Source organism: Thermobia domestica, chromosome 11 (genome assembly GCF_964235325.1).
Source record: "Thermobia domestica chromosome 11, izTheDome1.hap1.1, whole genome shotgun sequence".
NCBI lineage: Eukaryota > Metazoa > Arthropoda > Insecta > Zygentoma > Lepismatidae > Thermobia > Thermobia domestica.
Window position 1 is genome coordinate 206,118,737 of NC_137464.1, and position 60,948 is coordinate 206,179,684.

At 34.1% G+C, this 60,948-nt stretch overlaps 1 protein-coding gene across 5 annotated transcripts; it reads left to right on the plus strand.

Moving 5' to 3' along the window:
- The first annotated feature begins 14,641 nt into the window (after positions 1-14,641).
- LOC145664675 (uncharacterized) lies at positions 14,642-58,610 on the plus strand. 5 transcript variants are annotated; one of them, XM_081731525.1, is made up of 4 exons: positions 14,642-14,880; positions 30,107-30,354; positions 36,490-36,975; positions 41,491-58,610. In XM_081731525.1, the coding sequence occupies exons 3-4, from the start codon at positions 36,749-36,751 to the stop codon at positions 42,068-42,070; spliced, it is 807 nt and encodes a 268-aa protein (XP_081587651.1). In that variant the 5' UTR covers positions 14,642-14,880; positions 30,107-30,354; positions 36,490-36,748; the 3' UTR covers positions 42,071-58,610. The 5 variants fall into 5 exon arrangements, with proteins under 5 accessions (XP_081587651.1, XP_081587655.1, XP_081587652.1 ...); XM_081731529.1 differs by having other exon boundaries at positions 30,107-30,223; XM_081731526.1 differs by having other exon boundaries at positions 14,642-14,874.
- Positions 58,611-60,948: the final 2,338 nt, after the last annotated feature.

A 60,948-nucleotide genomic window follows, 5' to 3' on the forward strand; every position in this document is an offset into this window, starting at 1 on the left:
TAATTTATTTACAGACATTTCACAAGGTCAAACTTTAGATAAAACTGACCATCAATATACTACCAAACTAAAGATTTTTCGTGTAAGACGCACTGTAAAATATATTCTAAGGAACATCAAATGTCTGACGTCACAAAGTTGTACGTCACACTGCATCTTGCATGATCAAAATTCAATTTGATAAAAATACTCCTTAGCTCGGTCTAAAATTTATCATGTCAAGCAGTGGCAGATCTAGTCCGGGGATGGGGAGCCTAGCCCCCTAATTTTCGAACGTCAAAAATAATTGAAGCTATTATTTATATATACTTTTCAAATGAAAATGGTTTGCGAAAACTCATTATATACCTAGCATAGTTTGGTATCTAGCTGCCCCCTAAAATTTTACCTTGTAGATCAGCCACTGGTGTCTAGGGCCCGTTATCTTAATTTTAGATGTAAATCATATACTTTATTTTCTAAATACATGTTTTATAGTGAAATTATGCAAACCTCTTTATCCAAATGTGTAAACATTCATTAAAATGATTAAAAAAGGAACTAATTCCAATTATCGAAAGAAAAGTATAACCGATTTCCTCCTCCTGCCATAAAATTAGTAAGCAAAAAAAAAAAAAAAAAACTTTTTCACAGGCCATTAGTTCCGGTGTACTTTCGTTCGCCGTGTTGGTCCGACAGCACGAATAAGTAGCATTAGTTGTGAGCCAACGGCTGGGAATAGAGTTCTAAATTCAATGTTACAATGTTGGTCCCATCGGACCAAAGCGGCGCAGTAGGAAAGTTCACTGTTGGGCATTCGGCCCAACGCGGCACTCAACGTGTTAAACTGGATCTAGAACATGCATATGATTCCATCATTCTTGATCGACTGATCATTCACACACATGGCATACCGCCTATTTTCTACATCTTTTCTCCGCTGTACTCATAATTGGATGGTACAGCGTCGCATTTGTATCCAATATAGCAATAGTTGTCCTTCTTGCCGTTCAAGATCTGAGGGAATTCCTCAAGGTTCAAGTCTCTTTACAACAAATTTTTAATATATACACTGTCTCCATCAATGTCTCTATTTCAGGGAATGGTTTAGATTCAACAATACTGAGATAACATCTTACGTAAAAATTAATAACCTAGTAGTAGGGCAACGCATCCTCCATAACACTCTTCTAACTTCATGCTTGAACCTTTGATAAAGGCATGTCAGTTAACTAGGCTAAATCTTATTGTACACCTTACACATGAAAACATATTCATTCTCCTCTCCATCTCCACCCAGTTACATGCTACATCTACCATGCAAAATCTTGAATTTCGTCTCGACTCCAAGCTTAATTCGAAAGATCATCTCAAAACAACAGCACTAAAAGTGCAAACGGACTTCAATTGATGTCCTGGATTAGCCATAAGGATTGGGGAACGGTCGAACATAAACCTCTCCAACAAGGTAGTATCCAATCTATAGACCCAAAACTCCACAATGGGGAATTTTGCTCTCTCCGCTACTTAAACGAAGCAGCGAACTTCATATTCGTCTTCAATCCACAACACAACAAATAGTATTTCGACTACCAAAAACTGAACCTTCTTCCGCACTCAGAAAATAATAGAATCATTCCTTTATCTGTTAAAACATTTTATAGGGAAAAAGTCCCTGCTTCAATACATGTGTTGCAGCTTTTCACACACTTTATTACCGAAACTACAAATCCCATACAATAGTAATCTCCACACCAGACGCCCTTATCATAAATAATCACCTTTAATTTATTGAACATATATTAGTATTCATACTTGGCTAAACAAGCTACAGTGGGTCAAAAAAGTTTCCGTACAGATATTTTCCGGTTATGTATTGTAATATATCTTACAAAGTACAGAAAGAAAATGACAATTTCTATGAGTTTTCTATAAGAAACTCCATAATAAGCATATACATAAGAAAATAAAATATTTGGAACCTTTCATTCAGAAGAAAATCAAATACAGATGACATACTGACCATATTACAAATCAAACAAGTTTCCGTGCACATAAAGAAATAAACATAAATAAGGGCACCACTTTGTGTTTTGACCGCAGTTAGTGATCAATTTGTCCTCAAGTACTTCTCGCATTCGTTTTTGCATTGCAGTGACCAACTTTGATGTAGTTGCAGGGGAGATGTTACTCCATTCTTCACGTAATGCATTTTTCAACTAATCCTTGTTTCTAATATTGTGTTCCCTAATGCACATCCCTAATTCATCCCTCAGATGCTCAATAGAATTACAGTCAGGGTATTATAGATGAGTACGAAGTTGTTTCGGCACATTATACAACAACCACTCTTCACTTATCACGCAGTATGTTTAGGGTCGCTATCTTGCTGGAATATAAAAGAGGCTCCCGTGTTCAGTTTCTTTGCACTGTTGTGGAGATTCTGTTTCAGAATGTTTAGGTAAAGATGTTGGTCCATTGTACCTCAGATAAAATCCAAATTTCCTACTCCAACTGCACTCATACACTCCCAGAAGAGCACACCACCACCTCCATTCTTCATAGTAGGAGACAAATACTTCGGTTCCATGTGCGTATTTGGTTTCCTCCGCACAATAACTCATACGTCGGATCCATCAATATTGAATTTGCTCTCCTCACTAAATTAGGTTCTTAGAAACTAATTGGCTTGTCCACATGAGGTTTTGGGAACTCTACACATTTCTTGGCGTTTGCTTTACTAAAATATGTTTTTTTTTCTGCCTATGCGACAGTTGTAGCCAGCTTTTCTGATGACAATGCGAACTGTTTTAGGAACCATTTGTACACCATGGTCAGTTTCAAGCATACTAGCTAGTTTTGGAGAACTTGTTTTGGGTTCATTTCGGATAGTTCTTAAAATAACACGTTCATGATTATACAGCTACTGCGCGGTCGATCCTTGCAACTATTTGTTGCAATATATCTATTTAGAATGAATTGTACTGTAGAATGTGATTTCTTTACTCTCTCTGCTATGTTTCTAAGAAATTTACCTTCTTGTTTTAATTTTGCTATTAGTTCACGTATTGGAATTAGCACTTCCATTTTGACAAGTTTCACTGCCTCTATAGGTCTTCCTTGCCCAAAATTAACTGCAGTAGTACCTTATCACTAGTAGAATACGCTACTGTCATCTGTAACTACTGCAGATGCTGTTTGGTTTGCGTTTTGCTCCCTTCTTTTGTATATTTGTGCCATTTACGGAAACTTTTTTGACCTTAATTTTCAGCAATTTAACTTAAATGGTCAGTTATATAATCAGTATATTCAATACCATCACTATAATGTGTACACATTATAAGTAAACACGAACAAATTCAGCTAATGTAATTGCGATTTATTATTTATTTATTTTAAGATATCATAACATTTTGAAATCACTAATCCCTGGTGTACGGAAAATTATTTGACCCACTGTTTACCGAGGACTGATATCGCGTAGTATGACACCCTCATAGACACCCGAAACTAGAGCAACTGGTAGTCTCCTTCAAACTTTTGCTTTTAGTCATTTATAGCTATTTTCTGAGTTTAGTCTCTTTTTTATATTGTCTGTGCGTCTTTTTCTATTTTCTGAAGTTTGATTCGTTCTCTAAGTGGTAGCGTTCTACGCAAAAGCAAAATGTATATTCCATAAAAGGAAATAAAAAACATAGACAATCAATTACAAAAATGGAATTACTTTACACGGTTTAAAAGTGAATGCAGAAACATCGGTAGCTTTGAACTTTCACCATTTACGAAACAAATATATTCACGACATAAATGTATCAATCATGAATTCTGACTTAAAGTATGCAACTTCAACAAATTTCTTATGTCTTCATATGAGGAATACTCTTACTTGGGATACCCGTATAGTGTCGTTTGCACAAAAATTTAATAATGTTCTCTATGCCTTGAAAGTTATTGAAAATAGTTTGTTGAAAAAAAATAGTTCCAACCCCTATTTTAACATAGCATAGAATACATGGAGACTATGAACATACAGCAGAGCAGATAACAAACACAACCACCTCCATTTTAGGGGTGTATTCATTCCCTTTTATGAGCATATTTTCCAACCCCTATTTTAACATAGCAGAAATTACACTGAGAGTACGTAACACACAAGGGTGTATTCATTCTCTTTTATGAGCATATTTTCCAACCCCTATTTCAACATGACAGAGACTACGAAACATGGCGGACATAGCACAGGGGGTGTATTCATTTTCTCCACCCCTAATTGAACATAGCAGAAATTACACTGAGAGTACGTAACACACAAAAGCTCCATTTTAGGGGTGGACTCGTTCTCTTTTATAATTACTTTTCCAACCCCTATTTTACCATAGCAGAAATTACATAATTTTTTTTTTTCAACCCCTATTTTAAGACAATGAATACCTATGTAACATAGCGATTCGATACGCTCTTTGAACCGATTTGGATGAAACTCGGCATATGGGGGTTTTCGACCATGCTGAGTACGAATATCATACTTATTTTTACCTGGGTCCTATAGTTTATGTGGCATACGCCCTTTCTATGACAATTTTAACCAATTTGGGTGAAACTCGGTATGTGGGGGTTTTCGAACATGCTGATTACAAATATCATACTTATTTTTACCTGGGTCCTATAGTTTATGTGGCATACGCCCTTTCTATGACAATTTTAACCGATTTGGATGAAACTCGGTATATGGGGGTTTTCGGACATGCTGATTACAAATATCATACTTATTTTTATCTGGGTCTGATAGTTTATGTGGGATACGCCCTTTCTATGACACTTAAAACCTAATAACTCGAAAACGGAGCCAAATATCGAAGTGGTGTTTCCACATTTAGCAATAGGTCATCAGGTACTACATGTCCCAAAATTAGTGGTCATCGAGGTCAAAGATCAAAATATTTAAAACCCAATCACTCGTAAACTGCGCCAAATATTGAGATGGTGTTTCCACATTTAGCAATAGGTCATCAGGTACTACATGTCCCAAAATTAGTGGTCATCGAGGTCAAAGGTCAAAATACTTAAAACCCAATAACTCGAAAACGAAGCAACGTATTGAGGTGCTGTTTCCAAATCTAGTAATTGGTCATCAGGTACTACAAGTTCCAAAATAATGACCATCGAGGTCAAAGGTCAAAATACTTAAAACCTAATATCTCGAAAACGAAGCAACGTATTGAGGTGCTGTTTCCAAATCTAGTAATAGGTCATCAACTAGTACATGTTAAAAAGTACTGATCATCGAGGTCAAAGGTCAACATACTTAAAACCTAATAACTCGAAAACTGAGCCACATAATGAGGTGCTGTTTCCACATTTAGTAATCGGCCACCAACTACTACAAGTTCCAAAATACTGATCATCGAGGTCAAAGGTCAACATATTTAAAACCTAATAACTCGACAACTGAGACACATATTGAAGTACTGTTTTCAAATCTAGTAACTGGTCATCAACTACTACAAGTTCCAAAATAATGATCATCGAGGTCAAAGGTCAACATACTTAAAACCTAATAACTCGAAAATGGATCCACGTATTGAGGTGGTGTTTCCAAATCTAGTAACTGGTCATCAACTACTACAAGTTCCAAAATAATGACCATCGAGGTCAAAGGTCAAAATACTTAAAACCCAATCACTCGTAAACGAAGCAACATATTGAGATGGTATTACCACATCTAGTAACTGGTCATCAACTACTACAAGTTCCAAAATAATGATCATCGAGGTCAAAGGTTAACATACTTAAAACCTAATAACACGAAAACTGAGCCACATATTGAGGTGCTGTTTCCAAATCTAGTAATTGGTCATCAACTACTACAAGTTCCAAAATACTAATCATCGAGGTCAAAGGTCAAAGTACTTAAAACCTAATAACTCGACAACTGAGCCATATATTGAGGTGCTGTTTCCAAATCTAGTAATTGGTCATCAACTACTACAAGTTCCAAAAATAGTGGTCATCAAGGTCAAAGGTCAAAATACTTAAAACCAAATAATTCGAAAATGGAGCCAAATATTGAGGTGCTGTTTCCAAATCGAGTAATAGGTCATCAACTAGTACAGTTAAAAAATCATGACCATCGAGGTCAAAGGTCAAAATACTTAAAACCTAATAACTCAAAAACTGAGCAAAATATCGAAGTGGTGTTTCCAAATATAGTAATTGGTCATCAACTACTACAAGTTTCAAAAATAGTGGCCATCAAGGTCAAAGGTCAAAATACGTAAAACCAAATAACTTTTAAATGGATCGACATACTGAAATGCTGTTTCCAAATCTAGTAATAGATCAGCAACTAGTACATGTTTAAAAAAGTACTGACTATCGAGGTCAAAGGTAAAATATTTAAGCCTTAATAACATGTAAACAGCGTGTCGGATAAAAAACTTGTGTGACCTATTCAGTTTTGTGTCAAGCAGAAAAAGTGAAGAATGAATCAATTTGAGTGGTTTATTTGCTATTTTACTAACGAGGAATGCCATTTTGTACTACTCAAACAAACGAAGGAATAAATTTGTATTAACCTAAGAAAAGCGAAAAATGCTCATTTTAATTAAACGAATTAATAAATTTATACTAACTAGAAAAAAAGCGAAGAAGGACTATTTTGTACTACTCCAATAAACGAAGAAGTATTCAGTTTTGTACCAACTAGAAAAAACAGACCGAAGGAGGACCATGTTAACTATTTAAATAAACATAGGAATAAATTTGTACACCGAGGAAAAGAAAGAACCAACCAACTAACTGGAAAAGTGAAGAAGAGCCACTTCAACAATCTTAGAATTTTATATCATTAGGTACTGTTTAAACAAACGAGAAATGACAATTTTAACTAGCTCAGAATTTATGTAACAAAAGAACAAATTAGAATGTTCTGTTTTTGTATCAAACCAGAAAAAACCTAAGAAGGATCATTTTAACAAGTTCATAATTTCTGTACTTTTTCGTGCTATTCAAGTGAAAGAAAGAAATAATTTGTGTCCTCAAAAATGAAAGTTCAATTTAACTAGCTGAGTATTTTATATCATCTTGTGGTATTTAAATATACGAAGAAATAAATTTGAGTGATCTATTCAATTTTGTACCAACAAGAAGTGCCATATTTAACTGGTTCAGAAAAAGGCGAAGAAGGGCTATTTTAACTAGCTGAGTTTTTTATGTCATTTTGTACTACTGAAATAAACGGTGGAGTATTTAGTTTTGTACCACCGAGAAAAAAGAAAGAAATCGTACCATTTTGGAGTATTCAAATAAACAAAGGACTTATAATTTGTATCAACTCTAAAAAGAACCATTTTTAACTAGCTGAGTATTTTATGCAACTGTGCATTATTTCAACAAACAAAGGAATAAATTTGTATGAGTCGGAAAAAGCAAAATGTACCATTTTATATCATTTTGAACTAGTCAAATAAACAAAGGAATAGAGAAAAACCGAAGATGGATCATTTTAACTAGCTGAGTATTTTATACCATTTTGTACTACTCAGATCTTTGTACCATTTTGTGCCATTTAAAGAAATGAATATATACATACGGATGTTCTATTTCCTTTTGTACCAACGAGAACCATTTTTAACAGGCTTAGATTTTTATGCCTTTTTGTAATATTTGTACTAAACAAAGGAATAAATTTGTAATAACCACAAAAAGCGAAATCTCATTTCCAGGCCATGTTTTACTATTTAAACAAACGAAGAAAGCGAACATGAACTCAGAATTTTATATCATTTTGTAATACTCAAATTTGGATGGATTATTTAGTTTTGTACCATGCAGAAAAAAGGAAACAAAGGTATAAATTTACACTGATCAGAAAAGCGAAGACATTTATTGAGGTGTCCTATTTCCTTTTGTACCAACGAGAACCATTTTAACTGGCTTAGAATTTTATGCCTTTTTGTAAAATTTGTATCAAATCGAAAAAAGCAAGGAAATACCATTTTTAAATAGCTCAGCATGTTATAACTTTTTGTGTTTTTGGTCTACCCAATTTCTTGACCATATTGTACTATTTAAACAAACAAAGGAATAAATTGGTGTGACCTATTCACTTTTGTTACAAGCAGAAAAAGGAAAGAATAAATTTCGGTGACCTAATCAGTTTTGTACTAAGCAGAAAAAAGCGAAGAAGGTAAAATTTAAATAGCTCAGTATTTATAACGAAGGAATAAATTTGGGTGTTCTACAGAAGAAAACGGGGAAGGGCCATTTTATTTAATTTTGTAGTACTCAAAATATACAAAGATATAAATTTGTGTGACCCATTCAGTTTTGTACTAAGCAGAAAATTTGTTGGTTTTTGTGCTCTACAAATAAACAGAGGAAAAGCAAAGAGAGACCATTTTATGTGCCTTTTGTAACGAAGAAACAAATTTGAAGGAGGTTCATTTTAACTAATCCTGCTGCGAGTAGATCAATTGGTACATAGTGAAAAAAAAACAATATGGCATTATTGCGACTTTCATTTCCGAATACATACGGATTAAGCCACTATGGCAAAAAATACTACTCTCTCCTTATGCTTATTTGGAGCAGACTTAAGAGGACCAAGCATTAGAAACCCGCTAGTAGGGCGTCGATTCAGTAATCCATATTGGAGTATACCTTTTATACAACAAAACAAGCTTCTTAGCCCCACTCCAGAAATTAGAAAACAAATTCTTTCTTCTACGGTCTTCGGCATGCATTTTAGACCAAGGGCAGCAAGATTCGGTTCTCTCGATTTTCTGCTTTATCCTGCAACTCCAATAAGCATCTGTAAATATTCTTTGATGTGTAAAATTGGATCCACTCATCAGTATAGTGGTTAATGATAATTGCTTCCCATCTCGTAATACCCTGTAAACGCTTGTCTGAACAATGAAGAAAATCAATTATATAGTTGTAAATTTTAATGGAAGAATTACCTGTATTCTATCTAAGACAATCTACACCCACGGAATCATCGTTATTACAAATAGTGTTAATAGGCATGTTTTTCCACCCCAAAATTAAAATAGAAGTTCTGAAATTTTTCTATTGGCACATCCTAGTACTTCTTAATTATATCTTCCAAATACTGTACACCTCTTGCCCATTTAATTTAACCTTAAATCTGAGAAATTGGATCGTATAAATGTGTTCGCAGAATGGCGGTATAATTGGTTCGCCACTAACAAATTGTTATCTTTACTTAATAACTTTCTTAGAGATCATTATTGCTGGTAGACTACAATGCACCTTTAAAACCTACTCTCATTCGAAAAATAAACTGCACTATTACAGACTATTATAAGTACAGTACAATACAGCTATTAATTGGAAATTCTTACACAATGTATCGAAGTCTACTCCAACTAAGCATAAGGAGAAAGTAGTATTTTTTTTGTCATAATGGATTATTCTGTATGTATAGCTTTATTGTGAGAAAAACCATTTGTTATTCTTTTTCACCAAGTTTCCAAATACCGCGAGGTCCAACAAATAGATATCAGGAGATACCGCAAAAAGGCCAGTTTTACCACATCGTGTAAAGCAACCAAGTAAATCTGCAATCTGGATACTTGGCCTGAACTCGCACACATGATTCCAAAACTTTAATAACTCATCCAAAGTGTCCTGCGTTTCCCCATAGCGAAAGAAAGCTGTCACAGTATAACTATTACCCTTAGTTTTCATGGCAAGAAAGGTAGCTGATTGGAAAAGAGAACTGTGTGCAGTTAAACGAGTAACCAACGACAAAAAGTCTATCTTAATATCTACCTGTGATAAATGCTTAACAAATTCTATCATATACCATTTGTTATAGCGACTATTAAACAAATATCTATCCATCAAATAATTGTCTACCACATCGTTATAGTGAGCATTGTGCTCAACAAAACATGGCTGTATACCATTATTCAACCGAAAATATCTAACTGTAGACCTAGAATAAGCGGGGCGACCACTACGTTGTACCACAGGGAAATGAAAAACTTCGGCCATTGTAATGCACACAACCAAGTATGTGTTAAAGGTTTTAGTCGTTAATACAAAATAAAGAAGCCAACAAAACTAAATATTCTACACCTTCTCGGTGGTACTAACTAGTACAAAATACTTAAATTCCCAGCTGGTACAAAATAAAATATTCCATTCAAATTTATTCCTCCTTCACTTTTTCTGCTTTGTACAAAATTTATCCGTTGCTCCGTTTACAAGCTCTCGATGGTCATTATTTTGGAACTTGCAGTGATTGATGAACTATTACTAAATGTGGAAACACCACCTCAATATTTGGCTCCGTTTTCGAGTTTGACCTCGATGGTTGACACTTTTGAGACATGTGGTCTTTGGTGACCGATTACTAAATGTGGAAACAGCACCTCAATATTTTGCTCAGTTTTCGTGTTATTAGGTTTTAAGTATGTTGACCTTTGACCTCGATGATCATTATTTTGAAACTTGTAGTAGTTGATGACCAGTTACTAGATTTGGAAACAACATCTCAATATGTGGTTTCGTTTTCGAGTTATTAGGCTTTAAGTATGTTGACCTTTGACCTCGATGATCATTATTTTGAAACTTGTAGTACCTGATGACCAATTACCAGATTTGGAAACAGCACCTCAATTCTTGGCTCCGTTTTCGAGTTATTGGGTTTTAAGTACTTTGACCTTTGACCTCGATGGTCATTATTTTGGAACTTGTAGTAGTTGGTGGTCGATTACTAAATGTGGAAACAGCATCTCAATATGTGGCTCAGTTTTCGTGTTATTAGGTTTTAAGTATGTTGACCTTTGACCTCGATGATCATTATTTTGAAACTTGTAGTACCTGATAACCAATTACCAGATTTGGAAACAGCACCTCAATACTTGGCTCCGTTTTCGAGTTATTGGGTTTTAAGTACTTTGACCTTTGACCTCGATGGTCATTATTTTTGGAACTTGTAGTAGATGATGACCAGTTACTAGATTTGAAAACAGCATCTCAATATGTGGCTCAGTTTTCATGTTATTAGGTTTTAAGTATGTTGACCTTTGACCTCGATGATCATTACTTTGGAACTTGTAGTAGTTGGTGGCCGATTACTAAATGTGGAAATAGCACCTCAATATGTGGATCCATTTAAGAGTTATTTGGTTTTAAGTATGTTGACCTTTGACCTCGATGGTCATTATTTTGGAACTTGTAGTAGTTGATGACCAGTTACTAGATTTGGAAACAGCACTTCAATATGTGGCTCCGTTTCTGAGTTATTAGGTTTTAAGTATTTTGACCTTTGACCTCGATGGTCACTATTTTGGAACTTGCACTAGTTGATGACCTATTACTAGATTTGGAAACAGCACCTCAATACGTTGCTTCGTTTTGGAGTTATTCGGTTTTAAGTATTTTGACCTTTGACCTCGATGACCACTATTTTGGAAACTTGTGGTACCTGATGACCTATTACTCAATGTGGAAACACCACCTCAATATGTGGATCCATTTTCGAGTAATTAGGTTTTAAGTATGTTGACCTTTGACCTCGATGGCCACTATTTTGGAACTTGTGGTACCTGATGACCTATTACTCAATGTGGAAACAGCACCTGAGTATGTGGCTCCGTTTTCGAGTTTTGACCTTTGACCTCGATGGCCACTAATTTTGGGACATGTAGTACCTGATAACCAATTACTAAATGTGGCTCTGTTTTCGAGTTTTAATTTTTGACCTTGATGGTCAGTACTTTTTTGATGACCAATTGCTAAATGTGGAAACAGCACCTCGATATGTTGTTTCGTTTTCGAGTTTGACCTTTGTTCACGATGGTCAGTAGTTTGGGGACATGCTTATGTCACTTCTGCTATGTTAAAATGTTCAAATAGGGGTTGAAAAAGTAATCATAAAAGGGAACGAGTTCACCCTCTAAAATGGAGGTCGTAAAAGAGAACGAATCTTATGTATTATCTGCTCTCCTATGTAATTTCATTAGGGGTGAAAAAAATGGTCATCAAAGAGAATGAATGAATACACCCTCTATAATGATTATCTGTAGACCGTGGGTGTTCGATTGTAATCTTTGCTCGTTATGTTAAGTATTCTTATGTCATTTCTGTTATGTTAAAATAGGGGTTGAAAAATATGCTCATAAAAGAGAACGAGTTCACCCCTAAAATGGAGGCCTGCTATGTTATGTAGTCTTCTGCTCTTATATGTGTTCGTAATCTTATGTTACCTACTATGTTAAAATAGTGCTATGTGTTATCTGCTCTTCTATGTGTTATCTGCTATGTTCAGAATAGGGGTTGGAAAATATGCTCATAAAAGGGAACGAGTACACCCTTGCTATGTTATGTGTTCGTAATCTTATATGTTATCTGCTATGTTAAAATAGTGTTATGTGTTATCTTCTCTTCTATGTGTTCGTAATCTTATGTGTTATCTCCTATGTTAAAATAGGGGTTGAAAAATATGCTCATAAAAGGGAATGAATACACCCTTGTTATGTTACGTACTCTTATGTGTTATCTCCTCTGCTGTATGTTACGTAGTGTTATGTGTTATCTTCTCTTCTCTGTGTTCGTAGGGGTTGAAAAATATGCTCATAAAAGGGAACGAGTTCACCCTTAAAATGGAGATCATAAAAGGGAACGAGTTCACCCCCTTAAAAGTGCTCATAAAAGGGAACGAGTTCAATCTGCTCTGCTGTATGTTCGTTATGTTACGTAGTCCGATGTTCTGCTATGTGTTCGTAGGGGTTGGAAAATATGCTCATAAAAGGGAATGAGTTCACCCCTTAAAAGTGGTCATAAAAGAGAACGAATACACCCCCTTAAAAGTGGTCATAAAAGGGAATAAATTCACCCCTAAAATGGAGGTCGTAAAAGACCGTGGGCTCACGGTGCACGGTGGTCATTTTCCCAGGGGCTCCTAAGTTGTTCTAGTATGGCTAATGTTGAGCCAGATCGATCACTTTTTTCCTACTTACATCTATGAGTTTATTGTACCTTGTATTGTACGAATGCAAGTTGTATCTGCACTGTATTTCAGGTAGTCTGTTTTTCACAAACAAAATAGCTGTATATATGCACAAATTTATCACAGTTAATATTCTCAAATTTCTAAATAAAGGTTTACAATGCGCTGTTTGATGTGAATTTGTCATAATTCTAATTACTTTTTTCTGTATTAATAGGATATCATTGATACGTGAAGCATTTCCCCAAAAGAGTATACCGTATGAGACAATACTTTGAAAGAATGCAAAATATGCAGTTCTTACGTAACCATCCGACACATAATGTTTCAGTCTTTTCAGAAGGTAGACAACTCTGGATAATTTACTAGCTATATACTGAATATGTGGTTCCCATGATAACCTACTATCGACATAAATACCGAGAAATTTTACACTATTTGTGATGTCAATATTTGGAACTTCTCTCAAGCCGAATAACATGTGTTGTGTTTTACTTCTATTGAGATGAAAACAATTAGCTTCAAACCACTTACTTGCTTCAGTTAAAACGCTATTTGCCAAATGTACAAAGGTTATCTACATCGTGGTTTATGTTCACAAAAGTGGAGTCATCATCATACAGTATTGATTGAGCTTGTACACAACTTGGTAGATCATTGATCATTATGGTAAATAACAGTGGACCAAGCACCGACCCTTGAGGAACGCCACACTTTAGACTTTTCATTTGAGACTGTATACCGTTTGTAAAGACAACTTGCTTTCGGTCTTCCAAATATGTTTGAATTAAGGTCAGTCCAGTGCCATTTATACCGTAACTAGTTAATTTATTCAAGAGTAGACTGTGGTCTACGCAGTCAAAAGCTTTGCTCAGGTCACAAAATGTAGCATGAGCAAAGAACCTATTTTCAAAAGCTTGTGTAACCTCTCTCACCAGCACGTCAATGGCGTTAACTGTTGATAGGCCTGCCCTAAAACCAAATTGAGATTCACTTATTAAGTTATACTCATTAAAAAACTCACTCAGCTGAGAATTTCTCGGGACACTCATTTTTACGCTCCTGTATATTTTAGTTCCACTACGAAGCAAAGTAAAATTTACGTCTCAGTCAATGACGATAAAGATTTACTATTCGTCTCATCTATATCACAGTTTCCCGACGATTCGGCACCATTTAATATAACAAATACAAATCACTATATAACTGAAACAACAAACTCACTGGTTCGTAAATAGTAAAATTGACCGACTTGAATTTACTTTGTTAAACCTTTTATTATCTTTTGAAGCTACGTAAAACGGTAACTTACATTCAACATAACAGCGAGTCCATTACATTATATTACATTATAACTTGTTTGTTGTTTCTATGACAACCTTCAGTTCGTCGTTCTTAGTTACCTGTAAACATTCAATTATATATATTAAAAATATATATAATAATCTTATATTATTTTTCTTTTTCTTCTTCTATAAAATAAACTGGCTTATACATATTTATAAACCAAATATTACTCGAATATAAAAGAGAATACAAATATACAATAAAAAATACAAGTATACAACATACTGTTGTATGGTAGCACAACTGTTTTCTATACGAAATTTCAGCAACAGTTTTAGAACTAGTTGAAACAAAAGCAGTCCGGGACAAGCAAACGAAACAAACACAGCCTCGACTTCAAGAAGATAACGATGACATTCATTATTTCTGTTGGCGGAGATTTGCTATGTCATTATAGGAATCGAATATATTTGACTTTGTCTTAACGCGAAAGCTTGCTCTTCTTCTAGCCATTTCTGGCAACTTTTAGCTATTGATTTTAGCCACTTTACTCCTTGAGTGTTTGCAACACTGAGCATGTTTTATATGTTTACAAGTGCAGATACTCTCGCGTTTTTCGCATGGTACGGGTAAGATCCTCATATATTTTTGAAATTCTTATTTGTTGTTTTTTGTAAATAATAATTGTTGTTTCTTCCGCAAATTTTTTTTTAAAAAAAATGTGCTTCCATAAACTGTATTAACCCCTAAGTCTGTTCAAATATTGGCAACCGGATTCTAATTTTGCTCTTTAGTTACTTTTCTGTAATTATTTGTTTTTGGTTATATTTTTTAATTTTCGTTCTGAAATATAATTAACGGTGTAGTTCTACTATACGGATCCACAGATTGTAAAATGATGCAAAAATTTAGGGAGGTATTTAATTTACCCATTTTATGTCGAGAACGGAACCCAACGAACCCTTACGAAGCTTCTAACCCGTTCCTACTACTGCTACCCCTACTCCTACTTAGTGATGGGCACTGGAAATATTCCCGGTGGGAAGGAATTTAAAAAATTGGAATATTCCCGGATTTTTCCCTGGCCTATAAATTCCCGGGAAGGAATTTATTTCCATTTCCCTATCTTCCAAATTGTAAGAACACATGACTACTTTATTTTAATATATTATGATTTACTTCTAGGTTTTAAAGAATTTGAAGGTTAAAAAAAAATTAAATTCTTTAAATGTACTTTATATAACTAATGATATGATTTTTAAAGTTGCATTTCCACTTGCACTAAAAAGTAGGGTAATTGCTTAGTATTGGGGTCGGGGGGGTCAAAGCTAGCAAAAATAGGATGATTTACGGAAGAAATGAGTTTATAGTGGTGTTCAAGTAGTCAAGAAAGTATCGAAAACAATTTTTGTAGGGCAGTAGGGAATTTGTACAAACCGTAAAAGTAAGTGGAAGTGATTTATGTGAGAAAAGAAAGTGAATTGTTGGTAACGAAGATGGAAAACAACGTGCCCTGCAGGGCTCTAACCCGCCTTCACTCGCTTACGCTCGCTCGACAATGCTGTCTGAATTTAATGTTGGTAAAGTAATTTAACGTATGAAACCATAAAACAACCGCATCGGAATAGAATATCGCATAGGTGCAAAAACTGGCCCCCCAAAGCTAAAGAATAGCCAAAAGTAGCAAAGTACTAATTTGCATATGATGAAAAGAATTCATTTTGTAAAGAAATGTAGAATTATGTAGAAATAGAGATGAACTACTGTTAATAAACCCTGAACCACCGTTAGTAATAGACGTAGGTCTGTCTCCTCTCTCTCACTCGGATTTCTGAAGAAGTACTCGGACTTCTTTTACATCTGAATTAACGCGTGAAATTTCGAGAAATGGGCAAGAAGAAAGGTCGTGTGTGGCAATGTTACATGCAAAATTATAAAGATAGCAAAGTATCTTGCAAATAATGTGAACATGCATGTTTATGCGCAAATGTTGACAAAATAGTGGGACATGTGTCTTCTGGCAGTTACCCAACCTAATTTGTTTAAAACATTTAAAAATTTAATATGTTTATAATAGAGATCTTATTAAACGCTTGCAGGGACATGGGTTTAGAAGTAAATGCAGAGAAAACTAAGTACATGGAAGTGCGTCGGGACCGTAATACGGCAAATTGTGGAGGCGTTAAAATATTAAATAATACTTTTGATAAAGTGGATACTTTCAAATATTTAGGATCAATATTAACAGACGAAAATCATATTGACGAAAAAATTGAATGTCGACTAAAAGCAGGGAATTCGTGTTACTATTCGGTTCAAAATCTCTTGTCGTCGCGAATTCTGTCGAGGAATTTGAAGCTTAAAATATATAAAACGATAATCTTGCCTGTTGTTCTGTATGGTTGCGAAACATGGTCGCTTATTCTGAGGGAAGAACATAGGCTGAAAGTATTTGAGAACAGGATCCTGAGAAGAATATTTGGATCCAAGAGGAACGAGAATGGGGAATGGCGGAAGCTTCATAACGAGGAACTACATAGTTTATACGGTTTACCCAACATTGTTAGGGTCGTCAAGTCTAGGAGGCTTAGGTGGGCAGGTCATGTAGCTAGAATGGAAGAAAGTAGAAACGCTTTCAAAGGCTTGACTGGTAGACCCATAGGAAAACGACCGTTAGGAAGACCTAGGCGCAGATGGGAGGATAATATTACGATGGATCTCGCAGAGATAGGAATACAAAGTAAAATCTGGATGCAATTAGCTAAGCATAGAAGTCAGTGGAGAGCTTTTGGGGCACTGAATCTCCGGGTTCCATAGGCCATAGAGTTAGATTTAGTTAGTTAGTTAATATTTTTGTAATATCAGTAATAGAGTCAAATTTAGAAAATCCAATTAAATGTAAATTTAAACTAGCGGTTTAAAAGTATGTGGACTTAATATATCATTTTTGAAACATATTTACTTTCATAGAACAGATTGTAAATAAATATCCATTTATGCGTACTATCTAAATATAATAAAATAACATAATATCGTTCAGAATATACTTTTTTAAGACTCCTCTGGGGACAACAGTAATAATATACTGTGATATAAAAACGAATTTAACTTTGAAATTATAATATAATAATACAATGCAATTTTCTTTGTGATTGTACATAAATTCCCGGAAAATTCTCATTTTTGGGAATATTCCCGAAAAAATCTTCCCGGGAATTTACCCATCACTACTCTACTTAGCGATGGAGAGTGGGATTATTCCCGGGTTTTTTCCCTGGCATATAAATTCTCGGGAAGGAATTTATTTCCATTTCTTTACTTTATTTTCCAAATTATTAAAAAAACAATGAGTATTTTCATTTATTATTATTTACTTTTAGAGTTTTAATATTTTGGAGGTTAAAAAAAATGAAATTCGTTGGTTGTACTTTGATTAACTAATTAATATAATTTTTTAAAGTCTGTTTTAATTTGCACTCAAAAGTAGCAAAATATCAATTCATAAATAATAACAAGGAACCATTTTTAAAATTATCTAGAAATTCTATAGAGATAGAGGTAATGTATTATCAATACACCCCGAACTACCATTAGTAATAGACTTCGGTCTGTCTGTTCTCTCTGACACGAATTTCGTTCTCTGAGGAAGAATCATATATTGAATAAACGAATCTCTGTAGTTGTAAATACATAAACATTTAAAATTTAATGTTTTCTTATCAAAATTAGATTTGCTTCTCAGGATGTTTCATTAGTACCGGTGTTTCCGGACCTGTGTTAATTAGGATTAGCTTTCTTTTACGTGTGTATTCATGTACCAAGCGTTGTTGGAGAATTTTTGTAACACCATAAATATTCGAAATAGTCTATCTTCTTAAATTAGAGATTTAATAGTACACACTAACAAAGCACAGTGTATCTCAAATGAACATTGTTTATATATGCCATCCCATGCACTGCCAACCTTACAAATTTCTCGAGAGACTACGTGTGTTTTTTAGCAGTTAACAACCTATTTTGTTAACAACATTTTGAAATTTAATATTATATTAGTAGTAGGGTCAAATTTTCAAAATCCACTTACATATAAATTTAAACTGTTTAGCGGTGTAAAGTTATGTGGACTTTCTGTACCAAATGTTTTTCTTGCATATTTACTCGCATGAAAGATGTAATTAAACATATATTTATGTGTAGTCTCTAAAGAAACATAAAATATTAATAAAATAACACAATACTGTTCTTAACGTACATTTTAAAGAATCCTCTGGAGGCAACAGTAATAACTATACTGTGATGAAAACAAATTTTAGTTTGAAATCATAATATAGTAATAGAATGCAGTTTTCTTATATTTGTACATAAATTCCCAGAATATTCCCATTTTTGGGAATTTTCCCATCACTACTACTACTCCTATCACTACTTTTACTATGGGTCTATGTAGTAAAACTGCACATAATTAACATATTTATGTTCTTACAGCGAATACCAGTTCGCCAGACGTAGTGCTGATACTAAGCATGAAATTTGTTTTCATTGACAGGGACGTACAAAAGGGACGGGGCGGGGGGCGTCAGAACTGTACCCTAGACATTTGTCTTTTGTGTAGACTTAGTCTAACTTTTGGGATAATTTTACAAATTTTAGTAAAATTTATCCTCAGATTGAATTTTGATTTTCTCGAAATAAATTCCTTCGTGCGTCCGTGCTTTCTAATGTAGGCCTATTGAATCAACATTTTGTGGTACGGTATGTGCTATGGTATTTTAAGGGGGCATAAATTTGAAAAATCTACAGAAGAAATATGTTACTTGATTTTAAAATAGAATTGTAAAAGAAATCAACATATACAAGGATAAGTACATGTAAGCAAAATATATCTATATGATTAATATGATAAAAATACGAAACGCAAATAGTTCTCTTTACCACGTAGTACTTCTTCACAAAAAGACATGGTGAAGGGAGTGGCATGTGAAGGCAGAGTATTAAATTATCATATAGGAGTGTCACAAATCTGTGTCGTGTGCAAGGTATGTGCTTTCACTCCATAGAAAGTGTTTTTCACTATCCTTGTTAATGCATCTACCTACCGTCGATGACGCGCCTTCTCTGTCTTGTAGATAACTTTAATGATTTTTAGTGCCTTCATAGGACATAATCATAATTTATTGCATCCGTTCATCGTCATACAACGAAATTAGACATGTCATTTATATATATATACCACTATACATAAACATACATACTATTATTACATATAGATTCGTATGGTTTCATTAATTTACTTAGTATACATTTACTTTTACGTATACGAATTATTTTCTACATATTCTTCAACCGAGTAAAAGCAATGTTCTATCAAGTACCTTTTAAGTTTGGATCTAAAGCTATTGACCGAGACCTGATTTTTTATACATGATGGAAGTAGATTGTATAATAGAGTACCTTTGTGTGTAACTGATTTATTGTATATATTTGTCCTATGTGCTTGCAAGTGAATGTCGTCTTTACTTCTTGCGTTATAATTGGGAATGTCTTTGTTAACAATAAATTCACTACTATGTCTTTTCCAATACATTAATATTTCGAACAAATACATTGAGGGAAGAGTCATTATTCCAAATTCCTTAAAAATATTTCTGCAAGAAGAGTTCCATTTTACTCCTTCAAGTATTCTTACTACTTTCTTCTGTAGCCTAAAGATAGTAATACTTTTAGGTACATTTCCCCAGAACATCAAGCCATATTTTATTGTAGAATGAAAATTTGAGTAATATATACACTTAGCTGTTTTCGCACAGCATAGTTTGCTTAGCTCACTTCTTACCTGTTCTATGTGTGGTTCCCAGTTGAAATTATTAGATATTTTAACTCCGAGAAAGGTAGTAGTTTCTACATATTTAACTGTTTTATTATTTATTTTTATTATTGAATTGGCTTGATTACTTTTACCATTGTTAAAATTTAAGGCACATGTTTTATTTACATTAATGATTAGGTCATTTTTATTCATCCAACTTGAAAGTTGGTTCATTGCCGTTTGGCAGTTTGAAGGTAATTCGCATTCATCTTTCCCACTAACTATTATGTTTGTATCATCTGCATATAAAGTCAAACATGAACTATTAATACTTCCAGAAAGATCATTTATATAAAGAAGAAAGAAGTGGTCCTAGAATTGATCCTTGTGGTACTCCACGATTAATAGTTTCTTCACTTGACACACATTTTTGATTTTTATTTTTAACTATTCCTGTGATTTCAGTTACTTGTTTCCGATCTTTAAGGTATGATTCAAACCATTTATTTGCTAAGCCTCTAATACCATAGCAACTAAGTTTTTCTAGCAATATATGATGATTTACTAAATCGAAGGCTTTTGTTAGATCTAAAAATATTCCTATAAATAATTTTTTCTCATCCAGTAACTTTCTGCAGTTTTCTAGAAAATGAAAAATTGCTGTCTTAGTAGATTTACCTTTCAAGAAACCATGTTGTGTGTTGGGTATAATAGAATATTTATTAATGAAATCCATAATCCGATTGAACATTATTTTTTCCAGAATTTTACGTATGATGGGTACCAATGATATCGGTCTATAGTTTTCTATTTCATTGAGTTTACCTTTTTTGTGCAAAGGTTTAAGTTTAGCAATCTTTAGTTTATCAGGAAAGGTTCCTGTGGCGATTGAAATATTTGAGAGATAACATAATGGTTTAACTAAATATTTGTAACAACTTTTTACTAAATTGTTAGATAATTCGTCCGACCCAGCCGAATTCGAATTTTTCATTTGTTTTATTATGATGATTATTTCACTCTCTCTTACTGGTTTCAAGAATATAGATTTATCACATTTTTTAATTTTGTTCCGATAAGTTAGTTTTACAAGTTCCTTTGTTTTAAATAAGAGTTTGCCCTACATTTGTGAAATATTTATTAAAAGACGTTGCTATGTCCTTTGGATTTGTCATGTTCACGCCCTCATAAATTATGCTATTTATATGGGTACTACGTGTTTGCATGTTGAGCTCTTCTTTAATTATTTTCCACGTTGCCTTTGTTTTATTGTGTGACTGAAGAATTTTCCTACTGCTATAATTTTGTTTCGCTATCTTCAACAGTTTTTTATAACTAGTTTTGTGGTGTCTGTAAATTAATTCATTCATCCCGGTAGGGTAACGCTTCCTAGTTTTATTTAGTTGTATGTTTACCATGTTTGCTTTTAAGATTTCAGGTGTAATCCATTTTATGTTTTTCTTCTTTATTTTACTAAAATTATTTTTTATTGGAAATGCTACTTCAAAACTGTTTTACAGTATCATATATTTTCTCATATACGTCATTCACGTCGGTTAGTTCATAAATATCATCCCACGTCTCCAAGCTAAGCAAATAAACAAAATAACTAATATTATTTGAACTAAAACATCTCGTTATTATAGGTGTTTCATTGGGTTTCTCTATAGTTGCAGGTGTTTGTTTTAAAATGTTTACTTTTACAATTTGCGGTTCATGATCTGAAAAACCTGTATTTATAGCTTCTGAATCATAATTCATGACTAATGGATTTACTAAAATCTGGTCAATGTTAGATACTGAGTTTTTTGTTATTCTTGTAGGTAATTTAATTGTGGGATTTAAGTTGTATGTTTGAAGTAAAGATTCAAAGCTTTCATTGAGTTTTTCACTTAGAAAATTTACATTCAAATCACTTACAATAATTGGAAAGTATTTTTTAACATGAAAATACGCCAAAATTTTATCCATCTTATTGATAAATATTTCAATGTTACTGTCGGGCGTCCTATACGCACAAATAATACATATTTTTTGCAAAGGTATCTCTATTATACAACATTCAAACTGTTTTTCTTCATTAAGTTTTTCAAACAATACACTTTTTTACTTTCATTTCATTCTTAACAAAAATACATGATCCACCTCTTGATAAATTAGTTCTACAATATCTTGCTGCACAGGTAAAGTTTGGAATTGCAATATAGTCAATCTCATCATCTCTATGCTAATGTTCTGTTATACGTATAATATCAACATCTTTGTGCTAATCACGTAACTGTAATGTTAATTGGAGTAGTTTATCTGTATTAAAACCTAGTGTATTTTCATGGAAGTGTGTCAGTGGGTTATTTTTATTACTAGGAATTTTATTATCGTATTTCTTTTTAGGCTGATCCATATTTTTACATATTGACGTGTTTTGTTGATTTCTAGTGTTCAAATTAAGTTTTAATTTGTTCGAATTCGTACCTTGATTCTGATATTTACCATCTATTTGTGCAATGTTACACACAAAAAATCACCATTACTGAGCTTAGAAGGAGGATTTCTAATTCTGTTTGATTGTCGTATTGGACATGGTATTTCCCTATTATTTACAGTACGTTTCTTATATGTATCAACCTTCGTTTTTTCAGTTAGTTCTATTACCGGATAATACATATTACTAACATTACTGCTAATCTGCCCTTGCACTAAAACGTCATTATTAGAATCTTCATCTTTATGATCTACCTTATGATCTGTCTTCTGTATTAAACAAATTCTGTCCACATAGTTGAGTCTTTCATCATAACGGTTTACATTACCTTCGGCCCCTATGTACATACATTGTCTACATTACTTTGCACATTGGTTACATCATCTATTTTATATGAAAGCGGAATTGCATTGGAATTTATACTATAAGCTACATTTGCAGTTATCATTTCCTTTAACTTACTACACAAATACTCTTTCCCTGTACCATTTAAATGTAGCCCATGTTTTGTATGATAACTTCTAGGAATATTCTGAATATCCAAAACTTTTACATTATGGAAATTTTTACATAAGTTAAAAATCTTACTATTAGTATCGCTTACTGCTAAATTTACACAAGACAGATTGTTCAGATCATGGCGAAAGGGTATTGTGACTACAATCACATTTGTATGTAATAACATCGGGAGGATTTCGCGCAATGTTCTAGTTACATCTTCCGCTTCATTTCTTGCCACATCATTAGTACCACCAATCACTACCATTGTATCTTTGTACGTCATTTCTTTGCTACTTTCAATATAGGAGGCTGCTACCTCATTCAGCTTGGCATTTGGTTTCACAAACCCAGTTACATTGGTTAACTCTTCATTTAAATATGAAGCTACACCACGAGTATGACTGTCAGCTACAATAATAGTTTTACCAGGCGTACAGGATTTTAACCTAAAGTTCGTTCTTTTGAGTTCCCTTGTACCTACCTAAACTGGTCCTCTGCACCTTGCACTGAGATTTGGTTAATGTAGTATCCGAATGCTTAACTGATGCATTCAACTCATCAGAATTCAATACACTAAATCTATTTTGGGTACTTACTTGATACTGTTGATAAGCAATTTTCTGTTCAGAGGTATTAACAGATTTATTAGTTGAGGTTTTTGATCTGACTGTAGACCACTTATTGTTTAAACCTTGCACTACTGTACAACATTCTTGTTGAGTAAAAATATTTCTTCTGTCGCGCACTGGATTAACCTTCTGGTTCCCGGACGGTTTCTCTACACGAGCTGGTTTACTCTGTCTTTCCTGATTATCTTGAGGCGATGATTTGACTAGCGGCGGAGGATTATTTTTAATACTGTTTGTGTTCGTGCACTTTCTGACAACGTTACTCCAAGTAGTTTGATGTTGCTTTTCACACACTGTTGATTTCAGGCACTTCTGGTCTTTGTTCATTAGTGTACACATATCTTCCCTTAATAACATCACAGTTTCACGGAGTGTTTCAATTTCTTCATGTAGTTTGGAAATTTCCAAACACATCGAATCAACAATTCCTGTGTTACGCTGATTGTCTTTTGTTTCATTTATACACAGAACGCAACTCCAAATTTGAGACTGTTTTTCATTACTTACACCGATGATTTTACCAAAATAAAAATGGTTCTTACAGATTGAACACTGAATTCCATTTCTTGATATTCCATTACACCTACCACAAGTTATTTCTTCATTATTAGATACATCTTCTCCAGCTTTAACTGCATCTAACACTACACTTTCCGCCATTTTTCATATATGTTGGTTAGTAATTTTTAAGGGGTTATTCTTTTTCGGGAAGAGTTTAGTTTGTGCCGACCAGTGACTCCATAGTATTAAGTAGTAGTAGTAGAAACGGACTAGAAGTCCCGCAGGGGTTGGTTGGGTTCTGTTCTTCCTGAACTGTTCCGAAAACCAGGTCACATGAATTGGATCCAGTAAACTCTTGCCTTCTTTTTCTCTCAACCTTTCTAAAATCACTCTGCACCGTGCAGTACAACACCTTACTTAAGAAATATTTTCTAAGGCAGTATGAGCATCCCGTGCTAAGATAAGATAATATTTCTTGAATGTAAGGCTGCCCTCTCTCTAAAACAGGTTGTGTGTGTTGAAACAATGGACTTATTGACTGAGAGTTACAGGATTTTGTAATGATTTAAAGTTACCCAATAGACACAACTTTTAACGTTACCTCTGCGTTTTGTAAGATAAAACGGATTAGCCTTCTCTTACGCAGAATAGATTAGTAAACTATTGTAGAATAGAATAGTATGGCATACAGATTTGTCAGGCACAACCAAATGAAGGAAAACACAGGTTTCTGTAAGTTTGAACTGTCTGCGTGCTTCTCCATACGGATTGAACTTTATTCTATTTTACGAACTTCAAAAAGCATTCCTCCTACTGTACTTTAGACAGATTTATTTCATTCTCTACTTTCCGTTATTCTCAGGGTACAGATATACGAGACAATGTTCATATCACATCAACATGTATAAAAATAGAAAAGAAGGGATGAAAACGAGTAGGGTATTGGGTAAATACAACCAAGTCTTAGTTGCGGAAAGTATTTGCTAACAATGCTAGTTTGAACATCTTATTGATATTTTAGAATGTTCAGAGTTGCTTCATAGAATAGAAAGTGGCTCAATCCTTTGTATTGTTTTCATTATCTTATTTCTTTACTTATGGATGTTCTGCGAAATTAGATTTCTGATAATTGGCATTGGAAGTAGACTATTTTTTTTCCCACAATGTGAACATTTTGACCGTCTTGTTCTTATCTGTCCTCTTTGTAACATAATCTAACCCGAACACTCCAAATCTATTTAAAAGACTATATACCCTGTACAATTTTTATAGAACAAGCGAATCTATTCTAGTTTTTGAAGTATCTACCTCTAATGCAATTTCTTATAGTAAAGCAAGCATAGTTCTCTAAATTTCATTATTAAAGTTAAGTAATTGTTTATTTCTCCCACGATTCTCTGCAATTGCATTTCCGGAGTTCAATATGTCTTCGTATGGATTTGGGCACAATCATTATCGCTTTTCTGAAGACATTTTTCAAGCCATCGAATTTTTATTTACATTAGTCTACTAGTAACATTCAGAAATATGTAATACGTATAGATGAAGATCTATTTTAAGTATATTTTTGGTTGTGGTTTGAATTGGAGTGGACCTTTCCTAAAATACTGATGATACGTGAGACGTGAATCTATAGCAGAATGCTGGATCAGAACCATATGAGTTCCTATCGACTCAGGTCTTTCGCCCCGTAGATGCACACTCAATCCTAGAGCCACGCGAAAGCTCAAGTAGCATATTTTTGTTTGGGTCGAATATAAATATAAAAACGACAAATTACTTATTTTTTTTAATGAACAATTAAAGCATTATTAGTACCAGAATGTGTAGAATCTGCTAGAATAACCGGAATGTGTAGAATCTGCGTTTAATTAAAATGCTTCTCTATGCAACAAACATTATTTTTTTTAAATATATTAAATGTGTTTGCTAACAAGTTTCTGCCGGTTGTATTCTAATACAGAAGATAATGTGGGTAAGAATACCTTGAAATTTTGCAACGAGAGAAGGAAATGAAATTTAAGATAGTTATTAGTCCTTCGAAAATAAACGAAATTATAGACTACAAAGAAGAACTTACGTAAAGTTACTGTATTATTTCGTTCCCTAGTACTAAATTTAGCGTCTATTTAATTTCAATTGAAAAAAAGATAATCGTTTTTGTAATTCCTGAAGAAATCTGTAGCAGAAACATCTAGACTGTATTTTGTTAACCAAGTAAGTCTTTATTTATTTTTTGTCGTTCAATCCGAAATTCTCTTTGACTTTATTCTTTACGATTCTAGACACTCCACTATATTTATTATATCCTTTCATTGTATCGAAAGTGATTAATGTATTGTGTATGCTACTTGACACAATAGGAAATTAGAGTTACTTTACTCTGATCTGTTTATTGTGCGCTGTATTTTATATTTGAATCCAAATGTAAATATCAGTTGCTTCAATAGTTCGAGTTAGTGTGTTACATATATATGTATAAATATTTTCTCAATTTGTCTTTTCCCCGACACAGTCAGCGTCAGTTATCTTATTTTCCTCTATTTCTGTTTAGGATTATTCTTGAGGGCCTGTTATATCCCGTCTTTCACTTCTCTCTAGAAGGGTTATTACAATTCATAGTTTATCATATTTTAGGTTCTGGTGCTGATTGAGACTTCGACAGTAAAGAATACTATATCAGGTCAACTAGCAGCCTATAATTCCTTGGGATGTCAAATTGATGATGCATTATTCAATAAAAAAAAAAAAACAGTATATTAATAGTTATGTAATCGTTTAATTGAAGATCAATTCCGAACTCTCTTTTAACAACCTGTTCATCAAGTTATACATTATAATTAGCATACACTTATCACATATGATATTATTTATATCTGCTGTATATTCATTTTCCATATTTCACTATTAAAATCAATTTTCAACCGTTGTAATTCGTAGAAAGCTGTTTTAATAAGAGAAAAATAAAATCTTCATCTCAATGCATCTATATGTAGGAATCACATAATAATCTATAGGACGCTGTTTCACAACGACTGCACATTATGTCATCTGATATATTAGATTTACACAAAATATGAAAGTACAAACTACAATTGGTCAAGTTTCGACGTTCGATCCGAGACACACACGTTTTTTAACGAGGCATTTTACTATAATCCATATTAACTCACAAAATGTCTCTTTACTATATAATTTATCGCAATTTCTTTATCAATAACGATTCGAAAAAATAAATTTCATGTATATTTTAATTTTAGTATCTGAGGATACAGACCAGTGTCCAAATTTTCCTTGCACAAATGCTAAGTAATGCGCTGAGTTGTAGCTATACAATAGCGGCGCATTACAAGGCAAAACTTTACATCTGCTCAATTTAAAATAAAATTGTTTGCTTTATCATAAGAAGATCATTAAGATTTTCGGTCAGTTGAACAGTCTGGGTACATCATGTATCAGATCAGTGGAAATGGCTTTTTAGAGAAGTAATCTCCACATTTAAAACGGTAGCTATGCTAGTGTCTTCCGAACTATATGTACTTACTACGAAGCACAAATAGTTGATCATCCCAGGAACAGTATGTACTAGCAAACACGACTTCTAGAACTCTTCTGAATTTCGTAGGCAACTCTTTCCTCATTCAAATGAAGTCATTTTTTCATGAGTGATTTGCGTACTATGAAATAATAGCATACGGTCACTAAACAGATTAGCACTATCTAATAGTGCGTTAATTTAAGACATCCGTCTACTGCTTTCACATGTACAGTAGATATTTTTAATTTAACATGCACTTCTTTTTCAGAATGTGATTTTATTTAAGAATTAGGTGATCGTCGCATAAAAGAACATGCATCTTGACGTACGAAGGAACAATACTTTGATAATAAGGATCAGTATCTTTTGTAATGAACTTATCAATATATATATATATCTTGTTTTCAAAGTGCATAATTCTATATACATTCGACGTTTCTTGAGCAAATAATCTGAGAATATTGCAATATATTTTTAAAGCATGTTTTGTCTTTTTTTTCGAGTTACTTTATGGAGTAGAAATTCCAGTCATAATGGCAAAGTGAAAGCAAACTATCGTTCTTGTACCGTTTTCTGATCGCTTCTTTTGCAAATAATAATAATCGTAAAATTATCATATATTGTAAATTTAATATTATCTGTAGGAACAAAAATAACGGTCTCTGAGTGCTTATCTAGTACTTAGTAAGGGACAAAATGACTTCCCTAGCAAAAATTACTCCGACATTTTTCTGATTGAGACAATCCACGTGTAAGGCATTGCAGGCACATTGGAATATTATTACAAATCCGTTTTATACATCCATAAGACAACTAGTGTACTCATGTAATAACATAGGATGAACGACAATTTCAAATTTTGCAATTTCGAGGAGATCAATAATCTTTAAGGGAAATAATTTATGCTGCATTGTCTATGTTATCGAGTGATATGTAAGCTTACAGTATGTTACGTGTCAGTATTCACATTTTGTGGGTTATTTTGCAAACTCGCAGTATTAATTAAAATAGCAAAGTCTACTATTTGTCATTTGTGATTTCGTTTGCAGCCTAGATGATTCTGTTAACACAAAAGTTTAGGAATATTCTCGAGTTTGTTCAGTCCTTTATCCCCTTGTTATTTTTCGATATATCATATTGTGAGATGGGCAAGAAGATTTTGATAATTCCAATTTGAATTATGTCCAAATCTGTTGTATAATAAAAATTTATATTTTCTCATTATATACAGTATAATTTTTATTTCTGAAATAACTATGTTCATTGATCTTGAAAAGATTTCATTGCATAACTGTAAACCATATGGGTGTAATCCTGGAGGAAAAATCGGGTCTAAAGTTACTTGAATTTTTAAAGATGACTCTAAATATCCACTAATTGGGCAATTGAATATTACTGATGGTAAATCTGCTAGCAATACGTTGGCAAAGGTAGATATTTTTTTTAAACAGACACACTTTTACTATTGACTAGCGTGACATTGCATTGCAATTGGAGATGAATTTTTATCACCTAACTATATAACAGGATAATTGATTTATATATTTAAAAAAGTACAAAATTACTTTTAGTTCATGTCTCTATAACAATTTAATGTTATTGTTGCATAAATCTGTCACCCCTGTGCAGTTTTCTGCAAACGGTCAGTTACTTTAAGAAAATAGTTTATCTTTTATCGTAAGTTAACAAAAAGTCTTTTCTATATATATTACTTATAGAATTGAAATTCTATATATATTACTTATAGAATTGAAATAATTTGTTGGAACCTTTATGACAAACAACATATCATTTTAATTTCAAATATTTAAAATATGCATTTCACTGTTGACACAAACCGAAATATTTGAGCTGTATGTTTGATCTGGCGTGCGTAAACAACTTAATTAGGACTATTTTCAGTATTGTCTCTCCGAGTTTCTATTATATCGGATTCTGGCTTCTCTAATTTTCTTCTAAAGAAAGGTTAGGCAGGTTAACAATGTATCGTCTTTCTTTCAGACTAGTTTAAACTGATCCTTTGATGTTTAACACGTTTCATCGAATAATCAATTTCTTTTGTAAAATTTAAATCTGATCTCACAACTCTTCATTATGAACAAGAGAGAATACACTACTAAAGGTGGACACGAATTTTCTGTCCTATTGGGTATTTAGGGACTCGAACCTGGCAATTTCGGAATCCAGTTTTGTAACTGTTAAGAGAAAGTCCACAAAACAAGATAAGTTGTCTGGTTTTCTCTTAACCGGCCACTGAGTGGGAAGCTGTAGCGTCCTCTCATATCTCATTACAATCCCGTCAAGTCCCACCGTAGACTTGTGATCTAGTGACACTAGAAGAAATAATTCAATTCATGGCAATCATGTACTGATAAAATTTTTACTTCAATTTTTGCAGATTTCCACTTAGCTGTGTGCTGTGCCTTCTAGAAGACAGACATGTCTTGTCTGAACATAGTGGAAGCTACATGCTTAGATCAAGATGGATCCCTACCAAGATATAACAATCTGACCAGTGAGTTTCTCGCATTGTAAGACTGATTCCGCGGATCTCCGAACCTGCTCCTATATATAAAAGAGACGCTGAAAAAAAAACCCTGCTCATTTAACACAATGATAACACTGTTCAACAAATTTTGATCGAAAGTATGTAAATTCTTTGAAATTGCGATTTTTACATTCATTTAAGCATAATATGAAAAGAAATGATAATAGAATAATTTTCTTAGCTCAGGTTGTGAAAAAAGCGCCCTTGTACAACAGTAGCTGTATATATACAAATGTATTAATATTTATAGAACATTTAAGCAAAATCCTTGTAAAAACCTACATTTCACTTTTTTTTATCTATTTCACTGTGATATGATAAACTGGGGAGTTAAAAAGTACCCTAACCTATAGCTTTCTATACCCTTCTACTTCCTTTTTCAAGATTGCGCAAATACCAGTTTCACAGCGATACAGAAAATAAACTAACCGTGGTCAAGTTAAACATTAACAATTCCGTAATAAAAATCAGTATTAACATCAAAACATGAAAAATATGTACAAATACCTTTTTGTGCAAGAACTACACTGCAATGTAGACAAAAATTTCAAGTGATCCCTTGTACAGGATTATGTTTATTTTATTTTGAGCGTCTTCGCTTGGCTTGCCTTTTGTAGGTTACATCTGGAGCATCCCTTGCAATAGTCCAACAGTAGTCGGCCAATATGTTAGAACTCCACTTTCTCTCATATCTCTTCTCCATGGCTGCAATATCTTGATGGAAACGCTCACCATGTTCGTCACTTACTGCTCCACAATCTTCGGGAAAGCAGTCTAGATGTGAATGAAGAAAGTGGAGTTTCAGAGAAATATTGCAACCAAGATTTTCGTAGCACAATAACAACTTTGCTACCAGTTGTTTGTAATTTGTTGCTCGGTGTCTTCCCAAGAACTGTGAACAAACACTCAAGCTTTCCCACGCAGCTTTCTCCTCACCTTGGAGAATTTCGTCGAACTTGTGATCTTTGAATAGTTGCCTAATCTGTGGCCCTATGAAAACACGCTCTTTAACTTTGGCATCACTTAATCGAGGGAATTGTCCTCTTAGGTACTTATAGGCCTCATCCTCTTGGTTCATGCTCTTAACAAAACTTTTCACAAGACCTAATTTAGTATGTAGACGGGGAAGCAAAATTCGGTTACGATCTACCAGTGGTTCATGTTGCACATTTTTCACTCCCGGCTGAAGAGTTTCTCTGGTACTCCGATCACTTTTGCGGTAATGAGATCTACTGTCCCATTCACTTATAAAGCAACAATACTTTGTATACCCTAACTGCATACCTAGCAACAGTGCTATTACTTTAAGGTCACCACAAATGAGCCACTGAAAATCGTAATATTTAATGGCTTGAAGTAAACGTTTCAAGTTTTCATAAGATTCCTTCATATGAACTGCGTAACCTACAGGAATTGAAGGAAGTTCATTTCCAATATGTAAAAGCACTGCCTTTAAACTCACCTTGGACGAATCTATAAAGAGCCTCCACTCCGTAGGTTCGTAATTAATTTTAAGTGCCCTCATGAGACCATTTGCATCTGTACATGCCACAAGTGTCTCTTCCATAGTAAAAAATGAAGTGAACATCTCCCTATTCCGATACACTGAAATATTTACTTTTTCCTGCAATAAATTCCATTGCTTTAAGCGTGACGCTAAAATTTCGGCTTTGCTTTTCGAGAGGTCCAAGTCTCTGATTAGATCACTTAGTTCCTCTTGAATAAGTCTATGTGGTTCACATGGAGGTTCTTCTACAACAAACGTAGGGTCCTTCGAAGTACTTCATTCAGGAGCTTCAACTTCTTGATCATCATCAGAAAAAAGATCATATTCTTTAGGTGCGTCAGGAAGAAGTAGTCCTTCTTCGTGGAAATTCCCTTCTTGACGGAAGGAACCATACAAAAATAAGTCTCTATGTGGTCGCTTGGCTCCCTCCAAATCATGGGCACTGCAAAAGGCATTAAGCGCCCCTTCCCATTAATCCAATTTCTTAGATTGCTGGCACAAGTGTTACACACAATGTAGGGTGCCCAAGATTTATCTTGGTCTCCAATTTTACAACCAAAGTAATATTGGTAGGCTTAACTTATTAGTGGTGTTATAGTCTGCTTTTGTGAGGAAAATGTCACTTCCCCACACACGTAGCAGAAGCTATCCGCACTGTTTACACAATTTCGCGGCATTTTTGTTTATTGAAATCCTCAAAATGTCACTTGAAATAGTTCCGACAACTATTTAAGAATATACATTCGAAATACCAGTATTTTTGCGTACTTGTAGTTGTATTTTTATGTCCTGCACTACACAAACGTCACACCGAAAACTCTGATAACTGCACTAAACCTGTCTTTTCTAACAATAGCAGAACACTACTGAGATAAGAAAGACAATGAAACCAAGCGTTCATATAGTTTCTCCAGTGTTGCCGGATCAGTGTAACATTTTACCCCAAACGAAGCGAATATATTTATTTTTAAAGCGTTATTATTAGACATGCCTGTAAAACGAAAAGTAGAGCTAATATTCGAAAATAACTTTCAAATTCGTGATCAGCACCACAAAATCAATAAGAATTAGCTGATTTTGTTCAATTTACATTTTCGTTGTTGAACAGTGTAATTGACATTTTTATTCTCGCATACGAGATTCCTTTCATGACTAGGCTTTTATAGTCAGCGTCACCCGAATTGGCGTGTGGCATCAGCCAATAAACTCGCAGTGTGCTGTTACTAAACTTTCAGGAAGGAATCTAATCATTGATAGCTGTTCAGAAATACGAACAAAATCAGTTACGAGTGATTAAGATTCCTGCCTGAAGGTTCAGTAACAGAGCAATGCGAGCTTATTGGCTAATGCCACATGCAAATTCGAGTAACACGCATTATAATTTCATTCTGTTGTTAAAAGCAAACACGAACTTCATTATAAATTATTTATAAATTCAGAAAAGTATTCTCTAATTAGTAATTGCATAGATTTATTCAACGAATATTGAAATATTGAGTGAAATATCAGATATCATTTATCGATTATTCTAACTGGGGCATCTTGAGGAAATAACTACTCAATATTTATTAAATTAAAAAAACACGCCAAGGCATGAGGGATCGTTTGAAGATATAAGCCACAATTATTATAAGTTAACACTTGTATGAGCGGAAAACAATAAGACCTGGAACAAACTAACGTACTTCCAATGTAAACAATTCGTGGGAGTTTGAGCACAACAAAAAGTCTCTCTTTTATTCTCGTAAAATTTCGAGTAGAGTACTTTTTGTCTCCCATTTAATTATTAACAACTGTTTATTGCTTCGAGTCAGTATAATCTCTGTAAAGAAAATCATTTACATTTGTGATCTTTATTTCACAAATTAAAATTAGAAGAGATATGTTCATCATATTCTTGAATTATCAGTACATGTTTTCTTTTAATTCAGTCAGTGTAATAACTAATCTTTTCACAATCGACTTCCCCATTCCTTGAGAATTGGGGAGAATAATCATAAGTTATGAAACAAATCTAAAATATTGCCTAGCCTAAGTTCTTTCATTTGTTTACTTTATCCCTGTGTACTATAAAAGTAAATTTATAAGATATATACTAACTTATAGAACAATTTGGTTATTGTAATGGTCGCACATATGAATTTACCGATGTATTTCCTGTTTTCAACGAATTTCGTTTTCTTATTTTACGAAGAAAATATTGTATATTTTGGCGACTTATAAAAGTACATACTGTTTACTGGGTTTTTCCGTATTTTCTTCCATGAATAGAATCATAAGGCCTCGTTAACTTCAAATATCATAAATACCAAATTTTTGAAGTTTTAATGTGCATTTAGTGTTACGTTTGATATCAAAAGCACAGAACAATAATGTCAGAGAAAATTTGTAGGTGACTTAAGTACAACCTTTGTTTAGCCGAGAAATATATATTACATCAATTGCGTTGAACTTTATTAAATTTTCCACTTGATTCTTGTTAGAAATTTCAGCACACGTTTTTGAATTTTTAGCAACGTAAATTTCAGAATATTAATTTTTCAAATTTTTAGCTACGTAAATCTCAAACGAAAAATATTTTATAAAGTCGAATATTTTAATGATCATCTCATAATATTTGTGTATTCAGCTAAAATAAACAAATATATAGTGTAAATTAATTTCTCTCGCAAAAATTACACTATGAGAATATGAGAGAAAATGATGGGAAACGAATATATCATTATCTACCTTTACCGAAATTCAAAATTGAACGTTCTATACTACATTCTCAATTATACAAAGATCGGTCGAAAAGTAAAGCACAATCCACTATACCTCCTTAGTGGTTAGTAGAGACATTGAATTTTTTAGTTAGAAGGTCAATGTTACCGAAGATGTGTTCGAAATGTATCATTGTATTAATGCAATTATTTCCGTGACGCAAACCGACGTTCGAAAAAATGTTAAGTTTGGTCATTACACTCCCATTTTACACACACAATGAACTTTTTGTCATATCGAAACAATTTGTCATGTAGATTAGCCTTCAGTTGTCTGAGCGATATGAAACAGGCAGGTATAAGACACATGATTACTCTATGATAGCATTCTGGATGATCTGTAGACAAAGTGCAAGTGATCATCACTCACAGTCAGCTTTTTCCTGTATTAATCATATCCATTACCAAGAGTTATGAGATCTAGTAAGCACATTGCTTTCTCTATCCCAATCGTATTAGCTGTAATAAACCCTCTTTTATATATGTGTTCTACATGGTCTGTTTCGTGATATTCTACATGATCTGTCTGTTTGGACGAGTTTATCAATGACTGTGGCTTTTAACATTTTTTCCAGGTTCTACAATAACTGCGTCGAAACTTGTGACTTCGATTCAGTAGTATTCCCATAGGCTTCTAATTAATATAAATCGATGTTGCTGAGTTATCCTTTGATTTCTAGAGTAGTTCATTCACTGCACGATGATCATCAATAGTATCTTATCTGAAAAACAGGAGAGAAAAGTTAGGTATAGATTAGATAGTAAAGTCAATAGTTCCACCTACAGAACTTCATAGTGTTTACGATTACCGAATTAAAACGTATTGTATCTTACCTTTTGGCCGACCTTTTCAGTTATTTATTTTTCTGTACCTTTTTTTCCCCTTCGTTAACAAGAACTGCATCGTACGTTCTTGTGATTTAATATAAGTTAATTGTATGCATAATTTTCGGCACAGTGCATTTTAAAGAGTTCAATAATCAGCATAATCTCCCTGAAATTGTTTCTTTTCAATGAGTCTAATTGCCAAAATAAAATCTATCTTGATGTTTGGGACTTAAATTGCAGTTTGTTGATGTTAACTTTCGCCAAATCTATTGTTTTGATCTTAAATCTAAATTACTTTTTCAATTATCATTCACGCAGAAATATATACGTTCGTATATAAACTTATTTCCCTGCAGCATGAAGATCAACGATTATTACTGCCGCTTAATGTACGTAAAATCTTATCAGGTTGGGAAAATATTACTTGATTACGATCAATAAGGCGACAAACTAAGTGTATTAGTTGTTGCCATATAAAAAAAACTTACGACAGCCTGTATTTTTAAGAAACGAAAATTTATTAGATTTACGATTTTAGTTTTTTAAGAAATTGTTACATCCCTCACAGCTTGGAAAAGTTGTAAAGTGTGTAGGGTACACGGATTGTAAAGTGTGCATCTTGTAATGAATTCAAACATTTAAGAGGAAAAATTCTATATGACTGAGTTTGCCCTGTTGATGATTTAGTAGTTATATGTTACAACTGTTATTGTAATTGAGAAGATATTTGAGTTTTTAAAACCAGATTAGTTTGAAGCAGGATATTTACTTGCTATTCCATACCAGCCAAATTGGAACAATTATATAATCCAAATTAACTACAAAAGTAATAGCTTTTTGAAGTATAGTTCAGCAGCTATCTTAGATATCTAAAGTAACCTTTGAAGAGGAATCGAAATAAGATGGAGATTGTAAAATTAATTCAATACTACTACATTGGAATCAAATGACTACGCTTTTTCAGAAAGTATGTCATAATTGCTTTGAAGTTCTTCCATTGTGGTAACATTTATCTGAATACTGTATGAGATTATCTTCTCTTTTAGCATTGATACTGTAGTGTGGTTAGAATTATTTAAATCTTGATTAGTTGATTATAATGTTTTATAATAATTGGTGATCTTTAATGCTTTCAGAATTGCTTGTTTTTGTCAAACACTGAGCGTTGAAGTTTTCAAGTTTCCAACGTAAATGGCTTTCGATTCTTTGGATATTGCTTTCGTTAAAGTTGAAATGAAAACAGAAAATGAGTTTATTGAAGATTTCAACTGTGAACAACATGATTAAAATACTAATGAGCTGGAATGTAAGGACCCCTTTCCTTCATTTTGTACGTCAGAATTTGAATGTAAGGAAGAGGAAGAAAGTGGTTTAGAGAATGATAATGATACTAAAATGTGCTCTTTAAGTGATACTTTGGAGTCTTATTATACGTCTGACTTTCCTACAGCTGACAACTTTGTGCACAGTAACTCGACAGATTTAAATACAAAATTTGTTAATGATATACACACTACTAAGGGGTCAAATAATTACCTATCTAGTTTTATAGATAAAACGACAGAAGAGAACGTTCAAGAAAATAATTGTCTAGAATTAGATAGCAATGCTGAGGAACTCAGGTACGTTTACATATGTTCATTTTTTCAGAGCTACATTTTATATTAATATTCCTTTTGAGCAATTGGAAAATTTGCTAACACTCACTTGTTAGTTTATCTTAAACTAGTGTAATGGAACCACGGACAGTTTAACAGATAAGGGGATATAATCGATTATTTTGCTTTGAAAGAGTGAACCCTTTGGCGTTGTAATAATTTCCAAATATACCAGCAAATTAATTTGAATCTCATCCATACGTCAAGCGCCGAGTGTTAGCATTTACCCACGGATATACAGGTGGGTGATTGTTGTTGTGAGTGGGCAGTTATGTAGAACACTCAATCTCCAATTTCACAAACAAAATATTTCAAAATATTAGATCTGCTAACAATTGAATACTTGACAGTAATATTCTTGAACACTAAATGCAATAGGAGGTTTATTTATTATATTGAAACGAAGTTCCCTAAAACGTATTATATTAAACAGCAGGATTCACTGAGTAGAAACGCTTTCAAAGTCTTGACTGGTAGACCCATAGGAAAACGACCATTAGGAAGACCTAGGCGCAGATGGGAGGACAATATTAAGATGGATCTCGTAGAGATAGGAATACAAAGTAGAAACTGGATGCAATTAGCTAAGGATAGAAGTCAGTGGAGAGCTTTTGTGAACGCGGCACTGAACCTCCGGGTTCCATAGGCCATAGAGTTAGTTAGTTAGGATTCACTGATTCGCAAAACTTTACACTGATTTAACTCACCAAACTGAAATGTAACACAAAAATTTATATTTATTCATTCATTTACTCGTGTTGAAACTAACATAATTTTATACAAAGAGCACCTTTGTAATAGAACCTAAGGAACGAAACACACCAATAAATTATATAAACAGGGTGGATCATTTATCTTGATACACCCTTGTAACTTTTAAAGTAATGGACAGAAAAACTTTGAAATTTTGTATCATGTACATATCAGGAGGAGAACATCTTAGCACACCCTGTAATACCACAAAGTTAGCAATATTGCCAACATTTTTTTTTCAAATGACACTGATGCGTTATTATATATTTGAAATATAGATGTTAGATGAAAACACAATGTTACATTTATTGTTTACTGTTGCAAAATAATGAAGATACAATATCTTAAATTCGCAAATTTTTGTTTGCTTCTACAAAAGAAATTAGTAGTAGCGCAAGTGAGACAAAGGAACATTGTACATCCGAAGTACTTTAGTGTATAATACTATTATCATAAAATGGCGGATCTCAAGGGAATATGGAAAAAGTTAAAAGGGATTAAAAATTGGCCTCTGTTTCATTCAAAAGTCTTTATTTCGAAAGAGAGAGAGAGAGAGAGAGAGAGAAAGGAGCAGCTTATATAAGTAGGTGCCCAAGTGCACAGATGATAATTTTTAAGAGATGTGAATGTTACAATTACAGCAAATTAATATCTCAAGCAGTTTATGAGATAAGGTAAAAACTTTAAGTTCGCAGTGCTGTTAAAATTGTGCAATTTCGAGAGCTTGTAATTGCACCTACCAAAACAGTTGTTGTGATGTTAGGGAAGTAAAGTATATCAAACATCGTTTTACAAAGTTTCCACAAATACTGCTATTAAGCAATATATCAAACTGCTGTTATGTGCGGTATTATGATGTTCATCACGACTCAAATCCATCTATCAATTGAATGTGATACCTAATAAGCCATAAGTGTAACGTATATACTTTAAAAAAAAATAAGGTATGAATAAGTTACACGCACGCCTTGCCTCCGGAAAGACAAAAGAGCATGCTGGAAGGAAGGAGAATATACTTCCCCTACAAATAGGATAATAATTAATGATGTGTTGGTTAAGTTCAATTTGATTGAACAAAAGTGGAAACTTGTTAATTTTAATATCTATAAGTAACTGTTTCATGCCAGGTAATCCAAGGCCTGAAATTGTTCAATAATAGTATCAAATATGATATTATCAATTTATAAATAATTTGTAAGTGAATTCTGTAATTGATTTAATTGTTACAACAAATAAGCAAAATTCAACTTGAATCTATGCTTATGAATCGCAGATTGAAAACGACTGTGAAAGTTCTAAATTCATATCGGAGAGCGATAACAAATAGCAAATACAAAAGTTACATTGAATGGCGTACTAGCTTCAAATCAGAATAATCTAATAAAAAATGCATTATTTACAGTTTAATAATTCGTTCATAACTCAAGCCATTCACAATAACTTTTAAATTCCTTAAGAACCACTCACACTATTTCCCACCGATTTCAAATTAGGAAGCCCAATAGGTTCATTCAATTTTTCACTTTTAATGAAAATTTTACCTTCCAATTAGATTGCAGCCTATGATCTGAGGATCTTAGCTGCAATTCAGCAAAATTTTAATACCATAACTACCACCATAAACTACCACTGAGAGCCATAAATTTATTTTTGAAATGAATTTAAATCTCAAAGTAATATATTACTGTTATAATTGCAATCGGACCAAGAACTTATTTCTAATTCGCTAATAACAAAACTAATTGTTATATTTTATACAAATTCCTAATTTTGCCTAATGATTAACATATTACAAGTGACAAAGTAAATCAAACATTATTTTAAGAAGTTTCCAGAATTATCAATTAAACAGCAAGTTGCTTTAAGCGAGATTATGATGTTCATCTCGATCCAAAACCATCTAGGGAACGATGTAATACTTATTATGTTGCCATTCCTTCCGGAAAATCCAGTACCGTTTCGGAATAAGGATCTCCGTCCCGAAAATGTTTCTTGGGATACTTAAATGTCCCGGATTTCAGCGAAGAAGAAAGGAAAGGAACATTATAGTTTGCTTTTTTCATAGGATTAGCTATATAATTAGTCTTTTGAACTTCTGAGTACGGCAATTTAAAAGTTGAAAGAAAAAAACTGATAAAAAGAGGGATCACGCTGACGTAAGCATACATGGGAGTTATTGGGTTGTTTGTTTCTTAAAAATAACAGAAATAAAGTAAAAACTCAATGCAAGAAGTTCTTTGAATATAACAAACGCCGCAAGTATATATTGCCAAAAAAATAACCGTTCATTAAAAAAGGATACAACACGAACAGACAAAACATGTGAATGGAAACATAATACCTTCAATAAGCTGAAACGGACTCTGAAAGCTACAAACCATAACAGATACCGAGAAATTAAAAAAGGATTGCTTAGCAGGGGGAGGGGGTAAAATCCTTTGCTTACATTTGGTTATCTAGGAAGATCTAAAACGACGGAAAGTGTGATTCTGTAATACTTGAACAACTCACTCTAATGGCGGAAAGTAAATTAGTACATAACAATGTTTTCATTTTAAGCATTTAAAAGATTCTCGGATTTTCATTTTTGAAATATGATAACCCTAAATATGTACCTAAGTACTCTTTCGAAGTTAAATCCTTCTGAAAAAGTCAGATATTCAGTTTCTTGTAATCTCATTTCTACATGTTCGAGATACATATACGATGATGATATTCGACATTAGTGTGCTTTGTGTGTGTATTACCCCGACCAACTCACTTGCGCATTATCATTGTAGAACCCTCCAAACTTTGGTGATTTTTCGATGTTTGTGATACTTGAGCGTCCTTAGTTTCCAACATTGAGTAATAAGTGCACTATTGTAAATTTTTCTTACAACTAGATTTGGAATATATAATACCCTGACGTAGTGCCATTTGAGAGACTACGACTTTAATTTGAGTTCGCAATACTATTAACCTTGTCACAGGGAGTACATCAGTGGCGCTTTACCGGTGTTTGCATGGTACAATGTTTCAGCTTTCTGTCCATTAGTTTAAAATTTACAACGGCTTATGAGAATAAATGATTCAGCCCGTATATATATATATATATATATGTGTGTGTGTATAAAATAAATATTGTATCCATACAAATCTTGTACACTGCACAATTTATTTACGTTGATTATCTAAAATTCTTGTATATCTTATTTAAAAATGTTTTGTTTTGGCTTATTAAAAGATGTTTTCTCGGGGTTCTTCCGTTTCCTCCCACTTTCTTCATTTCATCATTTCACTCATCTCTCATCATCACCGTCTCCTTTAGCGTAACCGGCATAACCGTGGGACGTAAAACTTAAAGATTTCATTTTTAAATTGTGCTTCACTGTAACCAGCTTATTACTGATTTAAGTTCTTTTAACTAACTTCAGGTCTATGATAGAAGTAAAATAAACACTAGCAATTAAATAAATCAAAATAAACAATTCAGTGATTTTCCCACGTAAATCAGTGGTACAGATGGGAAATTTTATCGATAATTCTCGGGTTTCATTTACAACATGCCTTACATAATAGATAAACAATGTATGTCTTCAACACAACTGCATATCTATGAATGAATGAAATATTTTGAGATGCAAACAAGGTGTATCAGAATAAGTTGTAATTTTTAAGTAATGATAAAAGTGAGTCAGGTGTAGCCATTGTTCCCTATAATATTCAAATTAATGTCAATTTCAGGTTAAAGGAACATGCTTCTTTTGGAACTAACAGTATAGCTAGTTCAGAAAACGAAATATTGCCCCGTAACCATGAGAAAAGTTATACTTGTGAGGAATGTGGTAAGAAATTTGGTTACAAAACTCATTTAGTTAAACACGTCCTAATGCATACAAATGAAAAACCTCATACATGCCAAGAATGTGGAAGGGGATTCAATTACAGTAAAAATTTGAAGGCACACATGTTAACTCATACAGGTGAAAAACCTCATATTTGCGAGAGATGTGGCAAGGAATTTACTCATAAGTCGACCATGGTTCAGCACATACTAACTCATACTGGTGATAAACCGCATTTATGTCGCGAGTGCGGGAAGCGATTTACTAAGAAAACTAATTTATCAAGGCACATGTTGACACATACGGGTGAAAAGTCTCAAACTTGCGAGTTATGCGGTAAGCAATTTAGTCGGAAATCGACATTAGAGTGGCATACGCTAATACATACAGGAGAAAAACCTCATATTTGCGGACAGTGTGGTAAGAGATTTCGCCGTAAACATCATTTAGTGCACCATAAAACTACTCATAAATCTTGAAAATCTTATTGTGATGAATAGGCTTGAAACGGCTGAGCCAAATTGTGCATGTACAGAAATATATTAATAGATCGAAATGAGAAAAGTAACTAGGCAGTGTTCAGAAGAGGGATATGTCAACAGATATCTTTAGTAAACTCTTTTTGACTTATATTTCCCAACCTCATATATGAAGTGCTAGAAAAGAGTTCAACTGTGGCCATTCTAGCTGAGTACATATTCTCTCACTCAGGTGGAACTGCTAATACGTTCGAGATGTGACAAAACAGGACATCGTTTCTGTTTTGAGCCTGTTTGAATCGTGTTGGCGATTTTGAACACACTGGAAATTTTTTTAGTGATTTTACTAAATAATTCTATAGACAACTTACAATCATACCAAATTTCAAGGTTTTTTTTTTTAATTCTAAGTGCCTACAATATGAGATTACAGGTACAAAAACATCCATTTAAATAAGATGGAGAATTTCTTCATCCCCCTTTAGACCCTTAAAAATTAAAAATATAAGCTTTTATCTACCACTGTCTTGATTCCGAATTATATAAGTATTTGCAGCTAACTGCTTTTTGATCTTCCAAGGACCGCTGTATCTCGGTAAGAGGCCTGCACTCACTTTATTAGTGGGTGAAGAAAGCCGTATTATCCGCCACCATACCATCTGACCGGGTTTCAATGGATTCGGTCGTCGACCTCTTGTAAATTTGTTTTCTGTCAGCATGTTTTCGTCTCTGTACCTCATTCGCGCGTTTGTAAGCAGTCTCCATTCTCAGTTGGATTTCCCGAACATATTTACAATAATCTAGCTCCTCTTGAACTTCTCTCTCTTCTTGGGTTTCATATAACGGGTGTTTAAAAGACCTTCCAAAGAATAGAAATGCTGGGCTGTATCCCGTAGCCGAACAAACTCTGGAATTTATTGCAAATTCAATAAGTTTAATATCTCTCGCCCAATTTTCATGCTTGTTAGTATACATGCCGAGCATTGTCTTTACATCTTTTATCATTTTTTCGCTTTTATTTCCCTTTCGCCTATAAGCGCTAATAAAATGACATCTTATCTTAAGCAGACTCATTGTTTCTCTCCACAATTTTCCTGAAAATATTGAGTGATTGTCACTAGATATCTGAGAATAAGGTCCAAACTCCGAGAAAAAAGTTAAAAGACAGTCTACCATTGTCTTTGCAGTAAGTCTTCTGACAAGATAATTCTTTACCAATCTTGAAAATCCATCAACAAGGACTAATCCATATCTATATCCTCCTATTTTACTCGGCACTAAGGATCCAAAATTATCGACATACAAGATCTGGTTAGGCCTAACAGCTAATGAAGATTCCATAAACCCATACTTAGTATTAGTATTTTCTTTGTATAAACTACAGGGAACACAAGCTTTGCAAAAATTTCGTACATCGTCACGCATACTTGGCCAGAAGTAAGCTTCCCGCAACTTTCTTAGCGTTTCTATCCACGAAGGATGACCTGATTCATTAATTATATGAGCCATCACACAGAGAGTTGCCCTCAATGAGTTTGGGATCCAAATCACATCCCTAACTTCATCATTTACTCTCAATCTTCTTTTCAGAATTCCATTCTCGTCTATAAAACAATTTCTCTTCAGTCTCTAAAATTTTTGTTTCAGCTTACTTGAAACTGACACCTTATCTCCCTTTAAAAAAGCAATGAATTTCGAAATAAAAGAATCTCCATTTTGATTTTCTCTAAGTTTATCTAAATCTCTGATTTGCGAGAAGTCTGCATAATTATTTTCTTCCTCTTCTTCTACTAACATGCAGTAAGGTAATTCTGATAGCATTTCTCTCTTTTCTTCTAGAGAAAACTTTCTTACTTTGCTCACGACTAAGTTCTTTCTTCTCTTCTTTTCCTTCATTTGTTTCTTTAATAGGTTTACTTCCTTAAAACTATTATAATCAATGAGTAAAACCTCAGACGTTGGTAGCTCCTGAACGTCTACTACTTTTCCTTCGCTTGTCTCTATCTTTAGAAAACCAGAATCGTTTTCAGCTTCTAACGGTAATAATTCATTAGCCTCGTTGCTCCCCTCAAACTCTGGACCTTCAGTGTGCGACTTTTCGAGACGAGACAGAAAATCTACGGGATTTGTCTTTCCTTGCTGAAATCTCAGCACAACTGGAAATCTCATTATTCTTGTTAACCACCTCTGTACAAGCGCTGCGACTTTCATAGATTTTATCAGTGATAAAATCGGTCTATGATCTGTATATACATAAATGACAGGAGCATGTAATAAATATTAATCGAACTTCTCAAGTGCAATAACAATGGATAAAAACTCTAGATACGTAGAACTATATTTACTCTGAGTGGGAGATAACTTTCTAGATCCATACGCTACTACTGCTAAACGGCCCTTATCATCCTTTTGGCAGAGGGTGTACCCAGTAGCCACCGAGCTTCCGTCCACATATAAGTAGAACGGATCATCTAACTTCGGTAGAAGTATTTCAGGATCTTTGGCTAATTCCTCCTTTAGTTTCAATATCGCTTTCTCGTGCTTCTCTTCCCATTTAAATTTTGCATCTCGCTTCAACAAATCTGTAAGCGGTGAAACTATCATAGCCATATTTGGTATCCGAAAGTGAAAAAACTGGAAAAATCCCAAGATCGCTTGAAGCTGTTTTACATTGTTCGGCCTAGTAATTTGCTGCGCCATCTTTAATTTCTCCGGAGTGCATGTTATTCTACCGGGAGTAATAGTATATCCCAGAAATTCTATTTTCTGCGTAAAAAGAACTGCTTTATCCGGGTTAAGGGTAAGTCCTGCATCGCTAATTCTCTTCAACGTTTCTTCAAGAGTTTCAATTAACTCATCAGGTGTTTGACCGCCCACCACTATATCATCATAGAATGAGATGACCTTAGTATAATATAGTTCCTTTAAAACCATTTGCATTAACCTGGCTAAAGCAAATGGGTAATTACATAATCCATAAACTCCTCTAATGAACTGATACGTGCCCAAATGAGTTATAAAATCTGTATACGGTTGACTTTCTTCATCTAATTCAATCTGAGCAAAAACATATGATAAATCAAAACATGCATAGAAATTCATCTTCCCTAAGCGAGTTAGGGCTTCCATTATACTTGGCAAACCTACTTTTTCCTTCTCTGTTAGTTCGTTAACTTTTCGACTGTCTAATATGACCTTGAAACTACCATCCTTTTTCTTATGCAAAATCGGGCAGCTTACGTACGGAGTACTTGCCTTTTTAATAATTCTATCTTTTTCTATTTGATCTAACACTTTCTCCATAATCTGCCTTTTCTCTATAGACATAGGTCTAAGCCGACAGGAAAAGGGTTTGGGGTTTTTAATATTTATATGATGTTTCATTAAATATGTAACTCCTGGTTTGTCTGAAAAAACGTTCTTACATTTTTCCAAAATATTTCTCATTTTATTTTTTCTCTGTGGGTCTAAACTAACATTGTTTAACATCTTTTCTGTAAGTTGGCTGGGGGCATTCTCAATGGCCGCACAAGGGACATTTCCCTCCCCTCTACTTTTATGAGGTTTGTCATACTCGCATACTGCCATCCCTCCGCTCTCAATACACCATCCTCGGAGCGATGTACACAAAACAATCTTTGCCCTCGCCAGGCAATCTCTTCCTGCAATCAAGGGTTTGAGAAGAGAAGATACCACGTGGAACCGTTGCCTAATTTTATGGCCGTAAAATTCAACTTCTACGAGCACACTCTCTAAGGAAGTCGTTGACCCACTCGCTAGACTTAAATACAATGGATCTTTCTTAAACTTCGCCCCTCTCTCTCTCCACAAATTTGCTTCATTTTCGTCAACAAAGCTCAGTAGGCTGCCAGAGTCGCAAAACAAGAATACCTCTCTATTTAATATTGTCGCTTTTATTAGTGGCTCTGTTCTCCACCCTTGAGATTCCTTTTTTGCTTTCGATGCAATAAAAAAGAATTCTTTCTTTTGCCTGACGCATCATCGTTTCCCTCTTTACAAAGAGTACCGTTATCCCTCATTGATGTTGACAAACTTTTTGAAGTTCTCTCTCGATCCTCTGGAATTACGAATCTCGTAAGAAACGACTCATCGCTAAAGCACCATGAATTTTTCGCAAGGTAAAGATCTATCTTTGCTTCTGATAGAAAATCAGCACCAAGCACTAATTCAATAGAAGCGTGAGAAAGAGCATAGAATTTATGCGTAAATTTCCTCCTTTTTATGAAAAAAGTTGGCATAACCACAAGACTGCAGCTAGCTTCACCTGTAGCTTACAAAATCTTTTCATTTACTTTTTCCGACTTTGCTCCTTTCTCTATCCATTTTTTCGCGGTCTTACTATCAATTAATGAAATAAATAATCCACTGTCCAAGTAACAGTCTTTAATCTGTCCGTAAAATTTCCCAAAAAGATAAGAAGGTGCATTTTCCCTCAAGCAAGTTTTCTAGGAAATCTAGTGACCGTAGCTGCAATATTTTCCCGTGGTTCTCAACCTTTTTCTTGCTGGGGCAAACATAGATTTTGTGCCCAAAACCTCTACACGCATGACATTTAATTTCAGCCTTACTTGGTCCCTCTTTTTTACTTTCTCCCTTTTCATTTGTTTGCCTGCTAAAATATGCTGGATTTAATGCCGGCGGCCTAATCGGGGGGACTGACTCAGTGCCTATCTCTCTACTACTCACTGCAGCCAATTGGATACTTTCTTCCTTCCCTGCGCTATGCTGCTTAGCATAGTTATAATCTTCTAATAAATACGCTTGAATTTTCAAGGCGTATTCTTCCAACTCCCTTAAGTTAGCAAATTTCCTATCATGAAGAAATTGTTTATACTTAGGGTGTGCTTTACTTACAATCTTGACTATCTGTTCAACTTCCTCGACTGGATTTTTCATACGAGAGAAAAGCAATGCCATTTCTCTAATAAATCTTGAGAACGATTCGTCCCGTCTCTGAATTCGTGTCGCCAATTGAGCTTCTATTTCGCTTTCATAATTAAAGCTAAAATATTCCTGCAGTAGACTATGCCTAAATGCAGTAAAATCTGTAAATTTCGACTTGAAATTAAACCATTTACGGGCGTCAGAAACTAAGGCATTTGGAATAACTTTCTCTAGCAATTCATTCATTGTCATATTTTTGCTCTTGGCAAAAACTGTCAATTCATCGAGGAAATCGAATGGATTCTCCGATACTTGTCCTGAGAACTTCGGTAACAGTAGTTTTATTTCATCCAAATTACTACATTTACAATTTCTGTGCTCATTATTTTCTTGATTCCCCTCTCTAAGCTTACGTATTTCCTCTACTATTTGGTCCATTCCTAGATCAACATCCGAATCTATCCCTAAAGCGGATTTTAACAAGTCTAATTCAATTACGTTCTCCATTTTCCTCCTACGTCTGTTTCTCGGTTTCATTTAATTTCTATTCCGGACGAGAATTTCCCACTTTTGGAAGAAAAAAAGTCCTATTCTTATCTCTTAAGCTAATAATCTTCCAAGTATGTATGATAACAACTAACAACTCTCTAAATATTCATAACTTCCTATCTACGTCCTTACAAATTAGTTGCTCGTAATGTCTAGGGTATTTGGCTCATATCAAAGAATATTAAATGAAATTTCGAGAAATTAAATAGGAGATTAATCGTTTATTTACAAATAGAAGACTCTAATTAAAAGGTAGGTTACTAGCTTTAACTCAGGACGCCACTCCGCCCTATATGCACTCTATCTTCCTTCTTACCCTTCCCCAATAACTAATGGAGAAAGGAAGTATTTAATCCAAACTCTAGAAATCCTAATTTCCTTATTAATCAAATTACTCTCTATTATAGCAGGGACCTGTGGAAATACGGTTTACAGAATTCAGTTACTCCTGGACCGTACTCCTTACTTTTAAAGACGGGACCTTGACTCAAAGGTCACCGTCTGGCCTAAACCTGTCTCTGGGACTCCAAGTTAAGTCCACAAAAGGATTCTATCTAGCTTAAGCATTTAATTTTATAGGATAGGTTGGTATTAGGGATAGGATGTCAGCCTCTACTCACGGCTTTATCTAAATTTCCTTACACTCAAGGAAATAAAGGAATTTGGTTAAATACTCACTCTAACACTCTCTTAAATGAAAGTTGCAGTGAGAAATCTCTAATCTCTTACAGCACCTAAATATGCTATAATTACATAAGCAGGGATCGAACCCAAACGCATTTGGATTTCAAAATAAATGTTCCTCCACCACTAGGACGGAACCAAAACCTCGAGTCTATACGTGCGTCACTCACCTCCGCCATAGACCCTTAGGAAGCTTATATACTCCCATTCTAAACAAGCAATAGTAATGCAATAGCCTCTGTTATAGGCGTAGGATTAAGCATCTAAAAATAACAACTTATTTCCTAAATACCAATCATTTGTATATCCTACCTCACGGCCAAAGCTCAATTGCTTAAGCGGGCATCTGTAATGTAGTAGAATCACTATTCTGTCTACATACAGTAACTAAACTAGAGGGGACTCTCTCCAAACTGCACTATTCACTTCCAGTGCAGCGGAATGGCTGGCCAAGATCCTACATTCAGGAATCCTCAAAACGCACAGCGACGAAGATAGGGGAGGCAGCCTTTTTATACGTTTTGACCTGCTAAAAAAATAGCAACAAAAATTCTTTAGAAAGTTTTTTAGCGCCAACTTCTAGAATGGAAAATTCCCAGTAAGGGAGACTGAAATACAATGGATTTAGCAGCTAGTCTTCTCGACAGGCTTCTAAGAGAAAAAGTTAGCATGGAGAAAAGCAACGATAGAACTAGCTAAACTGTAAATAATAATATGGTTAATTCTTAAATAATAGGGGATGATGCTCTAATATATATATACATAAATATACAACATAAATTGATTAAATATTTCCTTACACTAATAATAATAAAACAAATGAATAGATATATATACCAATAAATTAATATACTCCAGCCCTGGATTTCTAACTTAAAAATAAACAATTATTAAATAGAGCAATATTTAAATTATATCATCTATATTTGAATCTAATATCAGCAAGGTCGCAAGACGTACCTTGCAACCTGAGTATTTATTTGACAGGCTCTGAAAATTAATTTAGTCTGTTTCAAAAATGGTCAAGTATTTTTAAAAGCTCCAATATTTCTGGTATATCAGGATGCCTGACATTCCTCATCTAAAAGAAAGTTAGTTTTGTCTTCGACTTTTAAGGTAAGCGAAATAACACAATTGAATTTTATATTTTTGATTGCCATTTGCTTATATAATAAATTGTGTAAAACTACTTCTTGCAATTAGTTTATTTGCGCTATGCTCAGGTTTTGTCCAAGTAAGATTTATTTTTAATCTAGTAAATGTAAGGGGAATTATGTTCGCTCAAGGGGGATTATGACCGGGGGAAATTATTTCCAGCGGGGATTATGTCCAGGGGGATTTTGTCCTAGATTCACCTAAGACAGTTTGGTTGGTGTTTCTTTCACTGTCGTTTATACGGTATATGATCGCTTGTTATATTTACACTCAGAACGGTTAAGCCCTTCTTAAGTGAATTTGCACCCAGTACGCAGTTCTTCGCAAGAGATATAATTCATGAGGTACTGGGATGGATTTCTTGATGAAAGAAGTACACAATTAATTCATACATGGGCTTCTGAACTAGGATATTGCCAAAATATGCTTCTTTTTCCAACGTAGTCAAAATTCAAACCTGACTTTTTTGCTTTTTCATTTTCTGTGTGTGTATTATACGGTTCAGAATTTCAATAAATGAATTGGGCATAACACAATACCATAATATTCGAAGATTCTGCCATCATTTGCAGGTAACTAAATTCAAACTGAAACATTTAATGGTAGTTAGCTAACAAGGAACGGACATGAACCTGTTATCCGGACATCCGAATCAAACCTAGTTCATTCGATAAATAACGAAGATACGTTCATGCACAAAAAAATAGGTGCCATGGATAACGGAGTAAGTTGCTGGGGCCCATTAACTTTTACAGTATAAAGAAAATCGTAGATTCGCAGTAAAATACCTATTGCATCAACACTGTTCATTGGAAAATCATAGTTTATAGTTCATTCTCTTCAGCATGAAACAAGCTTTCCAGAAATGCTATGTATTGAGGCCCATAACGAACCTGAACAGGAAAAATTGAGAGAATGGGGGGAAAATTCCTTCCAGAAATCCCTTCCATCAACTTTGGACCCCTCTGGAGTGGTCCTGGGTAAAAGAACACAATCCAAATGTATCTCGAAAAATACTATAGGGAATAAGAAATGACTACAAAGTTTTGTGTTGATAGACGGAATAGATATGAGGAAAAGGCTTGTATAGCAATACACGGTTTTCTGCAAGCGACTCAGAGTGTTAAGAGAACACACGATTACAACCCGAAAGACTATTAAAACCAGAGGTGGTTTACATTTAGTACTACCTCGGTTTCAATACTTATTTCAGTAGGGCGAAAACGGTGAAAGATATCGACATTCAGTTTTTTAAAATCTATTCAGCAGGTTCTATCTCATCCTTTAACTCTCAATTGAATCCGGAAGAAATTAAAATTCACCATTTCTAGTTCCAGTTTTTATCGCCATAGAACAGAAACAGTAAGACATAAAGAGTAAAGGCTTTCCAATATAGATTCAGCGTCGGAGGAACAATTTCTATCTTTGATTTTATTAAATTATAGTAGTTACAGATGTACTATTTCAAGTTTGAGTATTGAAGTAGTTTCAAGTTTGTACTATTTGAAGTTTGAGTATGCTCCCATAACTTGGAAGCCTACTGTAGTTTCATACTGTGAAACGAAACACTTGTTTATTATTTATTTATTTAGTAATACTGTGAGACTGGGTGGACGTTTAAGGTATAAAATGTCCTCTAGGTGTGTAGTTTTAACATCTGAAAACAACAGCAGAAGCTGCTGTGAAAAGTCATTACATTTCACCATTTTTTAAAGCATTCTGCTATCTCTGCAGTTTAGCCAAAAATTTCAAGAATTATATTCGACTAGGTTAGACCATATTAGACTAATTGATAGATCAATATTAATTTTTGCCAGGATGTAAAGTAAAAGAAAGCAACCAAGTTCAACGCTGAAGGTGATATTCAAATCGTAAAAGATGGAAATTAGCCATTTCCGGTCTTAACGTTGATCATTATAAAAATACAATGGTAATAGATAGCGAGAAGAGGTTTCCTGTATTTTATTAATCGTCGTAAGAGTGCATTTCATCTTTATCCTTATCTATCTACGAAAACCGAAGTCACAGAAATCCTCTACAACGTTATTTCAATATTTATCTCTATCAACTAAAAAAAGTAGGAGATATTCAAAAGAGTGTTTTTAGCCTATTTGGTGTTCTAAGAATTGGTATCATCTGTCTTAACACTGTATTCGTGGCAGAAGTAGCACAAATCAGCCACTTCTTGTTTAATTGTTTATGGCTATATGGTACAAACGATAATAAATAGTAAGAAAGCGGTTTTCTGTAATTAATTGAGGCAAATGTCCATTCTTAACTTTCTGCTAAAACCAGGACTAATAGAAATCTACTATGACTTCTGGTATCAATATTGAGAAAACATCATATATACGTGAAACTCCTTCACAGGTATTCACATGACATTTCTACTTGTTTCTGTACTGGTGATTATCAGCTAAGTACGTAGCTTTCTTTGAAAAGTTTAAGAAATGCAGAATTACCTGCAAGAAACAAGAATATGATAAAGCTTCGTAACTGTCCTTTCTGTCCAGGAGTGGTCCTTTTTCAACCATCAAATTAATTTTACGAATCTGTAAGGGTAACGTTCATCAACAAGTTTTTTTCAATTGTATGGACCGACGTTACATCGACAAGGGCAAAATTTATAGAAATGTTATTTGAATTGACATCACGTTAGTTTCCATATGTGCCCTTTTGTGTAATCGAAAAATCTCTAAGGCTGAAAGCTATCATTGGAACTAAAGATTGGCACACAACAATGGTAGTTCAACAGGGCGCACTCAACAAAATAAAACGAAAAAGTTACAGAAGTAATCATACAATTGTTAAAATCGGACAAAGTGTTACGTACGCTTTATCACACAAGGTGTTATTTTGTAGTAAAAACAATTGAAGAGTGAAACTATATTCATGTTTGTTTGTAATGAAAACTTTCTTGAGTTGGAAGAATTGAGCCATATGCCTGAGTTTTTGTTATAAGTTTCAACGGGTAAATATCTTCGTGTTCAGAGTATATCAATCATTTGAAGAATAATTAGGTTCGAGAAGCTACAAAGATTAAAGTGCAAGATTGGAATGTTTGGGGAGTTAATGTCTGAACCTTAGTGGTTGTCATGTGTATATGCATTCTATTTACCCAGACGCGTATAAGCAGGGCCGGATCTAGAATCCTGCAAACTAAGCGTTCGCAGAAGGCGCGAGGTGAAAAGAGCGGCAAACTAGAAAAGGAATTTTGTTTCAAATGTGAATATTTATTAGAGAAAATGTTGTGATGAAAACATTCCCAAATAGCTTCAAATAAATATTGTACAGACTGAGGTACAAATAAAATACATCAAAAGAACTATAAAGTTTAATCTTTGCTTGGTTGGATGTAAAATACCACTTTATAACTAAAATGGACTCTTACATCAATTGGCGCCAGAGTCATACTTACAAGTAATGCTAATTTGAGGAAAATTTCCCGCGGCGCAGGGAAATTTAAAAAATATTTATTTAAAGAGAGATTTTACGAATGAGATAAAACGTAGGTAAATTTAGCTTTCAAATAGATGTTATATTACGAACTACGGCAGTATGACTAAAAATAGCGGTATTGTTTCCATAACCCTATCATATGCACAAAATACAAATGTAACACACTCTTCATTCTCCTCCCAACAACCCTTCCGCAACCTTGCTAGAGAATATCACTGCCAAATATGTCTTTCAAATGGGAATGGATCAACAAACAAAAGGAAGTCAACTGCACGTGTAGCTTATGGATTAGGTGGCACTATCACAGGGGAAAGAAATATCTCCAATGGTGCTCCGCCTTGTCATAAACTGTCTCCGCATAGTGCTTCGGTTCAATGACCACAGTTAATGGTTGAGAAAGGTCATCGTAAATAAAATACACATTATCGAAGTCTAGGCGACTAGGCCTTTGTTGTCCATTTGTTGGGGAAGAGGAGCTAATATTGAGAAAAGACGGGCGATAGAAGTTGAACTTTTTTTGATCATTTCTGAGGAAAATTTTGAGTTCCCAATATCACTGTCTTCGTCGCTGGCCACTGCTTAATGCTCGCTTTGTTGTCTATTAATACATTTGACATTCGTCATTATTTTCGTTTCTATTCTGAGTCGTGTTTTTATTTATAATGATGTGTGTTTTCGCTTTTCAGTAGTACTTTTTTTTCATGTAATAATAATGGCCGACGAAAAAAAATGGACCATTTTATCGGAAAAGAAAGCTATAAAACTGGAAAGTTGATGAGAGGCAAGAAATGCCTTTCGACTTGAAAAAGATGCCTTACGACTTCTGGGCAAAATTTCGAGTAATAATTATGTAAATGTTGAGGTGGGGGAGTTTTCAATACAGGGTGTCTACCGATACTGGAAATACTTGAATTATACTGGAATTTTCGTTCACATACTGGAAGAATCATGGAATTCGTCAACAATACTTTTTCGTAATTGTTTTAATAGTCTTAGAAACAATTTTGTATCCATTGAAGTTGTAAATTTTTCCAAAGAAAGAGTTGTATGCATTTTGTAATTAGACATTTAAAGCAATGTGTAGAGTGGAGGACTGTGAGGGGAGTTGGGAGATCTTTTAAAAATCTTTAAAAAAAACATCGTATTTCAAAAAATCATGGCTAACTAAATTTATTAAAAATAAAATATTATTTTAATGGTGAAACAATTACAAACCTGAAATCACCAAGCGTGTGATTATTCAAGTTTTAAACTTAGAGAACTTTTAAAAAATCATTATATTAGGTACTGGAATTTTTGCTGATATTTATACTGAATATACTGCAAATATACTGGAATTTTGAAAATGAAACTTAGTAGCCACCGTGCAATACCAGTTACTGTTAACGAAGCATCTGCAAGGTGACAAATTTTTGAACTGTAAGTTGATTTTATTTGGTTATAGTAACTTAGTTAAATTAAAATGGAATGGATACGGCCTCTTCATTTACAGATCTGAGTTAAATTTAATGTATTTCAAAATTTCTTTCAATACCATTAGTTGCATGAAATATATACGTATATATCTCGAAAGAGTAATGTAATCGAAATCGAAAGGCCATCAGAATTATAAGTAACATAATTTTTTTCAGAGCTCTCGTTATCAATCACAGCAGCGTATACATATGCTCGTATTATAATGTAACCATTAATATCAATCCATTCTCTCGTATTAAATTCAGGTGAAGCGATATTTAACATTTGGTCAGTTAATGCAAAGTAGAGTTGTGATTATTTTGTGTTCAGGGTTGCACAGACATTGGTCCGAGAGTCTTCATCCCCCAGAACTTTAAATTTTTAAGAAAATTAGCACAATTTTAGGAGGACAAATACACAAAATTATTTGCATTTTGTAGGCTACTCCGAAAAATCTTCAGACCCAAAAGATAAGTCTTGCGTGTGCCACTACTTGTATTACATTGTATTTCTTATTACCTGATTTCGAATATGTATGTTGGAAAGAGACATGAAAGGACTGAATCGTTTTATAGGCCCAAGGGACAATGAGAAAAATTTTTGCTGGAGCCCTGATTCTGAAGTTCCGCTACTTGATCGAAGACAAAACTGTATTTCAAGAACGATTAATGGATTATCTTTGATGACCATTGAAAATGACATAGTCAATGACATGGATACGGATGCAATGATAAGAGATTTTGCCAAATTGAAAGCCAGAAAAGTGTCTTTATAGCGTAGACTTTTCACTACAAAGAAAATGGGAAATTAAGCTAATTACTGTATCAGTAGAAGATATCGTATCATAATCATATCACTAAAAAATAATATGTAAATATGCTTTCAATGAAGCATAAGAGCATACATTTTTGTCAAAACCAAACCTGTATTAATGTTAGAATTGGAGCTCCTGAGGTTTTTTTTTTCTGTTTCGACTTTTACATTTCAATTGTGCTTGTCAAAATACATCTCAGTTCTGTCTTGTGCTTATTTAATAACAAAAATGTTATTAAAATTGGAACTTGGTTCAGTATTCATCCACAGTCAATTAGTTATAATTTCGCCCTTTTTCGTTAATATTCACATGGAGACTACATATATCGAAGAAATTTGCAGTATAACAATCTAGACTGCGCGGAAGGAACAGCGTAAGTCAGAAAACAGGTTTTTAGGAGGCATTTTTTTATATTACCAAGCATAAGTATGAATCACTTATACTAACAGTGCCAAGGCGCGATTATTCAACTGACGTTTAGAATTGGCTAATACTAAGTTAACCGGAAGTGGAGCGTGACACATAGACCTCCAATTTTGACTTATCTCATTTTGGCCAATTTCTGACTTATACTGTTTCTGCCGCGCAGTCTAGAATTTTTTTAAAGATTTATTTTCCATTACTACTTTCTACCCTTTTATTATTATTTAGATGCGGGGCGCCGAAGTATTGTTTACTTACACTCAAGAAATGTCTAGAACCGGCACTGCGTATAGGTACATTAAAGATTAAAGTAAACAGGGATCAGTTTCGACATTCATTGTATTAGTAGTTACTTTAAGAATAAAGTTAATAGTAAACAAATCAGCGTTTGAGTGCACGGCTTATATTTTTAAAAACACAACAAGAACGAGGCCTACGTATCGGTATTATAGCATCGAGGGAGGGATGGTTCCTTATCTTTCTTCTAGAAAAGTGTCAGTTTTAGTTAAATAATTATTTAATCTTGTGTATTTTTCTGAATGTGTCATTTGTAAATCTTCTGTGTTGTGATTCACATTTCCTTCAGAAAATACTTTCTTAGAGATTTCTTAATTACTTTCCATGTATTGATATTGATAAGCATTTTTTGTACAATAGATTTCGCGTTTTAAGAATAGGTAGGTAGAAATATCTTTTATCCATTTATTCAATCAGGAAACGTCAGGAATCAAGAGCATTCTGTTTTAACTTTGATCACTATAAAGTAGAAACAGTAGTAGATGTCGAGAAATGGTTTTCTGCAATCAACTAAGTATCCGTTCTATAACCTCTACTCTAATCTTTTAACTATTACCGAAAGTGTATCGCAGCTGTAACCTTTGCAATTATTATTATTATTGGACATAAAAAAAACACGGGCGTAATGTTGTCCACCACAAGGCCAGGGATCAAACCAAGGATACCGCGCAGCAAAGGTAAGCGCTATACCAGTGAGTCATGTTTTTTGTTTTCCTTTTCTTCTCTATTTTATACAGGAACATATACGAGGGGAATACTGAAAGTGGTGATCAATATGTTTTCACAACCGTAATATTTAGTTGCAAGTGAAACCAAGTATATCATCTCAATCCACAAACTTTTTTTTTCTGTTTCCAGACGTTGACGCAGTTTGTTGGTAGCACGTGCCTACAGGCAGGATTTCCAAAATGGCGGGCAGCGATGTTCCGTTTCGACAGCATGCTGTGATTGAATTTCTTGTTAAAGAAAGCCAGTCTGTTTCTGAAATTCACCGCACACTGCAGCGTGCCTATTAAGATGTGTGCATGGGTGCCAGCAGTGTTAGGAGGTGAGTGAAACATGTTAAGCATGGAAACAAGAGTATGTAAGATGAGCCTCACAGCGGGCGCCCTCGAACTGCCTCCATGGAACGCAACAAGGTAAGGGTTGATGAGGGAGATAGGCGTATTACTGTAAACGAAATCGCTGAAAAACTTGGTGTTGCACATAGTGCGGTGCAAGAAATGATTCACAGTTTAGGTTATCGGAAGGTTAGTGCCCGTTGGGTCCCACGTTTATTAACCGAGACCACAAACGTCAGAGACTAACCATTACCCAGACCCTTCTTCAGAGATTTCGACATGAAGATGATGACTTTTTGACGAGTATTGCGACTGGAGATGAAAGCTGGTTCTATCATTGTAAATCTGAAACAAAACGACAGAGTATGGAATGGAACCACTTGAATTCTTCACCGAAGGAGAAAGCGAAGACAGTGCAATTGGTAGGAAAAGTTATGGAGTGCGTCTTCTGGAATGCACAGGGTTGCATTCTGGTTGACTTTCTTGAGCCTGGACAAACCATAAATTCTGCCCGCTATATCTAATCACTTTTGAAGCTCCGTCGTGCCTTGAGTGATAAACGTCCTGAAGAGATCATCCTTCAACAGGATAATGCGCGTTCGCATACTGCATGTGCCACTATGGAGCAGGAGATTTGGGTGGGAAACACTTCCATATCCTCTCTACAGCCCCGACATGGCACCTTCTGACTATCATCTTTACGTTTTTTTGAAGGAATAGATGCGAAACCATCGCTACGAGACACTGGAAGATATTCGGCAAGTGGTGCGTCAGTGTCTACGGGCAGCTGGAACGGAATTCTATCGCAAGGGTATTTTCAAACTTGCAGAACAATGGGAAAATGTGTGCAAAAAACGGAGATTATGTAGAAAAGTAAACGAAAGGTCTAGTTTGAGATGATATATTAGGTTTCATTTACAAATAAAGATTAAGGTTGTGAAAAACTGTTGCTCACGTCTTTCAGTATGTCCCTCGTATTTTCTTGAATGAGAGTATGGCGGCATAATCAGAGAGGTTCCAACCTTCCATCATGATTCTTATCACGCCATGCTAAACGACGATCATTTGTAACATAAGCAGAAAGTGTAAACAATTGAAGTAAAAAATAGAACAGAGAAATGCTCGTTCAATTTGTCATTTGAAAAGGAATCGTCACCTCGCCGATAAAACCTTGCAATGAAAGGGATTTTTTACTTTTGATTTTCAGTGCCACAATTTCAAAATTTTATGTTGTTTCATCTCTGGTAATGTCTCTGTCAGAACTTTATATCCGTAACCATTTCCACTCTATGAAAATATGATGGAATTTCTCCATGGAAATGAGATACGACGAAATATTATAATTTGTTTTCCTCTATTTCTTTCTCTTTCCTTCTTGTTTCTTAATTTCTTTCCTCTTTTTTCATATTTCTTCACTTTTTCTTGTGATGGTGCATCCGTACAAATATTGGAGCACTGGAGCATTCTCAGAGTCTGCGTCCTTGTTATGTTGTTCATTGTAGGAGTGTGTCATCCTCTTTCTTCCCTCTCACTAATTTCAACGCAAATTATGCAAGTAAATCCCTAGTCTCGAACAAAAGACGCTGTATATTTTACAAGAGAAGTATTTTACGAAAATATTCTATTTAAATCTGGTAGATATACTTCATCATTATTTGACCCAATTCAACTTCAAACAGTAGGTACGATCGAAAATCCAAGAAAAAAAAAACATGCGTCATATCACACCAAAATCGAATTATAGTTTTCGCAACAGCTATCGTGCAAAATTATTTTTAGAAACTCACAAGGTTGAAGTAGGTAGAGTGACTCCTCATTTTTGGCCGGCGTTAATCCTTAACCATTGATAATTCAGAGTAAGCCTCAATAAACATTTACAAAATATTTCAACAAATGGAATAATTTTACGAAAGAAGTTTACTTACTTTTTGTCGATTGACTTTGAATCCAATTATTGGTATCCCAAGGTACGCCAAATCGCATCAAATATATTAAGAGGAAAATTCATTCCTCATTCATATCTTTAAACCCAAACACGGAACATTGAGAAAGCTTCAAAGAAAATGTACGTAATATTGTATCAAAATTGGATACTTTTTACGAAGACTATCTTAGAAGTTTTAGAAAAATCTAGAAGAGGTAATCTACTACTTTTTTTTCACTGATTTTAACTCTATTCAGAGAGGATCACTCAATGCATCATATGAAATATATACTATACTGCATTAAAACTAAGTTTTTAAAAGGAAAGGTCTTATATTAATCCCGAAGTGGGTCAAAACTCACCCTTTTAATCTTGGTAATAAAATCACAAAGGAATAAGAGAAGTCCTCTACATGCTATGTTCTGTCAAAATTAATTTTTTTTAACGTAATTTATCTTGCAAAATTATTTCGTATCCGTATATTTGCAATATGAGGGAATTTTACTTCTTATTCTGTCAAACTTACATACAAAACAAGAAACTTATTTTAGAAGTTTGGAAAAAGTCTGCATACAAGAAGTGTCCCAGAAGTAACAAAATATTTTTGCCGCGTCCTGACAGGTCGTAGCACGTTCGAGTGTGTTGAGTTAGGTTGGCAGTATCTTCAAGTTTTGCAGCGCCCCTAGGTCAGTCTGCTCCGAGCACAGAGGCGGGGGGGAAGACCGCCACCACAATATTTTTTCTCGTCCTCCTCCCCCATTTTTCTATGTAGAACCGGTGATCACAAACTTGTGCTGTAGTATTTGCAACTGAAATCTATATGACACTGAAATTGGTGTTAATTGACATGTTTACAGATATAGAAGCTACCTTTGTTCATTATCGCATTCTTTAATGCTGGTTCTGATCCACAATCAACTAAGCTCTTTTAAGTATGGCTAACCACCGAGTATTTCCATGTTTTAATGATTCTTTCAATTGAAAAACGAATTACTGAAGTTTGGATTTGCAAAAAAGTTGTAAAAAGATTCGCCGATGTACGTAAAAGCAGAATTTTGTCTTAGCTACGATCCATTTCAGTTTTGTTACATATGTTGTGAGTTTATACTTTTCATATTTGCCATTACAATCAACAGAACCTTATATAAAAGCTGAAAAACTCTCACAGTAGTGGACATTAATATTTCTTTACCTGTAATTGCTTTTATAATACTATATCATGTCTTTATGAAATGCATGTATATTATTTCTTGTTTCGAGTACAATCATGTCCAAAATGATTGTCGCAAATCTGTAACTGTCTTGTTGTGGGAATATAATTTGATAATGATTTCGCAGGGTACTTTTAATACTGCTACTATGTGTATAATCGAGAAATGTATAATTATGGTAAATTTCACAGGAAAAGAATTATAAAGTAGAATTAGAATGAGTAAGAGAAAATGTGGGAATGGCGACCACTTAAGGGAAAGTTTAAAAAGCTTAAAAACTGTACGGAATATAATAAAAATAGGAAAGATGCGTCTGAAAAATCAATGTTTCTAGTACATTTTTGCCAGTTACTTTGTTGCCTAATAGTTATTTCCGCAAACGTCAAGAAGTAACAATGTATGTTTGAGCGCAATTGCCCTACCGGTAGGGTAATGGCACTCAGTATCCATCCTAATAGTAAATCAGTACCATTTCTTGTGCTATAGAGGAAGCGTATCTTTCTGTACCTACATTTATTATGAACATACAAATTAAATTAAACACTACAACAGACATTATAGAAGATATTACGAGAAGAAACGTAATTTCAAAATCTCTTTTATGTAGTGAGATGAAAAAAATGAAATGAAAGTTTTACGTCCCACGGTTATGCCGGTTAGGCTAAAGGAGACGGTGATGATGAGAAATGAATGAAATGGTGGAATGAAGAAAGTGGGAGGAAACGGGAGAACCCCGAGAAAACCCACGTGCACGGTGTTTGTCCACCGCAAAGTCCACACGGCGCGAGCTGAGATCGAACCAGGGACCCAAAGCACCGGAGGTAAACGCTCTACCACTGAGCCACCGCGCCCCCCTATGTAGTGAGAGGTTTTCAATTATATTCACATGAAAAATGAACATTGAAGGAATCTTCAGAAATAGCTACAAAAGAAAATCTCAA

Bases quoted from the DNA above. Each gene is read 5' to 3' on its own strand.
- LOC145664675 (XM_081731525.1), top strand. From the start codon at position 36,749: ATGTGCTCTTTAAGTGATACTTTGGAGTCTTATTATACGTCTGACTTT. The intron at 36,976-41,490 runs GTACGTTTACAT...TGTCAATTTCAG, and splicing joins AGCAATGCTGAGGAACTCAG to GTTAAAGGAACATGCTTCTT.